At 40.6% G+C, this 71,490-nt stretch overlaps 3 protein-coding genes across 5 annotated transcripts in view; 1 reads left to right on the forward strand and 2 right to left on the reverse strand.

Moving 5' to 3' along the window:
• Positions 1-2,652, reverse strand: part of DCT (dopachrome tautomerase) — a gene marked incomplete at its 3' end in the record, with an annotated part of 16,560 nt that extends 13,908 nt beyond the window's left edge. Inside the window, exon 1 of the mRNA XM_082783013.1 lies at positions 2,343-2,652. Coding sequence (XP_082639139.1) covers positions 2,343-2,643 — 301 coding nt within the window. The 5' untranslated portion in view covers positions 2,644-2,652. The remainder of the gene's footprint in view (positions 1-2,342) is intronic.
• A 13,677-nt stretch (positions 2,653-16,329) lies between these two features.
• On the reverse strand, positions 16,330-32,590 carry TGDS (TDP-glucose 4,6-dehydratase). Of its 2 annotated transcripts, XR_014319327.1 has the most exons (13): positions 32,428-32,590; positions 31,756-31,822; positions 31,240-31,308; positions 28,066-28,156; positions 26,955-27,097; positions 25,874-25,972; positions 25,061-25,120; positions 23,330-23,373; positions 22,870-23,035; positions 22,332-22,390; positions 21,412-21,485; positions 20,436-20,533; positions 16,330-20,016 (listed from the first exon to the last, which is right to left on the reverse strand). XR_014319327.1 is itself a non-coding variant. In XM_082782983.1 (12 exons), the coding sequence occupies exons 1-12, from the start codon at positions 32,505-32,507 to the stop codon at positions 19,916-19,918; spliced, it is 1,077 nt and encodes a 358-aa protein (XP_082639109.1). In that variant the 5' UTR covers positions 32,508-32,590; the 3' UTR covers positions 16,330-19,915. The 2 variants fall into 2 exon arrangements, 1 of the variants encoding a protein (XP_082639109.1); XM_082782983.1 differs by lacking the exon at positions 21,412-21,485.
• A 151-nt stretch (positions 32,591-32,741) lies between these two features.
• Positions 32,742-59,212, forward strand: GPR180 (G protein-coupled receptor 180). 2 transcript variants are annotated; one of them, XM_082782956.1, is made up of 9 exons: positions 32,742-32,882; positions 35,058-35,216; positions 38,413-38,607; positions 42,210-42,390; positions 42,592-42,641; positions 46,351-46,508; positions 52,762-52,953; positions 53,311-53,388; positions 55,070-59,212. In XM_082782956.1, exons 1-9 carry the CDS (start codon positions 32,747-32,749, stop codon positions 55,226-55,228), a joined length of 1,308 nt encoding a protein of 435 aa, XP_082639082.1. In that variant the 5' UTR covers positions 32,742-32,746; the 3' UTR covers positions 55,229-59,212. The 2 variants fall into 2 exon arrangements, with proteins under 2 accessions (XP_082639082.1, XP_082639083.1); XM_082782957.1 differs by lacking the exon at positions 38,413-38,607.
• Positions 59,213-71,490: the final 12,278 nt, after the last annotated feature.

Genomic DNA, 71,490 nt, shown 5'->3' on the forward strand with positions numbered 1-71,490 from the left:
AAACACACATCATACCATTTAAAACTCTGGTGTGCAGACAGACAACCAGTGCAAAACAGTTTTATACACATATATATATATACATACACCAATAGACACAGACTCACAATCACCACCAATGTAAATACATCAACTCTAATTCAAACCTCATTCAGTCATTAATTAACTTTTAGCATTATTCTAGAAATGCCTTTGCATGAAGCATCAAGCTGACCACAGCAGAAGCAAGCCCAGGAAACCTTTCTTAAAATCATCTTTAAGGCTGCCACCTTAATGTTTTGTCACTGGTATGTTTAGAAAACGAAGACTGCAAGGAGAATGAAGTATACAACAAGGAATATATGAGAGAGAGAAAGAGGGAAAGAGAGAGAAGGAGAGAGTAGAAGCAGAATGAAACAGATTTAAAAAGCTGATATCAGACAGCTCAGCAGAAGGAAGGCAGTGAGAGACTACCCGACATTACAGCTGTGTAACCTAGGACGCAGACCAGCAAATATCAAATGATGGTATTTACCTTTATTTGGACAAACAAATTAATCTCTGCCCACACTGCTCCCCACTTCACTCACAGGTTTTAATGCCCTAACTACACAGACTTCATAAATATTATTATATGCCCACATGCTTTGGCGCTCTTCCGACTTGGGATCTGTGCCTAAATGTGATGCCTGAGTTTAGTTTTAGAGGTATGTAAGAACCTTTAAAATGAAAAAAAAAAAAAAGAAAAAAAAAACATATATATATATATATCCATTTTTTTTGTATAGTGTCTGGAAAAGTACTTCCACACAAGCATTTGAAATCTAGTCAAAGCAAGAGATAAAATTTGATTTATAGCTTATTGTCTGTTGCTATTGTTTCAGACAAACCTCAATAACACCATCTATCCACTTAAGTCATCTGCCACCACCTCTCTGCTTTCAGTTCATAACAGCATTGCAAAACTTAACCTCATGGACTGAAATATTCTGCTATGTGTCTTTCTCAGATTGATTTGGGCTTTTCTGATAGCAAGGGCCAAGGTGTATTTTAGATAAAATAGGTCAGCTATTTCTAAGAATCATATTGAAGGAAAGTAGGCTATTCTTAATATGTTGGACACTTCAAACAACATTATATATCCAACAAGAAATGCCAGGCTGCATTTGAAATCCATCTAGCAGGTACTGTCAGTGCTGGAGACATGCTTTTTAAATGGGGATAATATTGGTAGTAGGGGCACGACTGGTCCAGATGAGTCTTGGAGGTCTCTTCCAACCTTAATGTTTCTGTGATTCTAGGACTCCTGACACCACACCCTGCCAGCCCTGCAGAGAGCCAGGGCTGAGGTTGGGCTCCTGCTCATTTTAACCCTCCTTAAACAAGGGCTGCTCTTGAAAAAAAAAAAGGACCTGCCTCCTCACCTTGCCGTGACCTCACCTTCCTATTCCTTTCCTGGTCCCTAGTACAGGAAAACCTGTCCATTTGGGCTGGGTTAGCTTTCAAGCATATCAGCTCCCTGATTCATTTTGCCTCCCAGTGGGTGAAGTCAAAGGAAAAAGACAGGGTGGCCTCTTCGGCAGTCATGCAATGCTGAACACAGCACTGAAATGTCTAAAACTCTGTGGAAGAAGGGTGATGAAGGACTACAGGAACAACTTTAGGGACAGAAAGGAAAGCCCAAAAGACTACATAAGAGAAAATGTTTTTGTTGTTGTTGTTGTTGTTGTTGTTTTAAGAGAAAACGCTCTTGAACTGAAAGCCCTGTACAGTACTATCGGGGCTTGGCCATAAAGATGACAGCATTTTTAGGAAAGTGATAATTCTCAAAGCTTTCTAAGAATCATAGAATCATTTAGGTTAGAAAAGACCTTCAAGATCATCAAAACCAACAACCTAACACTACCAAGTCCTCCACTGACCCGTGTCCCTTACTACCACATCCACATGTTTTTAAAATACCTCCAGTGACAGGGAATCCACCACGTCCCTGGGCAGCCTGTTCCAATGCTTGACTGCTTTCTCTGTGAAGAAATTCTTCCCCACATCCAAGTCAAACCTCCCCTGGTGCAACCTGAGGCCATTGTCTCACGTCCTATCACTTGTCATCTAGGAAAAGAGACCAACACCCTCCTTGCTGCAGCCTCCTTTCAGGTAGCTGTAGAGGGCAACAAGGTCTCCCCTCAGCCTCGTTTTCTGCAGACTGAACTGCCCCATTTCCCTCAGCCACTCCTCATATGTCTTGGGTACTAGTCCCTTTGCCAGCTTCTTGATGTCTTATGCCATCTGGGATGTTTCTGGCCTTCACAAAACAGCTAGCAGACACATTCATCCCCATCCCCTCACCTCACGGCTGCACTCACCTGTGCACCAACAGCTCTCGTTGAAGAACTTGAGGGGCCACCATTCCCGGTCATCCACATTTCGAAGAGTGTAGGGGCCACTCCAGGGCTGAGTGTCCACCTGTACCCCCTGGCAGCGTCCTCTGCCCTGCAGGGACCCACACACGTTGCCTGGCTCCGGCCCCAAGGCCGGGCAGCAGCGCTTTGACCGAATGGCCTCCACCGTCATGCAGACACGGGGGAACTGTGCCTCTGCCCCACGGGGACAACAGCAGCTCAGGCAGCTCAGCACAGCCCAAAAAAGCCACCTCAGGGCACCCATTGCTGCTGGGTGCAGCCTGGACCCGAGTGAGGGGAGCACAGAGCTCTCCTCTGTGGGACAACCTGGCCTGGCAGCAGCTCCCCTGGGATAATCGCTCTCACTGCTGAGGATGCTGGTGTCGGGTGTTTGTTTAATCCTGGTCTCTAATTGCCTTGAATGTGGTTCAAAAGCCAGGAGCTTTGGCTCAGCAGTGCCTGCCCAACAGCCACAGCTTTGAGCGGGGCTTATATCGAGGTTGGGAGAAGCCCTCATTAGAGGGATTAGCACGGCACAAATCCTCGTGTTTTGCACATGACATCAAGGGCAGAAAAGACGCCAGCGTGAGAGCAAGTCCTGAGGGCTCTGGCGGCTTGTCAAGAGGGTGAATGCCTCGGATTTATTTCCCCAGGACTTGTCGGTCTTTCATGCACTTTGAGAAATTGATGGTCTTGTTTTAGCTGAGGTGGCTGGAGAAACAGATTTATTTTTTTTAATCACAACCCTGTAAACAGATGATAAAAAGAAGGGGAAAAACCTTCTTTTTTTAATTCATTCACTGCTAGATAACACTTTCCATGAAAGCAGTATCTGTAGAAAATGAACTGGAAGTACAGAGAACATAGGTACATCATCAACAAAAATTAATAAAACTGGGAGTAATAGCCTGGGATGGAGACTCCATCTGCTGACTAAAGAATTCCAATGCCTGCACCGTAAATATTTTAGTGGCAAGTGGAGAAGGATTCATTTCTTAGTAGCCTTTTTGCATTTAAAATAAATTATTTAATTGTTTTTAAAGGGTGAGTGGTACTTGTCTGCTCTCTAATCCTTTCTCCGTCATTACACCAGAGATCGTTATGGGGCTGGTCTGGCTGCTAGACTTTCAGAACGGTCACAGCTGAGCATTTGTTATCCACCTGGCAGGAGACAGCCTGTAAGATCAATACACGTACGAGACATGCAGACAAGTGGTTTTGTTCAGAACATAGACAAAAATGGCTTTAAAAAGCTGCTAGCTAGCAAGCAGCAGTTCTTGCCCACGATGCAACTCCTGTGCTACAGGAAGAAAATGAATAAATCAAAACAAAGTAGTGATAAGTCATGAGAGGAGTCTGAAACAATATCTATTAGTTCAGCTCCATCGTGCTGAATAAAAAGTTGCATCTCCCACTGCTTCACTGAAAGCTTTCTCTATAACCCCCACACACACCTCTATTGATTAGCCATCTTTATAAGTATGTATAATGAAAACAGCTGTGTTTGCAGCCATGATCGTGTCTCTGCTATTCAATACTTCCATGGATGTTCAACCAGACCATTCTGGCACAAGCAGCCTATTACCTATGCAGCACACTTATTGCCTTTGTGCAGCTAAGTCACTCCCCCACACTGCAGACACTATCCTCAGCACTTTCAGTTTTTATATCAAAAATTTATTAGGTGCCAGACAAACTAAAATATGACACTACTTCATTTATGAAAGCACAAAGCCAAACAGCAATACCACACGATATGGAATGGTTTCACCTTATCTCCCTTAGGATTCAATTTACCTGGAACTGACTTTTGCCTCCTGCTATCCTTGCATGCAAAAATAAGGCGAAGTTGTAGGAGTTGGAGAAATATGTTGCAGAAATATGTTGAAGAAGCTCAGGAATTATAAATGGAGCTCAGGAATTGTAAATGGAGGCACTAACTCAAAAACACGCTCAACTCTGCACCTCCCCAGACTCCTCAGCACCTGACAACACCTCTCTGGTGTGGGAAGATCAGTCCTTGGACATAGGTTAGGGGGTGTTTTGAACCAGTGTTACCAACATATCATGTTACAGCAGTTAAAGTGCAGGAAGAAGAAATAAGTAATTTTTAAGGTAGTTGGATTAGAGTGTGGATAAAAGGAACAGCAGACAGACGACACTATGGAGATTATATAGTTAGCAAGGGAAGAAAAACCCTGTGTAGAAGTACATGAATAATTTCCCTTGATTACTTCCCTTCATCACAACAGCATCATTTTACGAAATTGGGAACATGCTATGGCATGGAGTACAGGAATAGATGTAGTGCTAGGCTTTAGTCCTCAGGTCCTTTGGTCTCTCAGAAGGACAGCACCTGGACAGACAGACAGCAGATCCCACATCATGTCAGTGCCGTTCCACGCCTGCCAGGATCAGCAGCCACCCACCTCTGCATGACAGACAGCGTGGAAGACAGTGAGCAACATTTCAGAAAGACAGTTGCCTCTTGATTGTTTACTAGATAAGTGGCAGGCGGTGTCCCTTACTTAGTGCCTCACTGTTCAGAAGTTACCACAGCTTCCCCTCAGCTATTTTGATTGAATAAAGGAGCCATTATTAGGGCTGCACAATATTGGCACTACACCAATTTTAAAATAGCATGCTGAAGGACTTTTTATTTACTATGAGTTTCTCCTGTCTCTCGAAAATGAGTATCACTGCGTGTTGGCACTGCTGCTGAGAGGGTTTCTCCACAGCTATCAAAGGACCTTTCAAACAACTGACAGGAGCACATGAGCCATGGCCAAAGCCCTGGAGATTCAAACCCTGACCACGCTGCCTTGTCAGCTATTCTGAGATACCAAGTCAGGCTACCGCACCTGGAATTGTGTTAAACTGATTTGTTAAAATATTTAGGCTCTGCGCTGGGGATACAGGAACACAGAATATCAGTTACCTTGCAGTCCATACCCATGCACAGATTCACCCCTAAGGTCAAACTTCCCACCCTATCCTCCACAACCATACAGATTCCTGCTCATCTTGGGGATTAATATATTCACATAGTTATTTTTTCTGACAAGAGAAAGACTAAAGAAACAGAATACTCAAAGGTACAGGCAAAAAATCTCTACTCACAGCTCACCCTGAATACAGAATTCCTGAGCAATGAGTAGGCAGTAGGTTTGCTTTTTTTTTTTTTTTTTTTTTTTTTTTTACCAATGACGGTATTGTTTCTCAGGCTCTAACTGTGCTCAGGCACAGATTAGCATCAAGCCAGAAAAGTATTAAGCCTTTGGAATTTTGGTAAGACTTTTGTCCAAAATATAAAAAATTATTTGGGAAACAATATATCGATAGAAAGAATAGATCACACAATGATTCGTAAGGACAGGTGATACTTCTGGAGATAACTAGAAAGATAATTCCACATAGAAAACTGCATGCAGGAAAAGGATCAAGGTCAGAGTTGAAAGAAAAGAGGCAGAAGGAGCAACACCCAAGTGTGTGCCTCATTGGCAAAAGAGCTTTCAAATGGAAGGAAGGGAGGGAGGAGGGAAAGAGGAAAGGAGGGAAGGAGGGAAGGAATCGTATCATAAGAAACAAACTCAGTCAAGTCAATCCATGGTATTTCAAGCTGAGCACACAAAAGTGATGAACGCTTCTGGAATTTTTTGCCCTTGTGAATATTTTTCTATTTCTTTTCTTCAAAGAAAATATTACACCTTTGTTTCTTTGTTCTGCCAACTCTTTATATTAGTTTGTGATTATTTACATTGTCATAAACCTCATTTGAACAGATTCTATGTGGAGCAAAATTTCAAGCTTGGACAAAATTTCAAGCTTGGACAAAAAGGATTTATAAGGGTTGGAGAATTTTTATTGTACTGCTTGAGGTGATTTGAACACACATTTGTGCTTAAATATAAAAAGTTTGAATGAGTGATGCATTGGACAAAGTCCTACCACTGTAAGCAGTTCTACAAGGGGTCTGCAAAGCTGCAGCAAGAGCCTATTTCCTATATACACTGTCACCAGCACCAATCACATCAGTATTGGCATCATGCACACTAGCCTGGCATTGGGTTCGTCCCCCAGCACCAGTTCTGTCCACCAAAGGTGGCCCATGTGTGCTCACACTCCATGATTCCTACAACACAATGCAGCAGCATTTCTTATCAGCAAGGGAAACTCCACTGCCTATCATGGAGCCATTCAGTCTCTGGCATTCGTGCTTCAAGCTATTTTAAAGCCTTCTGCAGTCAGGCCTTCTTGCCCTCTCTCCATGCCAGATCACTCCTTGGTCACAGATTACCACTGCAGTTTGAATTTTGCCTTCTTCAGCTAGCAAAAAAATGAATTTATAATACCTTGGTATGTTTTTCATTGCTCCAAAGATCATGCAACATCTCTTTTACTTATCTGTGACATGAAACGGCCATGCTGGGTATGCTTTGAATGGATATCAAGCCAGAACAATCTTTATCCAAAGCTTACATCAAATCCACCTTTTTGTTCATATTTTAAGTGACAGATAAATATTTTGGCAGCTGATTTTAACTGCTGTCAATTTATGTGCTCCAGATTTCATTACAGCAAGAAGATCTAAGGCATTTTTCCAATGCTGCCACTAGGTATTACTTGAACACTTATGAAAGTATCTGACTGGAAAATGTCTGAAGCAAAGCTATTCGTGTTACAAGGTGGAAGTCAATTCAAAAGTAAGATACCTTCATTATGCGTCTGCTATGTATGCTTCTACCTGGGAGCTTTATAGCCAGTAGACATCTAATCGATATAGTCGATGAAGCCTAAAGAGTAATTTGCCTGAAGGAGAAAGATTTCAAAGACATAAACTTCCTAGGAGTTTCAGGAAATCTAGAATTTGCTAGGCAAGTAGACGAGACATTTATTGCCCCAGAGGGGCAAATGTCTCTGTAAGGCCTGCAATATAAGATCATGTATTACTAGACACCAGAGATTCTACAAGTAAGTGGGGATTTTAAGTGACCCTAAGCAGTACCTTTCAGAAAAAAAGGTTTCTCTATATGGAGGCTCCCAGATGTCCACCCAGCCGCTCTCTCACTGCCACTTCTGAGCAGGGCAGAGAAGAACATAAGATGGAAAACCTCATGGGTCAAGATAAGAAGATCACCCACTAGTTACTATCACAGGCAAAATTGACTCAACTTAGGGAAAGAATAATTTAATTCATTACCGATTAATAACAGAGTAAAATAGTGAGGAAAAGAAAACAAAACCAAGAATACCTTCCCCTTGCCTCCTCCCCCCCCCCCCCCCCCCCTTCTCAGGCTCAACTTCACTCCCCGTTCTTCTACACTGAGCAGCTGAGTCCTTTACAAACTGAGACTGCGGGGGCTGCCCACAGGCAGCAGCTTTTCAAGCACTGCTCCCACATGGGTCCCTACCACAGGGTCCATCCCCAGGAGCAAACTGCTCCAGCACGGATCCCCAAAGGGCGGCAGCTCCCCCCAGCCCCCTGCTCCTGCGGGGGCTCCTCTCCACGGGCTGCAGCTCCGGCCCGGGGCCTGCTCCTGCGGGGGCTCTCCATGGGCCGCAGCCTCCTCCAGGCCACATCCACCTGCTCCACCGGGGGCTCCTCCACCCATGGGGGGGCTGCAGCGTGGAGATCTGCTCCATGTGGGACCCATGGGCTGCAGGGGGACAGCCTGCTCCACCAGAGGCCTCTCCACAGGCCACAGGTGAACTGCTGCTGCATGCTTGGAGCACCTCCTTCTGCACTGATATTGGGGGCTGCAGGGCTATTTCACTCACATTTTTCTCACTCCTGTCTCTCACAGCTGCTGCACTGTGATTTTTATCCTTTCTTACATTTGTTTTCCCCAAAGCACCACCATATCAGCTGCTGGGATTAGCCATGCCCTTCCTGTACAGGCTCTCTTTGACTTAGGTCCTCTCTCCTCCTTCCTCCAGTGCAGATCACTGCCCTCTCACAGCCTTACCTGTTGTCTCCCTGTCCTGCAACTGAGAGAATGAAGCCAAAGTTTGGGCATGCAGAGCAGCTCTGGAGATCTCATGATCCTGCCCTTGCACAAAATGTCTCTTCATACGAACAGTCTCATCAGCTCCTGCTTTCTCATATTTGCATTATTTATCCAGTCCTTTTCTAATCTGCAGGCTTCTTTTCCTTCAGAAGCCTCACTGAAAATCAATCTACATGCTGTGCTATGTTCACACATTGTTAGAACAGAAGAGCAACCCACAGAGGAGTAACCTGCTCAGGCCTCACACCAAATACACGACAAGACTGCACCAGGAATTCAACCTGAGTTAAAGACAGTTTCTTTGCCTTAGCTGTTTCCTTTTCTTGACAGCCACAAGGCTGCTGTGCTTGTGTCCCATCAATCTGGACTCTGGATTGCTCAAGCTTTCCTTGTGTTGCAAATTCCACTCGTCAATCTTTCCATGGCTTTGCCAGCAGGCCTCCTGGTGACAGCGGATGAAATTTATCTCATCTAATGTTAGACATCTATTGATTACTGAAATCTACACTTAACTGGCCACCCGAGGCTCCTTTACAGGATCCTCTCTTAATGGTGAAAAATAGATGTTTTTAGGGTGCAATTCACTCAGCCTGTTTTCTGTACCCACATGAGGAAGGAATGAATTGCATCACAGAAAGACATACCCTTCTTCATTTCCTTATTGTAAGGGTTGCCTAGGGTTCATTGGTACTCAATACTCATTAAAGGCCTACGTTTGGACAGATGAGTCCCACCTGGGTCCCCCGCTGACTCTTCACTAGGCCTTGCATCCTGACTGAACTTAGCTCCCACAAGTTGGGAGCTGACTGCGATGGGAAAGCCCTACTACCTAAAGACATCCACTGTGAAAGTTCCTAGTCTGATGACACGTTGCTTCCCACCTATTCAAGGACATGTGCTAGCTGAAGCATGTCTTTATACAGCTTCCTCAGAAAGGTCCTAAAATCACGCACTGCTTTAGTACAGCAGATGTCTCTGCCAACTCAGCTAGATCTTTCCGCAGGCATAAATAAATGCTATTTAGAAACTGCTGATACATTTTTATACAACTTAGTCAGGTATTGCTTGAGTGTAGTTCTATTCATTTTTGTCAGAGATAATGTATGAGCATTTAATTTCCTTTGAAAAATCATTCTTCTGTCTCCCTGTCTTATTCCCTTGTTTAGTGTATCTAAGGAACCTCTTCAGAGATCAAGAAGCTGTATCACCATTCAGCTAACAATGTTACAAGTCACTTTATATCTCAACTGACATATTTTTTCCATTGTCTATCAGATGTAGGAACTGGGATGAAAGCTTAAGCTACTTACAGTTTAGGTAAACACACCACTGACTGCCAGACAAAACCATCCTGAGAAAGCAATGCTGCTAATCTCAGCATCTTCAGCTGACAAAGGATGTGTAAATAATGTCAAAGAGATATACCACTTAGGAGCAACCCTATGTCTGCATCTACACCACAGCTCTAGACACCATTTGTCCGAAGTCTGTCCAAGTACTTCTTTGGAGTTAGTTCGTCAGATTCTAGCCTGGACAAACTATCAAGGCAATCACAGAATATAAGGTAGGATTCGTTTAAGGAACCCAGGCATCTGAGAGGTAGAGAGCTAAATCTCAGCTACAATGTGATGGTTTCCAAATAGTCAATGAAGGTGCATTGGGTTTACAAGACAAGGGTTTAGCAGCAGGGGAGCTGCAGGGTGGCCTCTGTGAGCAAAGCCCAGCAGCTGCCCCATGGCAGATCAGAGTCAGCTCCAGACAGCTCCAAAAGGGACCCAACGCTGGCCAGAGCTGAGCCAGTGACATTGGTTGCGCATCTGGGAAAGCAGATTTCAGGAAGGGAAAAAAACCTGCTGTGCAACAGCACCTGGGAGAGAGGAGTGAGACAGCCCTACAGACACCGAGGTCAGTGCAGGAGGAGCAGGAGGTGCTCCAGGCACCAGAGCAGAAGTTAACAAAGTGTTAGGGACTGACCGCAGCCCCCATTCCCTGTTCCCCTGTGCCTCCCAAGGGAAGAAGATAAGGGAGGATGGATGGGGGGAAGGTGTTTTTTAGTTTGCTTTTGGTTTCTCACTGTTCTAGTCTGCTAGTGATAGGCAATAAATTATATTAATCTCCCTATGCTGGGTCTATTTTGCCTGTGATGGTAATTGGTGAGTGATCTCCCTGTCCTTATCTCAACCCTTGAGCCCTTTCCGTCATATTTTCTCCCCCTGTCCCTCTGAGGAGGGGGAGTGAGAGAATTGTTGTGGTGGAGTTCAGCTGCCCAGCTGGGTAAAACCACCACAGAAAGGCAAGAAGCGCCTCCGTTGGGTGACTCATCCCTTTCTCAGACAGGCATCATGGAAAGGTCAAAAAACCCATCTCTCGCCTAAGTTCCCCGCCTTGATCTGAAGAGGAGGTGCGGGTGACTAACTCAAACTTAGACACTGAACTTTTACATGTTTAAAGTAAAGTGGGACGAATTCCACCCTAAACAGCGGTGGTAGGAGACAATCTGATTTAGATCGAGCAGATGCACGCTTGTTGGCAAAATGGGAAGTGAAATATAAGTTAATATCCTAGTTTTGGCACATGTGCAGCTCTACATGTGCAAAACCTGCAAGAAGCCAGCAGTCCAGCTAGCACACAGGCTGCCTTTGTGGCCTGTCACTCAGCACACAGTCAGGAAGGGGTGAGCCAAAAACCTCATGTGCAGCACGAAAGGGGTAGGACAGTGGGCCTGCTCTCTACCACTCAGCAGTGTAACAAATTGTGCCAATCACGGGGAAAGAAATATGAGAACTGAAAACCACATTAAAGAAAGTTTTGAAAGACAGCACAAAAACAGTATTTGAAAATAATATCTAAAACCTCTAAGGTCTTGACCTTACATTAACTCCTTCAAGAGACAGTTCTAGAAGATACTCGCAGTTTTTATTCAAGATACTAAAGCTACTACTTATTCCAACAGGAAATAAAAAAATGGAACAAAAGATATTCATCCCTCATGTCATGTGGGCTAAATCTCAAGAACATTGCCAACCAAACGAATGAATGCACCCTTGCTTTAAGCAATTACATGTATGTCCATACAAACAAAAATGCACTGTTTACCCTGAGGTTTACTGAGGAATAAAGATAACATTGATAAGCATAGCAGAATTGACAGTTAAGACTTCACTAAAAAATCTGTCTTGCTAACTATACCATCAACTCTGTATTCCTACATTTCTATGGGATATGAATCCTATATTACTACAGAAGCACAAAGCAGGAACCCTGAGGTATATTGGTAGAGGTGGAAGGAGGAAATCAAAAACACCCAAACTCCCAAGGAACTGAATCAGAAAAAGCCTTCTTACATGTGTTTCCTTACTCAGACCAGATAAAGCTTTCCTAACTTGCTAACTCACAGGAAGAAAAGAAAAAAGAAAAAGATGAAGACTGAATGTAGAATGCTAGATTCTAGAAATGTACAGTAAGCTGATTCTTTTTTTTCCTTTTTAAATGTATTTCTTCCCCAGAAAAATTCCAAAACAATTTAGCTCTTTTTTGGGGGAGCAGTAAACAAATAAGTAACAACAAAGATTTGACATTAGGGAAAATAATAATAATTATTATAATAAAAACTCAGACTGAGTCTTTATGTTTTTAAGCCCCTTTTATTGATCATACTGAATATCTTACTGAATATCTAAATGGGATTTAATGGAGGTCTAAATAGCACAGGAGGCAAAGTCAGAAATATTTTAGTCGAGAGGCAGAAACAATTCTTTTCTAACAAACTAACCCAGTTTTGAGTCCAAGGAGAAGGAAATTTTATTATGTATAGGAACAACATTTATTCAGCACAGAGAGGCATGCTAAACAGTAACAAATATAAGGTGCAGAAACTGCCTGCAGGGACAAGGAAGGGATTTCCTCTATTTGCAGATATAGAAGTCTGGGGGGAGGAAGGAGAAAGAGAAAGGAGAAAGACCTGAGCTTTCTAAAATGCTCAGAAAGCCTATGGAATATGCCAGGCACAATAAGTTATTATTGCCACTGTCGGAAATAACAAATAGAGGGTGTTTCAAAGGAAAGCTTTAAGCTTCTTTGCTATTTGTCATGTTCTGTGGTTGCAAGTTGTTGTGCTTCCACTTGCAGCAGAGCTAGCACATGTGACACACTGCTTGCTGAGCTGCTGCTTCTGCTTCAGTGTTCATTCGCTGAAACAATGATTCAGTAGCCAAGGATGGTAACGAAAAATGAACCATGAACCAAATCCATCGGATTTTGAATATCTGAGTAAGAGTGAAGCGGCACTGTAAATTGTGATTTTCCTCAGATTCCCTGTGAGGTATCATCTTCAGTATTTGGCAATCATTTAAAAAACGTATGTAGCCACATCTGTAGTGGCAGAGAAGTTTCCCAGTTGCACAGAAGGAACGTTGTGATTAAAAAATGAAGGCTTCATTAGACAGGCATGAAAGTAGCCTGGATCTGCTTCTTAGCAGGGGAGACAAGCTAATAGAAAAATAAATAGAAATAAAGATGTTCACTGGCAAGAAGAAACCTGGAAAGTAGCAATGCTAACAAGAAGATGGTGTAAAGCAGATAAAGCTGAATGAAAAATGCCTGAATATTGTGCGACATAAAAGCAATAAAGCAACAACACTTGGGGTTATTTTCTCAGAATCTGCCAAATCACATTAGGAAGAAGCACCAAACTGCAAAATCAAACAGTTAGAACTTTGAAAACACTGGAATTAAGGTTATCTCTTAATTTTATCCACTTCTTCCACATAAGACCTGCAGCCTTATTCAGTGCATGCTATCCAAATCGCATAGCAAACAAAAATTAGATTTTCTTCTCTAAGCCCCCATCACTGTCACCTTTAATGTTGTAGTGATTCACAAAATTTCTCTTTAAATTCACAATACCTCTGAGAAGGGAATTGCTTTTACAGATAGCATTATCCTTGTTTTAAAAACAGAAATTTTAGGCGCTGCTGTAGCACACAACTGCTATATATGCATCTGCCTGTGTGCCCCATTGAAAACCAAGTGCTTGGAGAGGACAAGAGTGACACAAGTGATTAATCCATTCCCAAAGCACCATTAATATTTTTGCTGAGTAAATAAAAAGTCTTTGGGAAAAAAAAAAAAAAAAAAAAAAAAAAAAAAAAAAAAAAAAACTGACATTGCATGCACAAACCTACAGAGAAGGATGCAAAAACAATCATGATCTTAAAATTTCCTTCTTTCCTTCTGTTCCTAAGTACTTGAGTGTGCAGTCTCAATATTCTTTTGAAGGCTTAAAAATCGTTAGGAAAAATTTTGATGTAAGCATATATACTACCTCTTACCTGCCTTATTTGTAAGGGTCTAAGTAACAATTATGCCACTTGTACTAATAGGATATTAATCAGCAGTGAATGCTCCTTAGATTGGACAAGCAAGTCAGTGACAATTTTTGATGTGATGCTGTGATTTAAAAATAAGTAAATGTATTTAAAAAAATATATATATAATAATAATAATAATAATAATAATAATAATAATAATAATAATAATAATAATAATAATAATAATAATAAAGCTGTGATGCCTTTTCCTGAGTAGATGAAAGATTGCAAAATATTGGCAAGGAGCTGATTTGCTCCAGTATTTTTCACTGGTGACACCAGTACTGAGAGACTTTTTTCTGTGTATTGTTCTGGTTTCAGTATATTAAAAAGGCCAGAAAAAAAAAAAATAATAAAAAGCTCTGAAAGCAGGAGAAAGTGTCTTAAAGACTTTGGTTCCCTTTATCAAAACAAAGGCAGGGTGATGCTTTGTTTCAAAATGCCAGCAACTGAAGAGATCTTTAATCTAACAGAGAAAAGGTTTAACAGCACTAATGGCAGCAATTTACCAGAGGACAGACCCAAATTAAAGTAAGGGATATATATGGAACAGTTGCAACAGATTATCCAGAGAATTAATGGATTTCTCGCCTCTTTGTGTCTTCAAACCAGAACCAGATGCTGCCCTTACAAATGTGCTTCAGAGAAATCCAAACGATTGGTGCCAACGAAAAAGTAAAGAAAGGAGGAATTGCAAAGACTGGGTGACATTCATTACCAACGTTTCTGGCCCTAAGGCTGTTCTTTAGCCTTTCCATGAACCAGAGGTAGTGACGAGCATCTGCTGGCAGCAGCAGAACAGGGAGATTCAGGAATTTTGATCTCAGTTCTAGATGCTGGGGAGAAGCAGCCTCTGGATCTTCTGTTTCTGACTCTTTCCTCGTCCTGAGAGCTGCCACACAGGATTTCTGTGGCTTCGAGCCTTGTCCTGCCATGTGTCCTCCTCCCCGCTCCCGCAGCACGAAGCCCTCGCTGGTGCAGAGACCTTGGAGGCCCTCGGGCTCCCTCCCTACCCACCTCCTTCCCAAATCACCCCGCGGTGGTTTTTTCATCCACACCTCACGGGTACAACACGTGAGCACCCCAAAGTTTGCCATTTCAGGGGGCTGCTGCAATTTCCTCACAGAGGAGGCCCCTCGCAGAGGCACCATCCATGCCACAGCCCAGGCGCCACCGTAGCGGCAGGGCACAGAACATGGCGCGCGCTCCCCCGGTCCCACCGCTGGAAACGCCGCCTGCGTCTGAAATGAAACGAAACGGAGCGAAACGAAACAAAACGAAACGAAACGACGTAAAATAATAATAAAATAACATAAAAGAGTTAACCGACTGAGGATGACAACAGGAACTTTCGGGCCACCCAGCGTTGGGCGCTGGCAAACCGGCCCGCACGGGTAGAGTGCTGCTGCCGGCTCGACCCGCGCGGTCGTGAGCGACACGCCCGACATGTCGCGACAGCCAGAGGGAGCCGTGCCGAGCCTGGGGCCGCCTGGGGCGCTGCTGAGCCGGGGCTGTGGATTAGGGGGGACAGAGGGGGGCTCAGCCACCAGCTGGCAGAGGCCAGGACGGCCGCAGGGGGCTGCGGGTGCGGCGACAGCGGCTGGGGGGCGCCGCGATAGGCGATAGTAGCGTGCGGAATGAGGGGGGAAAAGACAAAAGCTTTCTGCCGAAACCCGGGATCGAACCAGGGACCTTTAGATCTTCAGTCTAACGCTCTCCCAACTGAGCTATTTCGGCTCATGCTTGTTAGAGGTGAAAGAGCTACCTCAAAGCCGTTGTTAACCACAGTTCGCCTGGCCACTACACCTAAAATTTGGGTACGAAATTTTGGGTACACGGGCATTTTGAAGCCTGATAAATCCCACACAGAGCTCTGGGTGCTCTCTGGAGCCCTGGCAGGAAGAGCCCCACCTTCTGCAGGGAAGGTGCCCTGCGACTGCACAAACCACACCACCTAACTGAGCATATTTATCAAGAAAAAATAGTATTTTATTCCCCTATCGCCATTTAGGCATTTATTTGAACAGACAGGCGCTATCTCACTCCTGTGGCTACAGGACAAGTGCAGGGGATGTGCCTGAGCACATGTTAGCATGCACAGTACCTACAGCAAACACACTCATGGCTTGAGTTTCCAAGTGCTTCTTTGCCCACCCCATCACCCCAACAAAACCTGCCTGTGAGAGCATCCCTTCTCTACACCCCCTGCCGTGCTGCTCTGCATGTCCGGGCACCGCTTCTCCCTCCTCTTAGCCTAATAAAACCAAACAAGATTCTGATGCAAATTCTCATCACCCCATGGTTTTCATCGCCACGGGTGATGATTGTTTTACTGAGCAATGATGAATGTAATCACTTAATGAGTGTGGCTTTTATTGATGCCACTAACGCAATCTTATGATCTTTGGTGCTGATAAACTCAAAATGTGTGATTACACACACAGAAGTGAAAACACTATTGACACCAGACTTTTCATACCCATTACCACAGGGGAGAGGGGAAAAAGAGCACTATGGATCAACCATTTATTCTAATTTTTATTATTTATTTAATCCTTTCTTTTTGCTAGGAGAGAGTAATGCAAACAGTGGAAATAAAAACAACAGCAAGGCAAAAATCAAACAAAAACACAAGCATGATTCTGAATCAAATATAAAATATTTTATTAAACAGTCCAAAGGGTTTTTTTGTTGTTGTTGGCTTTTTGTATGAGAAGTCCATGTATTGAAAAGTAGGAATATCTTAGCTATTTAAAGAGTAGAAGAATACAGTTTTAGCAAAATGGAACATCCTGAATACAGTTGAAGCTATTCACAACTTTCTTATAAGACATAAAATAGCACGTGCTATTTTGTTCAGAATGGGAACCAAGGGTTTAAACAAAACAAAAAAAAAAAAACACAGACATCAGCTTCTTCACCCTCAACCTTTCTCGTATACCTAGTAAAGAACAGGGTGGATGAATAAAAGTAATTTTTTCATCTATCATTTTATGACAATGTAATAAAATGTAAACCAGCTTCAACCTCAAGTGGGATCTTAAAGACAAACAGCTTATGAATACATACAAGTAGATGCCAAGGTATACTTTGTCAATAGACAAAGCTTCAGAGAGTACAAGTATCATCTCCATCACACAAACTGGGATCTGCTACACATGCAAAGGCCCCACAGTGCAGAATTCCCAGTGCAGACTCCAGACAGCATTTCTGCTGCCATCTGCTTCACCCATCTTCCCATTTCCTTCGCTGCTGCTTGCAGGAGATCTGCAGACTTCATAAACCAAGACAGTAGCAACATTGATCTTTCCCAGTGCACACAATTGAAGTGCATGGGACTTCAGTAGCTGCTTCCTAAAGATCTAATCCATCCCACAACAGTAAACCCCCAGAGATGCAGAACAGACAGCAGTCCCCAAATAACTTCCCAAGTCTGAGCCTCTCATCTGTGACAGAACCTGTACAGAAATCCTCCTTCAAAGAGCAGCCACTCTCCTTTAGGAAAGCTTCACCAGTGTAAGTGATACAAACATCTACTCTGTTTATTTTCTTATTGGTTTAACCTCTTTGTTCCGTGACACAAACCCTGAGGAAAGTGGACTGAAAAATTGTTATGCTTACAGTATTTTACTTCATTACTTTTGCCTTCTGCTGAAGTGCTACTTCATATCTTCTCAGTGAGGCATAACCAAAAGCAGTGCACATCTCCACATTAACAGTTTGCTGGTTGATTTTTTTTGTCGTTTTCCTTCTACAGAAGCAGCCAGAAGGTTAATGGCAAAATAAGCTGTTTTCTTCACGAGTACGGACTATTCCTGGGGAAAGTGGGGAAAGAAATGCTCCTACCAGAAAACTCACCTGCTAAGGCAACCTGATCTACAGCAAAGTAGCACAAAGTAAGAATCATAGATTTAAAAAATAAGTAGGAATATCTGTTCACCATCTCAAACAGTTTTGAAGATTTCTCAAAACATTTACATAAACTAAGAGAATGGCTTTGACTAACAGTTAATAGATCCTTTTGACTCATCCACTCCCAATAATATTGCTTCTATGCAACCATTTGGATGGTTAGATAGAATGTCATTAAACCTTCAGCATCTAAACATTCAAAACAACTTTAAAAAGACCTATTCAATAAACTAATCACAAGCTTTTCTTCTGTGTATTTGTCATCTCATAACATATTATCAGAAGTTAATTTTTCTTTTTTTTAGTGTTTCAAAGACACCATATCTATTTGTAAAATTGTTTCAACCAGCAATGCGTGTTTGACCATGAGATTTAAGCAATTCACTGGTACAAGCTTAAGGTTAAGTATATGGTATGCCAAATATTCCAACAGACTAGCGCATGTTAAGTCCTGCAATTTTTGTTCCCAAATTAAAGTTTTGACTACTAAACCAAATATGAGAAAAAAAAAAAGTGTGATTCAATTCAAGTACAGTATTATCATCCCACCTTGTCAAAGAAACATGTTCCCAGGCTTTAGAATATATATCCGGGACAGAAACTAGTTTAGAAGCTTACTGCTCAGTCTTCTTTTAGGATGATTCTTGCCATCAACAGCACCATACAGCACACGAGGTGTGATGCAATTAGGAGCATTGCAAGTCCAAAGGCAGCAATACCTGTCAGCTGAGCCAGATGCTATTAAGTGTTCAGTAACTACCATAACTCTAGCTTGTGCAAAGGTAGATGCCCCAAACTCCACTAATATATCTTCAGTGATAGGGGAAGAATTTCTGCAGTGTGTTAACTTAGTTTCTGAGAGTCTTGAACTTACAGCAATTCAAATACGCAGTAAAAGACAACTTCAGAGGCCAACAGTGTTTCTAAGCACACCCTAGCATCTTAATCCTACACTTCCACAGCTACGAGGAAGCAAAAGAACTGTTTGGGTCTGTGCTTTTATCAATATACTTCTATACTAAGCAAGAAGTTTCTTCTTTTACACGTGTCACCTCAAAGGCAAAACAGTGAAGATTAAGTGTTCCTGTGTCCTAAACAAAACAAAAACAAAAAACACACCATCTACTTTTTGAACAGGTATATACTACCTCAGCTTATTTACTCAAATAAGAGAAAACAGTTACACTGTAAATTTTTAATCAATAAATCAATTCTGAAAAATTTATTGACACATTTTTAGCACTGAAGTTTCCTTCTAAGTTTTATATTAAAACTCAAATTTTGTTTCATCTTTAAAATGTTTGTCAAAAAAAAACACAGACACACCAAACACAGCATCAAATAATGTGTGCCAATCCACAATCCAAAGGAAGTATTTTAAACTTTTCATCGTACATAGCTTTCACATCACAAGAAGTTACATTACCGGAATGTTAATCTCATTACAGTATTTGAAGTCTGTTACAATAATAATTTAGAAAAGGAAAAAGGAAATTAAAACATAAAAGGACATAATAGAGTAAACAGATGACTTGTAAGACATGGGAATGAAGTTTAAGAAATGGCTTGTGGAAATTTCAGTAAGAACATCTGCTACTTTCTTAACACCTTCCCCATCCCCTTTACAAAGAGGCATTTAAAGTTAGAGTAGATAACAGCTTAAACTGTCATCTACACAAAGTAATACTGCAACAATAGAGAAAAGAACTGTGAACCATATGGCTGCCATATCTAGTTTTTATCAATCAATTTATGCTCTCCAGAAAATACATCATCTTTTCCACTTGATTTAAAACAGAAGGCAACTATTTAAAGTGACAAAACATATTACAGTGTAAAAACAATAAATCAGATGAAGAATTTCAAAATTAAAAATACATATATACACACATTCATTGGAAGTCCCAAACACTGTAGTCACAATCCTGTCATTCGAGATGAGTAAGACAGATTTGACATCAGTTATACTAACTTATAACACTATAAAAATTCTTTACCCTGTAAAACTCTTCAGAAATAAAAAATCTATACCTAGTGAAGATTTAATATTGCACCAAAAGCTGAAATTAAACTTAAAAGGTTAAACTTATAAAGTGCTGAACCCTTCTAAGTCATGCCATATTATAGATCTGTACTCATCATGGTTCACGTATCTTGGACACATTTAGAATTTGCTGTGGTCACTTGATTGCAGGCTTCAAAGAAAAGACTGTGTGAGGTAGAATAGATTCCTTCAAGTTCTGCCACCTTACGGAACATTAAGCTGTGCAAATGGCTCTGTCACAGGAAAAGGCTCCAAAGCTTTCTCTGCATTTTTCCAGTTGTGAAAGTTTTCTTTGTACCATTCAACTAGCACATAAAGAGCATTGATAAATCAAATTGAACAGAGATAACGGGGAAACTCAAGTATTTATACAGATAAATACTACCAACATTCTCATTTTGCAAGAATTTAACCTATAATGTTCAAAAAAATCTAGTTTTAGCCTTTACAAATTCTTTATTCAAGATTTGTTGTACCAATAAAAATTACTTCCAGTACCTTATGCTACTTTTTTTAATTATAAGCTTTTTATATTTATAAATATAAATATATAATTTATAAATTATAATTTATAAAAAGGAGCTAATTTTATGTAAAATTAAAACTACAAATTCATTCCCTTTAGCTCATCATTAATTAACCTATAGACTGAATTTTACTCCCCTCTCCCTTTCTCTCCTCCCATCACTTCCAAATCTATTTGTGTAAATGGCATCAGACATACTTGTTTTCTTTATTCCTTCTTTCCAAGGCACTTTAGGTCTCCATCCTAACTTGTGCATTTTTTCTGAACTCATTGGGTATCTCATGTCATTGGCAGGTCTGTTGACAAACAAAATGCACAGGGAAAACAATTTGGTTAGACTTCTTCCATTAATTAGATACACAGCACTTCACACTGTCTTCAAGCCATCATTAGGTATGCTTCAGTTTTGAAAATCCCCTTCAACTTGAACAGATTACACTGCCTTCCAAAAAAAGTGACAACTGAGAGCAGCTACAACACAATTCAGCTTGCACAGTCAACTACTTAGAATTGACTAGAATAAATATGAATTAATGTCTTCACACAAAAATTAATGCTAATCTCAAATCACTGTCAATGCAAATTGGTGCATTTGCAGCTCTTTAGACAACCACTAAGCAAGGCAGTGTTTTCCAATAACTGCATTCACATCCTGAAAGCCCACAAATATTCACACACTTCATATCTGAAGTACAAAGATTTCTAAAGCATTGCCGTTACAGTGCCTCATTAGCTGCACAAACTTATTATCAAATATGTAGAATCCAAACTGCAAGATTCAACACAGAAAGACATTTCCTTCCAATAAGTACAGCACACATTTTTACTTCCACAATCTGTATCCTAATACTCTTTTGTAAGGTCCTAGCGTTCTTTTAAAGAGGTATTCCCATGCAGTTTTTTCTCCCAAGTCCATTTATCTTTAAACATTAGCAGACAGGACACAAAACACATGAAGAACCATCTCAGTTGGAACTACACTGAAACCTACTGAACGTTTGCATCATGTGCTCAAAGGGAATTTGTTCAGGTACCGTGACACATTTATATAGGACTCTGAAAAATACTTCCTTTTAGAGAAAAATTAGTACATTTAAATACATTTCAGTTGCCAAGAAAACCATCCAAATACGAACAGAAAGTGAGAATTCTAAAGGCCACAATAATACTTAACTGCTATCTGCAGATATGTGATTTCTAATCACTCCAGAGAAAGAGTGATATCTGAAGGATGCAGAGTCATTGTTGCTGCAGAAAAGAAATGGAGATAAAAGAACAGAGCCAAACCAAGCCTGCAGTTAAGGATTACACACAGGAAAAACACTTACAGAAGCTATCAGTTTTTGCTGCTGCCCTAATGTTTTACATCTACATTTAAGAAGGTATTTTTATCTTAAGCTAGGAATTTAGCTAGGTACGTCTTTCTGTCTGTGGAGTGTGGGTCTAACCTATAAAGCACATCCAAATCCAAACTAGTCACATTAACACCAAAATATTAAAGCTAAGTGAGAGACACTTAGCTAAATGAGAGAGCTGGATTCACCTCTCAAGTGATGTTGACAACAAAGTAGCGAATAAAATATCCTTAAGGATTCAGTTACTGTGTAAAACTGGTTCTTTTCCCAGAGCAAACTTCAGCAGTGCGAAGTCTGAAGAAAGTCTGCAGACAGCCTTTGAAGATTAGAGTGTACTTCCAAAGCAGTACAAGCTTTCCAAAAATCCAAGTAATTAAAAAATAATTTTTTTTTTTTAAAATACACTATACAGATTGTAGACATCAAGTCCACAAGCAAATAGAATTAAGAAAGCGAAACAACCTTCACTTCCTCAGAAGTTATCACGTGATTTCTATGCACTCCAGAGAAAGAGTGATACAAGAACTATGCAGAGACTCACTGTTGCTGCAGAAAAAGAAACGGAGATAGAAGAACAGAGACAAACCAAAGCTGCAATTAAATCTAGAAAAGTTATCCCAGAAACACTTTTGCAAATAAATATGTAAGCATTGAGCAGGAAGCCTTCAGGACAGAGCTCTCCTGTACTTGCTTAGCATTTTTTAAATTTATTTTTTATTTTTTACTTTTTTTATTTTACCTGTCTTTGACGTAATCCATCCAGTGCTCCATTTCAGATTCTGAACTGGTCTTCTTTATCTAGTAAGAAGGGAAAGAGGAAAAAAAAAAGTCACCCCCTTGTATTTTGCACCATCTTGACATACATTTAAAATTAGATTTCAATCTGTCATGGAAAAACAAAAACCAAATAGAAACAGTCTTTTGTCTAAACTGAGCTGTCAAACTACTTAAACCAATTCCAATACTTCTCGCTCATCCAGGCACTTGTTAAACAGTCATAGCTCAATTGTTATAGTTTAATCTTTCACATTTTCAGACCAAAAATAAAGTAGTCAACGTGGAAAAAAAAAAATCAAATGGTTTCTAATTGCTACACCAGTTATGTCCTAGTCAGGATAGCCAACTCAGTGCCTGTACTGCACATAGCACAGCTGCCACAGGAAGGTTACAACATCGTTTTTCTATCATCCGCTGCAAGCACTAAACTACCTCACAGAGCAAAAGGTTTATAGAATTGTTTATATGGGCAATGACAAGTACTGTAACTTTTTACTCACTAAGTGGATTAACTCCTTAGCAAGCTGGGCAATGGACATCTCAAAATTAGTTCCAATGTTATAAATTTCACCTGGCTTCCCCTCCTTCAGAACAGTAAGGAATGCTTCTACAACATCAGTAGCATATAGGAAATTCCTTCTTTGAAGTCCAGAACCATGAATACAGCTAAAAAAAAAAAAAAAACAAAAAACAGGAAGAAGTAGAAGATTTTTGTTAATTTCTAAACAGAAGCACTCAATTAAAACACATCTTAAATTGTTCTACTGTTAGAAGTCACCTGAAGATACTTTAATTTAAATAGCTGACATGCAAACAACTCTTTTTAAAGAAATCCTATTACTGAAATAAGCAATTCATAATTTAATTATTAAATTATCATTTCACAAACCGTACAATATTTACAACTAATTGCAGTTTCACAGCAAAAATACCACACAAAAAAAAAAAAAAGTTACATACCATTTTCTGTTCTGTTGCAACAAAGATATAAACTTTGGAATAACCTAAACAGTTGAACATCAAGAAAACAAAAGAAAATTATTTTAGAAGTTATTCTGCAAAGAACACAGTGCTTCACCAGCAAGTATAATTACATACTTTAATAAATAAATTTTAAATGTTCAAATAAACTGAAGTCTTATCAAGCAATGCATTAAGCCTAGGAACTGCAAGCTTTTTTTTCCTAGTATAAACAGAGTATTTTGTAAACCACAGTTGCCTTTTCTGAAGTTCACAGGAAATCAATTTTTGATTGTTTATATATATATATTATATACACACATATATACATATATACTTAAGAGTAAATGCCTCTCACCTTTCTGGTCATGCATTACAAACGAACAGTTATAAACTTAGTGCTTTTACATATGAGAATGGTTCCATTACTTTTCACACAAAGAAATGAACTAGAGTCTTAACAGTTATGACTACTGCAAACTATTCAGAATATAGTTTGACCATAGCGCAAGTTGCAGTAAAACTATAGCAAGAGTACCAGTCATTAAAATAATTAAATTTTTAAGAGAGCCAATAGAGAATTTAAAGATAAGTAAACACTAGTGAAGTGATAGACACCAGCTTGCAGCATGAATATTTACAATTGTATTATGTTGGGCTATATGCTTAGATACATGCATCATGGCCCAGAAACTTCACAATGGTTGGTCCCTCTAATAAGTTTTCAAATTGAACACACAGAATTTTTTTTTTTTTTTAAACTTCTTAATTTACTTCATACCCTAAACATAGGAGTAGCCATACTAGTTAAAACCCAAGATCTGTTTTACCCTAGTATTGTTTTTAACAATAACTAAAAGTGGATACTTGTTGACAAGTTTAAAGGAATCAAGTAGCGATACATCTCAGGAATATAGTCCCAACATCAGGCAATCCACAAACAAATATTTGCCAAGCCACAGATCAGTAAAAACATGTTTTAGAAAACATTGTTTGTCTATCTGCAACAACACAGGGAATACAAATTACTTATTTGGCTAAAAACAAAAGTAGTAAAAAAAATCTCACTAGAACCACAAAATAGAGCTACATTTCAAATAAATTCACTCCACTAGCGTATTTCCGTTCATTAGCACAGCGTGGTATTACCTACAAAGGCATCTCCCTCTCACTAATAACTATTTTAAATGGCTATCCTGCAAGGTACTATGGAACTATGTAGAAAAAATACAAGTCTGTCTGTGCTACTACTCACCATATATCTGATGGTGAAAGGTTTGTCTTCTCTATTGCCCATACAGGTTGGAACGTCTCTTTATACCAGATTCATCTCTCCTAAGTTACTTTAAATGTTGCCTCAGTTATTTAATATTCTTAGCTACAGCAGGTAAAATGTAAATTCAAGTAATTTGTAGGGGAAGCCTGCCAGTTGATTATTTGAAAATTAGGAAAAGTACAGAACAAAGCCACTGCAGTTAAACTCTTGTAAGTAACTGGAAGTCTTGAACTGATGCTTTACTGACAACCAGAACACCTGTATACATTGTGTTGATGGGAAAATGTTTTAGTGTGAGATCAGAATATACAACCATGTGTAAGCATTGACTAATATACTTCCAAGACAGAGCTTTTTTGAAAAATCTGTCCATTCTTATGAGAAAAAAAGTAACGTTACTAAAACCTTAAACTACAGCATAGCAAAGCTAAGAGTAAAGCATAAGTTTGACTTACTTTTTCTGGATACTGGTGTGGCCCATAAACATTACTGCTTCGCGTAATAACAACTGGAAACTTAAAAGCACGAAATATCCATGTCATTACAGATTAAGTATATACACTAGTAAAAAAACTGCAGGCTTCTTGTTAAAGAATGAATGATGACACTTGCAGTGCCTAATAAAATACCTGAAAGCTTTTACAGACATTAATTAAGCTATCTGCCTCTAGGCCTATAATGACAGATGCTCCCAACCTCTCAGTCTTGTTAAGGACCCACCATAGGACATTACACATGTGTCTGGTTGACTGCAGACTTCCTCACTGTACAGAAGTGTTTCAGTCATTACCATATTCAAGTCAACCTGATGTCAAAAACAGCTTTGCAGAATAACATATCAAAAGCATTGAAAACTCAAAATATCTTTGCTTAAACAAATATAATCTTTTCATCTTTTTTCCCCTCATTCACTATAAAATTAGTCTTAAAACAATTTGAATTTTGCATATTCTGCTTATGTATATCTGGACGTTCCTCAAGCTTACAACTGTTTTTTACATTTTTACCAATCTTTGAACATTTTATCAAAAATAACTTTAGACATTACAGTTCAGATTTTTTATTTCTGAATCTAAAAATAATTGACCACTCTCCAGCCCTTTGCATGACCAATAAGTGGCTGATATACTCTGACCTATCCAAACTACAACACCAGCAACCAGGAAAGAGGTGGCACCATGTCATCTACTACTGACTTTTACACTCTCACACGTATAATATACATTTAAGTAGGAGCTTCAGAGTTTTTGAAGCGTGCATTAACTTACTTGGTACCTTTCCCAATAAGACTGAACAAAACACTCCGCAGCTGCTTTAGAGGAGGCATAGGGATTTGTAGGGCGTTTTGGTGAGGATTCATCAAATTCCTAAAATGAAAGCTTGCATTACTCAATTTCTTTTGTCCAGGCACGTCTTACAGTTATAAAAGCTACAGCTGCAACTGAAATAAACATCTCTAAAATATTCAGGCACACCAGACTGAGAAAGATACCCCTCTATTTAGAAAGGAGACAACCAATAACCCAAGACAATACTTATCAAACACAAGGGTCAGCCAGAATATCAGCAATAATACTTTTATACTTCCAGCCAAGTATCTCACAGTAGCGGATCCTTAGATATTTACCCTGCAAAATAATAACCATTGCCACAAGGAAATTCAATCCTCTTTGAGCTCATATTGCTTCTGAGTGCACCATGACACCACAGCCAGTAAATTGAGCTTTCAGTCCTAAATAAAATTGGTCCACTCCCCTTTCTCTATAAACTTTCTTCTCTAAAGAAAATAAAATTTCAGCCCACAGCCTTTCAGAAACAAGGCTCCAACAATTCTGTCTCGTTCCTCGTGGCTACCCTGCCAGTTTTATCTATTTGCCACTTGGAAAAAAAAAAAAAAAAAAAAGAGAAACGATAATGAAACAAAGGAGGGACTATATAGTTGCTAAGGTGCCACTCACAACTATCACCTACATGCATAACTAAAAGACTTACCGTTCTTGTCTGGCCTTTGCCTCTGAAATTACTTGATCCTGATTTACTTTTTTTTTTTTTAAAAAAAAAAAAAAAAAAAAAAAAGAAAAAGAAAACCTTCCTTCCTTCCCCACCCCCAAAATATATCTTTAAGAATCCCTGCTATGATTCACAAGGAGTATCTATCACTTTGAAGCATTCACGTGTTATTAACAACACCAACAAAAAAACTTCGGGACAATTTTGATACTTGGCTTTCTAGAAGCAATTAGTACCTACTTACATGTTCAAGTATTGTCAGAAATAGCTCAAAATCATACATTTAGAGAGGCTGAGGAAAGTTCTACTAGTTAGAACCTCATGCTCTTTCAAACTCACCTGATCGGTGCTGCCTCCATATACTTCATCTGTACTGACATAGACAAACTTCTCCACATTGGCTTCGTGTGCAGCAGCAACCAGTACATTAGTGCCATAAACATTCACATAGGTGAATTCCAAGGCATGCCAAAATGAAAGATCTGCATCCAAAAAAAAGATTAAATTTAGGCAATACATAGCTTTCTATTGAACCATAATATTAAGGGCAGTGATATAGACTGGGATTTTATCACTAGTTCTTTGTCAGATAGCACAGTCACCATTAAATTAAGCCACTTTCTATATATACTTGAAAACAAAATCTTTGCTTCAAAAAAGAGGCCAGAATGAGGAACAAAAGCTTATTAGCTACAGATGGTGCAATTTGAAATAGCATAAGTTAGCTTCATTTAAGTGGCAGCATAACTAATTCCCTCCTCTAGGAAGTGCCAAGCTCAGTCAGGAAAGTATCACTCAAACACCGTCATAAGATACATTCACATACACCAATTACTGTTAATAAACCACCACCTGTTTTAATTCTTAGGATTGTTCCGCCAACTTAATGACTTTGGGCATATCAATTTTGATAATTCTGAGAAGCATTTTCCTGGAGAATTCTTCAAGGACTTTTGCTCACGATGAACAGAATATGATAGGAATACTTCTCATCAACAATTTTACAGAAGAGCAATAAATCTAAACCAGGTACTTCTGTGTATAATTCATCTTCTCTCTTTTTAGAGCCCTGGCAGGACCCAATGGGGAGCAATGCTTACTCTTAACTTCTACTTTCTAGTGTTTCCTGCAAGGTTACAGCCAATCAAGTGAAATTACCTTCATGACTCCATTACTACAGTGTATGTTACACAAGTCTAGATGGAATTTAAAGTATCTTTATACATAAAAAGCATTTCCATTTATACACAATCAAAATAATGAAGTGCCTTAAAGCTGTGAACTCCTTAAGTCAAAAAGGCCGCCAGGCCTTCAATCATGTATTCTGTAAAGATATCAAACTGTATCCTTGTTTTAAGTGAATGGGGGAAAAAAAGATGAAAATTATCAGTATACTATTTCAAACAAACATACACACAAAAATAATACCAAAACATACAACAATACTCACCTACATGAGTTTGGGCTGCAAAATGAAGGACTATGTCAATCTTCTCAGTTTCAAAAAGCTGTTTTATAAAATGAGGTTCACAAATATCCCCCTGAACAGTAAAAAAAAAAAAAAAAAAAAAAAAAAAAAAAAATTAGTTTGTTTTTTTTTCTTTAAATAACGAATATGCTGTAATTTGATTCAAGCATCATAAACAAGCCATTATACAGGAGGCACAGGCGAAAGTTTTGCAGTAAGTACACGCTTGCAAACCCAAAGCATTTATCTTATATCGGAACCACAGTATTACTCAATTTTTTTCTTTAATAGCAGTAACAGAAAACTAAGACTGTCCAGTCAAAAGAGGAACTTATGTCTTTGAAGAGCAAACAAGATATGAATATCTAGAGTTTTAGATATAAGATGCTTTCTTTTAGTTTTTCACAGATACAAATACAGCTACCAACAGAGTTTGGGGCAAAATACCAACACTGTATTGCTTTTTGAGCAGCCGCCTCAACAACAGGTACCTCCTTTCAGGTTTTATATTACTGTTTAATATAAACAATATCACCCCCAGAATATACACAACAGAAGTATAACTCGTAACTTGAAAGCTAAGGTCAGAACAAGTGCCTACAGCAAACAGGAAAGTTATTGGAGTCTGGCTGGCAGACAGTGACACCTAGTGGCATTATAAGAGGTGAAGTTCATCCCCACTGTTGTCAAAATAGATGGATGTCTTCCAAGGGTATTTTTTTTATCACCAGAAAAATTGATGGATTTGGAAAAGAGTCAGGCGTCAACACACAAGCCATTTGTTAGTCCGACACACAATCAACAGCAACTTTCAAATGTAAATACAAGCTGAGAAGTAGCTTTTGATAATCATCTATTGCCTCAACTTAAACAAGACAGTACTTCAAAAGCTATGGCACGGGGAGGAAGACTTATGTATTTTCAAGAACAAGGCAATTAACTGAACATAGTTCAAATTCACCTACCTCTTAAGAAGTTCTCAAGCAATGATTCTGAACAACAGCCTCAAAGAAGTACTGTATGTCAGAAACAGAAGGAAGATCTACGGATTTTCCTGTATCTCATCCCTGAACACAAAACACTCCAGGAAATACTTCAGACCCATATTAGACCCAAATTTTAATTAATATGGCCAGAATTAGTTACCTTTTTTTTTTTTTTTTTAACTGAATTTTAAAATTAAATATTCCTTTTTCTTTTAAGATTGCTTTCAATAAGATCACTCAAATTGATATGTTTCTTCTAAAAATACTGTCAGATGTAGACTTTGCCTCAGAATTAAGATGATTAAGAATCTCAAGGTACTTTAAGAAAGCTTTTTAAAAGTAACTTGTATTTACACAGACCTCCCCATTGTCAAAAAAATGTACAATTACAGAAATAATCCTCAACCTTTAACAAGTATGTCTTCCTCTAGCATGCATTGAAGGGCACTGTGCTGAGCAAGAACATAAATTGCAATTAAAACTGTTGGAAGTACTACAGTACCCTTCATACTGCCCCTTATGGAGATCTCTAAGCTTTTACTTCTCTACCTTCTAAAACAAAGAAGTTTTCTACAGCATTTATCCTTCCTGCTCTCTCTGAAGGCCAGCAGTAGCATCACAACTCTAATCTTAGGCCTTGACCCTTGGGGAGTGTTTTCTCAGTGCATTTTTTCTTGTCAGAGTAAATACCTTGCCATCTGCATCTAAGTTCTAGCCAACCTTCTTTCAAAATAAAGAAATAAATAAATAAGCAAAAGAAAGAGGAAAACACCACACTAAATTCCAACTGGAATAGCTGGAATGAATTATTCTCACAGTAAGTTTTGTGAAAATGTATTCCCTCTCTTGTTCAGAAGCAGCATTTACCATCCTCCTGCTTGGTTTACAAGATGCCTTCTAGAACTCCGTGCACTGGTAACCAAGCACCAGTACATATGCAGGTAACAAGGCGTTTATTTAGCATTCGTATATATCACATCATATACTGAAAGGTGTCAAAAACAATAAGAAAAATAACAAGAGAACAGTTTGTGCATCCTGAAACTGCGTACGTTCGCTTAGCACATATTCTCTTACCTCTCGAGCAAATTTTATCTAGCAGCTCAGGGATAAATATTTATGAAAATAAAGAGAGGTTTACAACAACAGGCACTGGGGTAACAAGACATGTGGAAAAGTTAATTTCCCAACCTTGCCTGAATCTGAGCAGTAAGTTGAGTTTACACTTTTTACCTCTGAAATAGTTATGCCAGTTTAGTAGATAGCTGCTATTTCAGAAAATTAAAACTATGGGCTTTTCTCTGATATCCTGCAATTTCAAGCAGCCTAGCTCGACAAACAGGCCAGCATCAGCACTGGCTTACAGGCAGAAAAAGAACTTCTGCATACAAACCTAGCAGTCTGAATATTTATTCGAACAATAAATCTAAATCTGTCTCCTGTCTGAAGCCTAAACTGTTGGAGCAATAAACTGATGTAACCATCAACATTTTAGAAAGCAAAGACATACTTCGAATCTAGACCCTGTTCCAAAACAACTACAAAAGTACACACAACATCAACAGCAGTAAAAGGAAGAATGTAGCCTGATTCCTAGCACAAATAGAACAAGAAAGAGGACAATGCACACCATGGAATATAACGAGCTGCAGTGTTTGAAGGTGCAGAACCTAAGAGAGTGTCTAAGCATGAAGGAGCCAAATCAAAGGCCATCTTGTCCACACCATTTATCAAAAGCAGGCTTGGAAGTAAATGAGTCATTCCTAAAGCCGGTTATCTCCATACTCAGGCTTTTACCAACCCTGAACCTTTATTATACAATAAAATATACCAATGTTCAAAAGACTGCTTCAAGTAAGAGGCCGAACAAACTATCACACAGCCGCATACTGTCACAGACTTCTCTGGGTGAGACATGGACTCTACTAATAAAGGTACTGAACTCTAGTTACTGCTGTTGTGTCAAGCCAAGCGTCAAGCACACTGGCATATTCCAAACACTGACTTATTCTCTACAGAAAATTAGTAGAAGTAATCTCAATTTTCATTTATGGTAAAACAGTGGTTTTATCCCTAGGTTTTGAGGAGCTCTGGAGACTACATTACTGTGATACAAACACACACACACACAAAGTTAAGTTCCCTAGAAAGAAAAAGAAGGCTTTATCACCTGGATAAACTTGTAGTTTTCTTTCTCTGAGACAGTTTCAAGATTCTTCAAACTTGCACAGTAGTCGAGCTGAAAAGAAATACCCACAGAACATCAACAAATAGTCTTCATAAAAGCAAGCAAGCCCACTCAGCTCCAACCCAATTACTAGAAAACTGAAGATTAAAGTAAAAACTGCTTTCAAAAGAAAAGCTATTCTGCAAGCAAACATTATGAAATACAAGAAAACACAGAAGTCTGAAAGATATCCTTAGATTGTAAGACTTATTAAGCAGATATCCCTAACTTCAAAAGTTTCTTCTTTACGCAAATTACAAACAATACGTAACTATTTGTAGCAGACACAGAACTGTAAAAACGAGCATCGGTTAAATTGTTTTTGCTCAGGAGCAAAGGGAGAGTTAAACATAAATTTAGCAAATAATAGTTTTTCAAGTAAATTTCAACACACTGTAGTTTACATTAAGAGTCTTTTAAAATGGTATTCCTTAGTAAGAAAGAAGACAACCCACTTACTTTATCTAGGTTTATAATCAGATAATTTGGATAGTTCTTGACGAGGGACACGACTACATGTGAAGCACTACAGGATGAAAGAAGAAAAGCGGATTTTACAACTACATTATTGGCCTTAATGCAACAAAGCGATGACAAATCAATACCAATTGACAAATCAATATCGAGTGCTGTCAATCAAACAACATTAAAAGTCAGTTTAGCAAGACCAGAAGGCTATGGGGGGGAAGAAGGAGCTGTACAGACAGGAGGAAGAGCATCTCACTGCGGGATTTTAAGACATGGCAACGTCATTATTTCAGTTGCTACATACTGATAAATAAAAACAGGACTAAAAGTTTGTGCTGTAACAAGAAAAAAAAAAAAGAGGTATTTTTTTTATTAAAAAAGAAGCATTATACACTACAGCCTATTAGCATCCTAGAAGAATTTTATACACTTGAGTTTATACATTAGGGACATGCTATATATATATATGTATGTATGTATATGTAAAATATGTACGTATATATTAGAACACAGCCTTGGTACTAGACAGAGCTCATTACTCGACTTCTCTAAGTTACAAAGCCAACTCCCAACCCCCTACCACCCTCCCAACCCGCCGCCACCGCCCTTGGGCGTACGAAGAAGTGGTTTTGGGTGGTATTTTGTTGTAATCAGCCCCCTCACATGAAGCCGGCGCCGCCCGTCACCAGCAGCCGCTTCTCGAAGCGCGGCGCCGCCGCCGCCACCGGCTGCTGCCCCGACATCGCCCGCGCTTTACGGCGGCGGCGCGACACGGCTCACCCCTATAACAGCAGCCACTTTTTTTTTACGACGCTGCGCTGCCTTACGGCTGAACCAGGCAACGGCCACGTAGGAAACGGGGGGAACCCGGAGGGGCGCGGCCAGTAGGCGGCAGGGCGGGGACGGAGGAGGAGCGGGAGGGGGGGCGCGGCGTGGCGGGGCGGCTGTGGGGGGGGGGGAGTTGACGTGAGGGGCCGTGGCGATGCGGTGGCGGCTGCTGTGGGCGCTGTGCGCTTGCTGCTGGGGCTGCGCCTGGGGCAAGACGCTGCGGGGCGGCTTCGTCAGCGCCGCCGCCCGCCTGCAGCCCTGGCGGCCCCTGGCGCGCTTCCAGTTCCACGGTAGGAGCCGCTGAGGGCGTTGGGTTGGGGCCCGGGGGGGGTGGCGCCACGTCGGTAGGCGAGCGGCCGTTAGGGCCGTTAGGAGCGTTAGGGCCGTCGGGGCGGCCCACGTCGCGGGGCGTTGTGGTGGCTTCGGGCGCTGTTCTGCCCGTCGCTTCGCGGAGAAGGGGCTTTGGGGGCGGCTCGGGAAGCTGCCGGGATTTGTGGGGGTTGCGGGCAGCCCCCGGGCCGGAGGGGCTGTGGGGGAGGACAGCCGCTGGGGTGAGGGGAAATAAGGGGCGGGGAGGGAGGGCTGCGGCGCGACCTTTCAACGCTGAGCGAGGGGAGAGGCGCAGGAGGGGTGGGGACTGCTCGCGGGGCGGCTTGAGAGCGCTTCGTTATCAGCGTCCCAGGAGATAAATGTGGGAGTGCTCTAAATAGATCAGAAGAAAAAACGCCTTGCTTAAATCTGAGAAAATAATAAAATCACAGAATGGTCTCAGTTGGAAGGGACCTTAAAGTCCACCCAGCTCCACCCCCCTGCCATGGGCAGGGACACCTCCCCCCAGCCCAGGCTGCCCACAGCCCCATCCAGCCTGGCCTTGAGCACCTCCAGGGATGGGGCACCCACAGCTTCTCTGGGCAGCCTGTGCCTGGGCCTCACCACCCTCACGGTGAAAATTTTCCTCCTAACCGCAAATCTAAGTCTCCCATCTTTTAGTTTAAAACCATTCCCCCTCGTCCTGTCAATATCTGATTGAGTAAATAGTTGCTCTCCATCCTTTTTATAAGTCGCCTTCAAGTACTGAGTTGTAATGAGGTCCCCAAGAGCCTTCTCTTCTGCAGGCTGAACATCCCCAGCTCTCTCAGCCTTTCTCCATAGGAGAGGTGCTCCAGCCCTCTGACCATCTCAGTAACCCTCCTCTGAACCCACTGTAACAGCCCCACGTCCTTCTTGCACTGGGGGCCCCAGACCTGAACGCAGCACTCCAGGTGGAGCCCCGCAAGGGCAGAGCAGAGGGGGACAATTAAGATTCAGGATGAGGGCTTTAAGTGTTCAGTTATACTTTATTATGCAGGTTGATGTTACATCCTTCTTTAGAAATATTCCTACTTCTGTATGGATATTTACAACTATACCTTTTGGGAGATCTCAGTGAAGCCATGGGGGATTTTATAGAACCTGCTGTTTTTCAGAGTCTTTTATTAGCAACTGAGGTAAACTGTTAGCCATGTAACATTTTACAGATCTCAGGAGATAACCTTTTGGGGGGATTTATTGTAGAACTGCTGTTTGCTCTTAATAGGCAAACCTTCCTGGCAGAGCTTATTTGAAGCTGCACATCCAGCTGCTGCCTAGGTTAGGTGGGAAAGAAGGTTGCTCTGACAGTTTAAAAGACATACCAAACTTGCTTAAATTGAAGTAAATTTAGACTCTTGCAGTGCTGATTTTTTTTCTTCTCTGTTAAGTCCTGTATTTTTATTTTGAATACTGTAATGTTAAAGAAGTCCATAGCACTATATAATGAAAGAATTTCTCAATGATTTTGAGGATCATAGAACTGACAGACAAAATAAGTTACAGCAAATGGGCTAGTTCTAAAATGGCTAAATTATTTCACTATGCCAAGATGCAGACTACAGGTAGACTGACACAGTAGAGAGCACTCTTGAAGTCTGGTTTTCTTTGTGAGTATGTTTCTATCAATTTGTCTGATAATCAAGTGTTTTAGCTCTAATCAGTCAATAACATGAAGATCCACTTAGTCCAGTTCTTCAGGTATAAGACTTGAGAGCTACTCCATGATGGTTGTAATAGTGCCATGGAAGTGTATAAAAATAGAGATGGGATGAAGGAAAAAAAAAAAAAAAAGATTATCTGGAAATCAAAAAAAAAAAAAAAGGAAAAGTGGGGGGAGGCTGTTTGAAGTGGAGGTTAATGATATCTGGGTTGTGTTGAAAGCTTGTGTAGGTACCATACTAGAGAATTGTGCATGCAATATTGTACTACTGAGATTACTAGAGTTCGTTTGTGAAAGTATACAGATGTTTATAGAAAGTAGTGGTAAAAGTTTTAGAAATAAAGTGAAGCTTTTTAAAGAGGTGTTACTTTTTAAAAATCTCTGCTGTGTTAGCTTTTTGTTTGCGTAACTGTCATCAAGGCAGAGTAGTTGATTTTATTTTTTAAATATCAAGGTGACCATGCTGTTCTGTGTGTCAGAATCAACAACGTAGCAGTAGCTGTGACAAAAGAAGCTAGACTTCACCTGTTTCAAGCACAGGAATGGCTGAAGCTGCAGAACAGTATCCAAGATCACAGCTGTACAGAGAAATTCTCTAAAGCTCAACTGACAAGTGAGTTACTGCTTTCCTCTCCTTATGAATTAAGTTGTGTGTATTTAGAACCCCAGTGTTTCAGTGAATTTGGACTTTGCATCAACTTAAGCAAAAGCAGGACTTCAACCTCCTGTAATTAAAAATGGATACAAGGAATGCAATTGCTTTGTTTGCATCACTTCAGAAGACTTTGCTTGCAAGTTGTGATTTAGTATATCAGTTGAAAACGAACAGTCCTTGACAGTGACTTCAGTGCAAACACCTGAACTTCCAAGTTCTAGTCTAGTGCTCCCATTTACACACAACTCAAAGATCCACCTTCGGTTGAAGTTTTCATTTACTCATTCAATACAGAGACTTCCTATAATTCCACTTGGAGTAAAAGTCTTTTTTTTCTTTTTTTATAAACCTCAAGCTTTTCCTTGAAAAAGATTGTTAAAAATGTGCAAAGAATACTGTAGTAAGATGAAACTGAAGTAGTTAGAATATGTAAATTGTTGAGACAGTCAGATATGCAGATAGAATTATCACTTTCCTTGCAGTAGAATGAAAAAAAAAAAAAACAAAAAAAACAACTTAAAGGCAAACCAGTGAAGCCTGCTAAAACTCTGAAGTGAATTCTTGTAAGATGGGAGTATGTATCCCAAATACACAGTAAAAGAGTAAAACCTTTTCCCTCTTTTCTTTTTTTCTTCTTCCCCTTGCACAACATCATGATCATTACTTTTGATTTCATTTCTGTCTGTAAGGTCATCTTGAGAAATTTGTTTGTCTGAGTAATGCTGCCTAATTTTACAACTTGCCTATATCATCATTTAATGTTCTTTCACTCTTCAATTTTGTAATTTGACGTTCATCGCTGATTCTCCCATTTAGATGTTAAAAATACTGGGATTTATAATTATACCAGTACAGAGTGTGTAGATTAGCCTCTTGTCTTTTTTTATTGAGGAACACCTCTTCTTTGTCAGGAGGCTACTGTTCTCAATTCCATGGAAAATTAGGATTTTCAAAGTCAAGAAAACAAAGTATTTTCATTTATGTGATAGCACAAACTCTCAAACTTTGATGTACAAAACGTTAGACACATTTTAGTACTAAATATGTGCTAATCAGGATAATGCTTAATTTGAGGACATGAATGTACAAGAAAGTGAAACACTGAAGTTTTCCTTTATGTAACTGGAGAACAAACATACAAAAACAATTTTTGCACCATTTGTTGATCCTAATATTACAAAGCCAATTTAAAGCATGATTTTTCCTTTGAGAAATAAAATTTAATAACCTTAAGTGAATGCAGCTTCTCTTTTAAATATATTTCCTCTGTGCAGCCAGAATCCCTAGAGTAACTAATTGATGTCCTGGAGCATTGCCATTACGAAATCTTATACAGATGTCACTTCTAAGGATGTAGTTCCCTTACACTTGAGCTGAGCTAAGCATGAAGTGCTGATGAAAAGACCAGCATTTGGTCCTTCACTCCTGTCTGTCCCAGCAATGTATTCGCTGTTTTCTACTGTGTGTAGGAATCACATGACCACAGGGTGAGTTGGATCTGTTTGCTGATCTTGGGCAAAATCAATTACATTTCCATTTTGGCTTACTTCATATCCCGTGAGTTAGCTTGCAGATTTGATGGAAAACTGATTAAACGTGCTGTGTAATCTCTAGTCATGATGCAAATAAGGCTATACCAGATCTCAGCTGAGAGTACAGCTGGAGAGTAGAGCCCCCCTTGTAAACTGCCATCTAACTTGCTTTTTAATTAAGCAGCGTATGAAATCCTTAATTTGCCTTTTTACAAAGGTTGTATTTTTGAAGGGAGCTGCTTCACTTTGTATATTTGCTTAATAAGATACACAGATCTGAAATGTACCTGATGTTAAGCATGTGTTCCACAAAGCAACTGCTTTTTTCAGAATGTTTTTTTTCTGGTCTGCTTCATGTGTTTTCCAAATCAGTATTTTGTGACAGTTGCTGCAGAGGGACATGTCGTATGTTTCTTGCTGGATCCAACTGTTGATCATGAGTTCACGCTTTCAAAGAATAGAAAATAACTCCTTGAACTCGAAACAAGTTTACTTAAATTGCATGAATGTTTTTCACAGGTAGGCTTCAAGTTAGAAATTAGTTCTAAATTTTGTCAAAAAAGGTTTAAGGATAATGAGTTTGCTAAGGATTGTTTTGTGTGTATGTTTGCAGCTTTTTCTTACAGAAAAAACTTTGCATAAAAGCAACTTGTTTTGAAGAATCCTTACAAACTTTTTCTCTTTCCTTGTCCTTAGCCACTGTCATCTTATAAACTATTCAAATGAATTCATCAGCAGTCCAGTAATTATTTTATTATTTCTTCTACAGAAATGGCTTTCATTTATGGTTAAGCTGATTAGCAATGATCACTGTTACACTGATTAATTAATTCAGTAATCAGTGTACAGTTCTTGATGTATAGAGCCACAAACTTCATTTGCAGCAAATGTTTACTTTGGAAAGATTGTGTATTGGTTAACAGTTGCCCTTAGGAAAAATAGTGGTAATATCAGAAATAAGATGAAACTTTTCAGTCCTACGTAGCTGGTTTTAAACATCATTGATTTGAAATATACTTTTCTTTTTTTTTTCCAGACAATGGTCTCAGTACTTGAGTGTCAATTGAAATTGTCTATGTCAGTTTGGGGAAGATGCTGTAAAATATGTGCCTGGAAGGCATGCACGCCAATTTGGCAAATTTTGCATGTGGCTGTACCTGTTCTATGCTCTAAATGTCTTAGTGAAATTTACTCTATTCAATTTTCAAATGTAATTTTCATACTGAATGAGTGTCTGTTGGCAAAACACAATAGCTAGAGTCCCAGTGATACTGTGCAAGAGGGTGGAAGTACATTAAACATGGCGTGCACTATTTGCAGTTAGTGGCTTCTGGTGGAATGGAGCCGTCCCAGCAAACCAAACCCAAAAGCTGAGAAAAGGAATATGGTGCGCATCCTCACCAACGCCTGGCTGCACCTACTTGAAACCTCAGTTGAGGATGGAAGTCTGCTCTCGGGTGTTGTGGTTTGCTTTCAAAACAAAGACTGTTTTATACTGTTTGTAGTTTATAATCTGTAAATGATGATGTATATTTAAATCTTATCTTTATTTGAAGATGGGGCTTCTAAAAACAAGTTAAACAAGTTATCTACTCATTTTGTTTGTTTGTTTTCTTCCAAAGTGACTGTGAACCACACAGAGCAAAATCTGACAGTGTCCCAGATTCCTTATCCGGAAACATGGTATGTGTTTTATGTAGACAAGTTTACCTGCGAAGAGAATTATTCTGAAACCGAGGATATTCAGTTTGAAATGGTCTTACTAAATCCAGATGCAGAAGGGAATCCATTAGATCACTTTAGCGCAGGGGAATCTGGTAAGATTTTTTTTCTTAAAATTAGATTAATAAGTTAAGGTCTGATCAGCCAAGCCAATCAGTACCTACTGTGCTTGCAAAAACATGACACTGGGGGATGAATACTTACTCTTACTTTGAATTTGACTTTCTCAAAGAAGAGTAAACTTTGATTCATCTCCTGGCATTACAGATAAATCCTTCCCTTTCTCTAGAGTGACTTGCCAAAACTTGTCTAATTGCAAATGTAGTAAACAAGGAAAGATTGTGTTCATATCTTTGATAGTGTCTTTTTCCCTGTTGAAATTGTAAGCTTCCACTTGGTTGTAAATAGATTTTAATGAATTTGTTTAATTTGTGGAATTCCTTAGCTGAAATTTGTAAAATTTGATTCTGTGCAATGAGTTCATGCATGACATAAACATTTTGCCAGTACAACTTCAGTTCACTGTCTGGGTCTTTCCAAGTACGTTATGCACGGGCTGCAGACTGGATGAGATGATTGGCAGTCCACATTTTTTTATTGAAAAAAATGCAAATTCAAATCTCTACACCTGCAAAGAAAAGAAAAACTTCTAGAAGTGACTCAAGACAGCAGCTGAAGAAATGCATATATCAATTTTTATGAAAATTTGGTCATTCAAATCAACCCAGTGTGTGCTTCATCACAGTGCATAGCTTCGCTGCTCTGGGAGGCCTATGCCATATGACACTGACTTAGTCTGTTGAATGGGAAGAATATGCTTAGTCTGCCTTCATATACAGATGTAGCCAACGTACCCAGATCTAGCCTAACTGTAGTGCTAAAAATTGTATACTCTGTTGTCAGTCTCAGGAGAATGTAGAGGGAACAATGGCAGCTTCCTTTCGGAAGGGAGGAAAATCTTCACGCTGAAACATTTAGAGCAATCTGTAAGGAAGTAGCACTGTTAATTGCCTGTTTTTCTAGACTTACGTATTGATCAGGCTCTTTAACTTCTTAATTGGCTTCTTACTCTGCAAACATGGTTTGTGGTTTTTGTTTAGTGAATTTTGTATCCAGATGTGCATTCAAAGTTAATTCGCTTACTCTCAATAGTACCAGTAGCACTTCTTGTCTAAATTGAAAGACAACAGACTATAAGATACCATGATATCATGTGGCCTTTAAGTGGTGTACAGACCTCCATCGCAGTTCTGCACTATATTTTTATGAAGTTTCTGAGCACTGTAAAGCAGAACTCTGAAAAGCTTGCATGCTGAGCAAGGAGATGTCAATCTTCTAGAAGTTTCCTCTGGAGATATTCAAAACCCACCTGGATGCCATCCTGTGCAATGTGCTGTTGGTGACCCTGCTTGGCAGGGGGTTAGACCAAAGGATCTCCAGAGGTCCTTTCCAGCCTCAGCCATTCTGTGATCCTGTGGAAATGAGTTGGGTGCAGGTATTTAGAGCCACCGTGAAGGAAATAAGTTGAGATGTACATGCCATGTCTTTCATGGTTGCAAATGAATACCTTTGTTAATTCAGAATGAAAACCAGCCACACTGTTATGAATCCTGAAAAGACTTGCCTATGTCTACTTTTCAAAGAACTGAGAAGGATTTCTTCTCTCTCTCTCTCTCTCTCTCTCTCTTATGCATCTCTAGGGAATAATTTTTGTCCTTTTTCCCCTTAAAGTATGCAGCTTAGAACAGTAGCATGTCAGAGAAAAGATCCAGGTTCATTTCTTGGTGGATTTTGTTTTGTTCTGTTTTTTTTTTTGTTTGTTTGTTTGTTTTTTGTTTTTTTTTTTTGTTTTTTTTTTTTGTTTTGTTTTTTTTTGTTTTGTTTTGGTTTTGTTTTTTTGTTGTGGTTTGGTTTGGTTTGGTTTGGTTTTCCTTTAGGGGACTAAAAACTGCGTAATTGCAGATGGTTCCAGTAGGTCACCTTTCACTTAAGTTAGTAAAGTTGTGCCCCTGCCACGAAGAGTTCTCAAAAATGAAGTGGACTACAAGGAAAGTGTAGTAAAGACCTTGAAACTGTAACCTTCTGATTAGGATCTTTGCCTTGAGAGTGAAGGAGGCCTGGTTTCCAGTCCCTAGCAGGTAGTGTTTTATTGTTTTATATAGTAGGGTTTTTTACATAAGACATAGCATTTACATAAGACATAGCATTTCTAAAGGCAGCTGGCCAGGTAAACAGAATTTCAAAGTTAGGTACTTGAAATTAACATACATATGTTTTATTTTCTATGTCATAGAATCCCAGAATCGTTTGGGTTGAACCTTAAAGATCTAGTTCCAACCCCACCGCCATGGGCAGGGATACCTCCCACCAGACCAGGCTGCCCACAGCCCCATCCAGCCTGGCCCTGAACACCTCCAAGGATGGGGCACCCACAGCTTCTCTGGGCAGCCTGTGCCAGGGCCTCACCACAACCATAGTGAAGAATGTCTTCCTGATGTCTAATCTAAATCTACCCTGGAATCTAAAAAAAACGTAAAAAGCAGAGGTATCGAAGACAATGTCCAATACGCTACCGATATAATCATTTTTGCAGTTACGTTTCTTTTTTTTTTTTTTTTTTTTTTTTTTTTTTTAACTTTGTTAACTTTTCTGAAGAAAATGTCTTACTCCAGAAGTAATTAACCAAACCCTCCAATAAAACATGCTCATGTCCCCAAGAGTCTCTCCCCAACTCTAGGTGATTTAGAAGTCAGGAAACTATTTAAAAAAAAAAAAAAATTTTTTTTTTTTTTAGTTATATTTCAGTGCAGGTTTCTCTCAAATCCTTTTGCTGTCAAGCCAATCATCCACAGTTTCTCTTTTGCTTTCAGCTTTAGATCTGATTGAAAGTTTTTAGCAGAGTTGTTTTGCCAGAAACAAAGTTTGATTCTGTGAGCACCACGTATCTTCAAAGAAGACTGGAGAAGGAAAACAGAAGTTTTCAGTGATTTTTGCTTTTTGACCCTCTGGTAGCTTTTCTGTTTCAAGACAACAGAAAAAAAAAAAACAATCAGGGTCCAGGTTTTCAGGGAAGCATCTTAGCAAAATCCTGCTAGACTGAAAATCAGACTACTTTTGTTTTGTAAATATCAAAAACTTTGCACATTTTTTTAGATTGGTGCAAAAAAAAGTCCATTTTCCCTGTGCTGTTTTTCTAAGTTGTCAATCTTGGTCAACTGTGTTTCTTGGAATAGCTGTTTTATGTGGAGGAAGAGTGACACCCAGTGGTTAAGTAGATAGAACAGTCCTGGGTTTCTCTAATCTCAGATTGTGACTTCAAAAAGTAAAGCAAAAAAAACATAGCTAAAAATGAGTCATTTAATAAATGTGTCAGATCAGATGGGCTACAATTATTTTCTGTTTATCAAGAAACAGTATGTCAACCTGTATTTGAACAGAATCTCTCCTACACTCAGAAAAGGTATTGTTGAATAAAAAATTCTTTGTCAGGTCTAATGATAGTCAGCTGTCTGAAGAAGTCACTGACTCTCTTGGATAAAATAGGCTATATTTTCTCTTTACTATCACTTTTGCTTGATGATTGCGTAGTAATCCCTAGTGATTATATAAATAATATATCTTGCTTTTAGTTATTTACTGCTAGTAATAGACTTTCTTTGTAAAAACTAACTTTATTTTTTATTTTTTTATCCCACAGGATTACATGAATTTTTTTTCCTGCTTGTTCTAGCATACTTCTTAACTGCTTGCATATATGCACAGTCCCTATGGCAAACAATTAAGAAGCGTGGACCTATGCATACTGTATTAAAGGTGCTGTCAACTGCATTATTGTTGCAGGCTGGTTCAGCTTTTGCCAACTACCTCCATTTCTCAAGGTATCTCTGCTTATATTTGCTTTCAACCTTAAGACTAGAAGAACATGCTATTTTAAAGATCAGTACATGGTCTTTCATGTGCTGATTGTGGCAAAGCGTATGACTAACTTTTTAGAACTCCATCATTGCCTAAATGTACTTATCAGGAAAAACACAAATTTAAGACTCACTTAAAAAGATCATCTTCTATTCTTTTGTCAGTTATTCTAAGGATGGAATAGGAGCACCTTTTATGGGAACTCTGGCAGAATGTGAGTATGCCTCTCTGCTGTTTTTATATACTCTTACACGTTAATCTGTGTAATGCACTAATGAATGATCTTGTTGGACTGTATTATCTTGTACCATGTCACTGTATTTTTAACATGAAGTACTATAAGTTGCTATTCTGAAAAACAGGATTTAATCCGGATGCTTAAAGTAACTGTATTTAAAGCTCTATAACTGTAACGTTGTTTAGGATTTTTAAAAAGATTTTATTGTTTTAACATTCCATCCTACAAGTACTTAAATACATACCTATCAAGTGAGTAAAAGTTTGAATATGTCAAAGAGTTTTGTGGACTTAGAATGATCTAGAGTGCTGAAGCATTTTGGAAAACTTAATCAAATTTTAAGGAGTGTGTCATTTTATTAGCAAATTTAATGTGGACTATAATGAAAAAAGTATTTTACAGCACAAGTGATAAGATTAGAGTGATGCAAAAATTATTATGTTAAAAATTGATGTTACCAAAGCATTCTTCTCCACTCTGAATGGATATTCTTAGCTCTCGTTGGAACGGAATTCTTATAACACCCATACGTAAAATGCCAAAATGCACTAGTTTATTCTTACTGGATTCTTCAGGATCTAATGTTGCTTTGTTGCTTTTTTTTTTTCCACGTAATTTACATTTGAGGCAATGGATGATCTTTTCTAAGCTAATACATTGCCTTTTTGATTGGGCTTTTGAAGCACTTCAAGAAAGTAGTACTATGATAGTGCAATAGCATTATAGAGTAGCAACCTACATAGAAAAATATTTCCCTTCATAGAGTTAGTTCAGAAACTTGCAGTTGGAATTAACAGCCTCTTGATGGCACTTGGCACCACAGTAATTGACACTCCTCCTTGTTTTAAGCATTTGAGTTAGCGAGTCTTTGCAGCCTTTCCAGCAACTGTGTTAATAAATTTTCCCTCTTGTCTTCTGATCTTCTGAAATGAAATTAAGTGGAGAACATGGAGGTAGTCATAACTCCTCCCTGCTGAGAAATCCAGTGTTAACTGCACAACCAGAACTTCAGAGAAAATAGCTGCATCTTAGATTTTCTGTGCACGTATTGTGGTGAAAACCACACTATTATTTGCTTAAAACAGAGGTTACTAAGAATAAATTAGTATTTTCGAATCACTATCTGAATTTGAGTGATTCAGCTAAAAGAGTTTCCCACTGTTTTTAAAATCTGTGGTTCCCTAAACAGCAAGAAAGCAGAAGGAAATGTGGAAAGCTTCAGTGTCAATTACAGCTCTGAAGGACAGCTGATAGCAAGTATAGTATGGAAGTGGAAACTGCTACCATTTTTCCTGCATAGGATCAGAAATCCTAGGTAAATTATAAAATTTTCATTAACTTCAGTGGGGCCAGAATTTGTTCTGGAAACCTGTCCAGATACTACATTGAGCAATTATTCTTTTTCTACCATTATTTTGTCTTTTCCATGTATGAAAACCTGACACAAAGTCGAATTTATCACCTAAGTCAATCATACAATCACATAAATCACATGAATAGTTCTGGAATACTAAAACATCTCAAATAGTGATGCTTTAACTTTCGATAAGATCGAAACATGAAAAGTCAAGTAATATATCTGCTGAACAGCTGAAAAAGATGTTCAGGCCAACCCCTATTCAGCCCCTGCCATCCGAGTGGTTCCAAAGAATGTTTATCAATGTGGTGATAGGTGCTTTATAAGTGTGTGTATATATATATATATATATATATATATGGTAAAATCAGTTCAGTAGCATGTGGCCTTATATCGATCCTGGATATCATACAATTGTCATTTTCAAAATTTTGCTCAACCGTAAAGCCTCTTCTTGCTTTCAAGCAAGATGTAAGTGGTAACAAACACTAAAAACAGTGCTGAAAATTTGTGTTACACCGTTTTGTCTGGGAATCCACTTACTTTGTTGCCACGCTTAAGCAGAGCAATGTCTGTATCCAAGATGTGACTGAGAGATGACGTCTGGCTATAACTTACAGGGAGGTTATCTTAAGGAGTGACAGAAAATAAAATGAATGATTGAATGCTCTCTAGAGTATCCAGATTCGTTCAGTCACTTCTGTAGCTTGAATTTGTGATGCTGGTTTGGCATGCCTTGAGCTCGCAGAACAGTTTTGTGTTTTTTTTCCACGGAGTTCTATGTCTCCGTAGCTAGCATTGTAAAATAATTCCAAGATCATTTTGTCACAGAACCATGCCAGTTCATTTTATTAAAGTTTGTATTTACTAAAAGCTCTTGACATTTCCTAAATGACAAAGGTGCCTGAATATGTTAGGTGTAACTATATAAAGCATGAGAATACCAAATGTATCCCATGAGTAATATGTTTAAATCTGTTTTATATCCATATTTTGCTAGTACTGCTGACCATCAGGGAAATACAGTAGCTGATCTTCATTTGACACACATCCCTTGTGTGTATATTAATTTCTGTACAGGAGCAGCATTTTGTATTGCAGTATTTCTAGTAAATGTGAAAGTATATTTATTTGTTAATACATTCCAGTTGTTTCATAAAAGTAGAAGTTTTACTTTTGTGATATAGAAATATTTATCTTATATCTGATAATATTAGTGGAAACATCAAATACAGAACAAATTTAAATGAACTAAAATATTAATCAAGTGAACAAAAAAAGTGTGTAGTGCCCATCTCTAATTTCTGTAACAAATTTGAAATTTACATAATGTAAGAACTGATTTCTCAAGCTGCTTATACATCTCTGCTGCATTAGGAAAGTGAGCCTGTACTCACTGTACACTCAAGTCCGTGCACTAACTTTAAAATCTTTCAATAAGCTTCAGTCAGAAACTTGACTCTAAAGCTAACAACACCCCAGAAGAAGTGTTCAGTTCTTTCTAATGTCAGTAGTATTTCAGCAGGGTTGAAAAATAAAGATTTTAATATATTCTAGCTTAAAGTATTCTTTATTCGGATACAGCTTCAAACACAAGTTCGAGACGCTGATTAAGAATGTAACTTCATGGAGTACGTGTTAATTGTTCCCAAACAGAGCCAAAAGAATGGACACAGTGAAACGAGGCAAAGGGAGTTTGCGTTTAATGAAATGAAATACAGACAGATTATTGCTCCAAATGAAGTTTGTGCTAGGGTTAGTCATTATGTTTTCCCCTTTAAGTATCTGAGTGTGGAATTTGTCCTAAATGTGCTTTCTACTGCAAGCTACTCTATCCTTAAGACAAAACGCAGTTAATTTAAAGTACAATGCCACTGTCTGATTTTTGAATAAAAGTTTTGTGGAATGAAGAAAGGAGTTCATTTCATCATGTTTCATATTTGCAGTGTGATTAACATACATATGACTTTAGTCATGTGGCATTTATAAGTCTATTTATGCAGGTGGACTCCTGAGCCTAGACTTCTTGGACACAACAGGAGTGGGATTTGGAAGGATGTGGCGCACTGCCCATGTCATTGCAGAATTGCAACATAAGGAGAGGAAAGTTTTAGTCATTTAAAAATGGCCAAAAAATCCAGATTTTCTAGCAAAGCGACATCAGCTAGTCAAACTGTGAAGATCATGAATAAAGGTGATACCAAGGCATAAATATCTGTTCTTTATTTGCAGATATATGGAATGTTTCTCTTTGCTGTAGAAAAAAAAAATACTTTGTTGTTGTTGTAGTTGTTGTGACCCTACATATTTTCCTTTTGTTTTCAATAGTGTGTGACATAGTCTCTCAGATACAAATGCTGTATTTATTGTTGAGTCTGTGCATGGGTTGGACAATAGGCAGAATGAAGAAATCTCATAGCAGACCTCTTCAATGGGATTCCACTCCAGCATCTACTGGCATTGCTGTAGTAGTTGTTGTTACACAGGTTTGTATTTATATTCATTCTTATACTGAAATATACAGCTGCTATTAAGTATGACAGAACTGTGAACCAACTAATTTCAATATTTTATGAGGGAGGGAGTATCAAGACTGGGGAAAAAAAAAAACAAAACCCACAGCATAATGTGCACCCAGTATGTCTAATAGGTAACAACACCTCCTCTTTACTTTAACAATCTAAGGTGTAGCTCCACAGTATATTTTTGTTCAGCAGTAAAACCACTTAAGAAGTTCCCACAGTTTTTCAAACTCCAGGTTGTGCCAATTGTTCATAGTATTACACTGTAAACAAGATCAATGGAATGATCTAGATTGAATGGGAGAAAAATAAAATAAAAAGGAGATTTCAGCACAATCATTTTACCAATCTGATTTGTAGTGTCATCCTATAAATAGCTGTAATCAGTACAAGTAGGAGTTTGTGAACTACAACATTGGGGTTGACGACAAGCAGCATGGGAAGAAGGATGAGAGAGAAATTCTTACAGCAATCTTCCTGTCACCAAAAAAAGTTGAGACTCCGTCCTTTTCTTAGAACCACTCAAACAGAATGTGTAAGAGTCTTTTCAGTCAATAAAAGGCAATTCTTGAAAGGTTCATGTGCTGCAGAATTGTTCTTGCAAATAAACAAATGGTCTGACACATAATTTCATTCAAATATTTTCTATTAATATAAATTAGAAAGTCAAGTAAACCAGTAACTTAAAAGTAAATTGTAATGGAGATCATCCAACCCTGGTGGTGTCTTTTGTAAACAAATGTTTTTAAATCACAGCATAAAGACAAGAGGATTTGAAAGCCACTGAGAATGAGAAGAACAGGGAGAAACTGGAGACAGTAATGAGGAAGAGATTATACTAAAGATTTTGTGCCATTTGAGTAATGTCTGTAATTAGTGTTGCTTCCAAACTAAATAAGTGGACTGCTAAAACATTAAGAGTAGCTGGGAGCTGACAGTATTCTTGCTAATTAAGAATATAAACCAAAGCCTATTAAGGTCAATGGGACTGTTGAAATTTAAAGATAGTTTCATTCCACCGTACTTTGACACCCGTCTAGCACCAGAAATTTTACATGCTGGTAGTAAAGAAGACTTCTAAAGTATTTAATTTTATTCATGCTTCTCCACTGGTACATGCATATGGGTGTGTTAGTGCTCTGTCACTTGAGACTGGAAAGTTTTGTTGTTGTTGTTTCCTTTTTACTATACATAGAAAGGGCACTCAGTATCATCAGCTTCATCTTTTTTTAGCTGTGGTAAAAAAAAATGGGGCAGGCATCATATATATATTCTGCTTTCAGTACTGGTCCATGATATATTTACATTGGCTATTTGAGCACCACTGGAGGATTAGTACAAAGTTGGCTGTCTTACTTGTCACCGTGAAGGTACATCTCTACCACATCTCCCTTCTCAGTACCATTGGGAATATGTTTGGGAGGAGCCTTGTAGGAACAGAGTATGGATGTCAGAGTATGTCGTTGCCTGGGTGGTTCTGCAGTCCATCTCACTGTCTGCTGTCTCCAGCAAAGTTTCCCTGGCACCAAAAGTACCCTTGGCCTTTCTAGAGAGGGTGTTTTTCATCACACAATTCAGTACATAGAAATTTCTGCTAGTTTTCCTCCCCTTAATAGCAAATGTGGTTGTTGAGCTCAGGGGAGCAGATCCCGGGCCACATCAAAGGTGGTGGCCTCAAGATTTCATTCTCTGGATTAGTTTATTGTTCATTGGTCTAGATTGATGTGGGCATCATACCTGCTGTAACATGATCACTTTTATGATAAAAAACCTAGAATAACATCCTTTCCAACCTGCTCTTTCCCAAAATGTCTTATAGGAGAGCTAGCTTCTCCCCTTTCAGAGACTGGACAGACTTACGTGGGTCATCAGAGGTGTTCTCAGGATTGTTGTAGAGGGTACTGGAAACCACCTGTGTTACCTTAAAGCAGCAGATAGAGATTGAACCGCGTTAGTTTTATTGACATTCTACACTACCTGCTCTCATCTCATCACCAGGGAGGTCAAGCAAGCAGACAGCCTGAGAAACCATTTTATTCCTGAATTTATAAGCATTTTTGACTGGCAAACTATCTGTCTCTGCTTTTCTGCAGTTAGTTCAAATTACTCAGCATTGCTTGCCTTTTTTTTGTTGTAGTTCCTATTTGTACTGACGGTATTAATTCTTGCCTTTTGTTCTTTCGCAAACACCAGCAATTTCCTGGGCTGTGCTTACAGGTTGCCATCGGTGTAGGGTGGACATTGCCACCTAGCCAGCAAATCTCTTGTGGTCATTGTGGCTATGAAGAGGTAGCATCTCAAAGGGAGGGACAAGCCTACCATTTATCATCTCCCCTTGGGTTAACTTGTTCTTTTTTTTGTGTGGGTGTGTGTTTGTTCATCCTCAGAACAAAAGATTCCTGGCCACTCCGCATTCATTAAAGATTCCAGTCTTTGCTGCTGAGGCACAAACCTTGTTCAAAACTTTTTAGTGACGACAAGCCTTTCCTATCACATAGATCTGAACAGTTTCAGCTTTCAGGGCTGTGATCAAAATGCATACTGAATCTTAATGCGTGAGAAGCCGTGCTTCACAGAGGTTCTTCGCTATGTCCCAAAAGGTGTGCTCTGAATGAACTCTGCCTCTGACCTCAGATCTGAAGCATGTTTTGCTGTGCTGAAGTTCATGACACCGGATACCCAAGTACTAGATACAGTTTGAAGCAGCTGGTTGATCTGCCTTGCCTTGCTGCCACTTCTCATTTCCCTTTTGCTTCCCCGTTCCCCTTATCTCTCTGTGATGATCAGTCCCATGTGAACCTGCTCTTGCTGGAGATTGATATGTTATCTTGCCATACAGTCAGTGTTGGCATAGCAAGGAGGAGAAGGGGTTCTACCGTAATTGTTTCCTTCTGACAAAAGAGACAACTGTCTGGTTCTTCATTGTGCAGATGTGGAGGTCCGACTTGTATAACTGGAACATCGAGATGATGACCGGAGCAAAGTTTTCCCAGCAGCTTGAGGGAGACCAGGACTGGGCAGTGGTGTCCACTGGAGAACCAAGATAAGTCAGAACTATGTACAGGTGCTGTCAGGCATTTCAAACAGTGCATGATGTAAACAAGGAGATGGTCATTCACCTTTATTTAATGGAGAAGCAGTTGGACTTTAATGTTGGACATAGCTAGTGTGAGTCAGCTCTTCAGCTGTGCACCTACCCAGCTCATCCAGTTCTTTCGTAGACAGCCTGAGCAACAGTTGTTCTGCTGGATAACAAGTAGGATATTCACCCTGATTTCTTCCCAGAGCTGAAACGTAGTTCTGCTCAATGGTAACAAAAAAATGCGTCCAGTTTCAGCTTGAGCTTGTTGGTGTCTGGGTGTTCTTTCAGCTTACTCCTGATATCACAGCTAAGTGAGTAGATATGTGTCTTTCTGTGGATAAGGTGAGGGACGTCAGGGCTCATTGACCTTAATTCCTCAGGCATGGCCAACCAGTGAGATTTTGACTTCAAGAACAAGTTTGTCATTGAGAGCTCTCCCTTCACTGAGAGCATATTGCCTCATCTGTTGTAACCTAGAAACACTCCACAGCACAGATTTCTTTTTTATAGAATACTGCTTCTCTCCAGTGAGTGAGAACAGTTCCAGCTCACAGGAAGAGCAGTGACACATGTTCACCTTCTCCAGGTTTCTCATGTGTTGCACTGACAGGTCCATTTCTGCCTCTGATGCTTCTGCCTTCTGCTTCTTGTAGTAACCTAGTGAAGCTGAAGGAAGCTGGACTTATGTGATCTTACGTTGTTGTCACTACAGTCTTTATTCAACTGATTTCTGTGTTGTCTGCACGATTTACATTCTTTAAAGGGCTCATCCAGAGCATACCATGCTTTCAGACGCTGTTTTCCCATTAGGATTTGGACTTTGTTCTCATGACTCCTTTACTCCAGCTCTTTGTCATCTTCTCATGAAAGTGGCTTCCTTCCTTGCTGTTACTTTTGGTGGTAGGTTAAGAAAAATTCAAACCCTCATGAGCTCTGTTCTTTAAGGTTGAGGTAGCTCTGTGTCTACCTAAAATTTCTTCTTTAAGTGTTATCATACCTTCATCTGTCAGTCTGTATCTCTTCAGCCCCAGCTGCATGGTAGTCTCAGGAAGATTCCTGAGATTATGGTTTTTTGTTGTTGTTGCTTTTTAATATTCTCAGAGAGTGTATGTCCAGTCCAGGAATGTTAAAGACTGCCTCTTCCCATGCCTAAATTACAAAAAACCAAAATACTCTGTAGGAGAATGCAGTGATTTTCCAACTGGTAAAACCCTTGTTGTTGCCTGGGTACATTCTACCTGAACTGAAATAGCTTCTGCATTGAGAATTCATCACTTTCAGACCAAAACTAGTGCTTTAGCCACAACTCCACCAAACACTGTGTTCTATCTCAAGGTTTCAGAAGTAGTTTAGTCTTATTTCAGTCATAGTCCTTGAGAGGATTCTCAGTCGAATAATTTGATCATTGTAAGGTGTTTGCTTGGAGCTACCCAGAAACAGAGCATTATAGTGGCAGTGTTTGAAGAAGTTGGCTGGATGGTTTACTACTAATCCATGACATTCAGGATGTGTGCTTCACACTTCTCTCTCTTTCCCATCCTTTCATTTTCTATCCAGGTGGTTGAGAAGTAACTGAAGTGGCAGCAGTCATGCTCACAGTGTCATGGCTCGAGTAAGGGAAGGAAAAAAGGAGAGAGTACTCTCAAAGGATATTCCAAGTGAAAAAAATCTAGTCTCAACTGATGAGACTCAAGGACACCCACCTTTGGAATGCACAGGTGGATTACACATTAAAAAAAAAAAAAGTTTATATCAGTAACCTTTCTGTCTTTATGATATTAATGTAATTAGAGAGCCTTTGAATTTGCTCAGAAAGGAATCTGACTAATTTAGATTTCTAAATTGAGGCATACAATGTCTCCTTCTGAAGGCCTTTAGCGCTACTTTGCTCATATAAATCAAATTTGACTACCTTTCTTCAGAAAGCCTGCTTTATTAGACACCTGAAACCTAAGTGCAAGTTAGATGTCTGCAGTAGGTGGACTGGATTCCAGTGTATATTCAGTTCTTCAAATGCCACTCATCTGCTACATGCTTCTGGGAGTCTAAACTTTATGAGTATTCTAATTTGTAATGTTACTCTTGAAAAGGTTTTATTCGGCAAGACCCAACTCTACAAGTAGGCGCCTGCTTTCTATTCAACTAAGATTCGGAAAATAGGCATCTCTTAGTCTGTTTTTCTTTAGAAAATTTGTCAATACTCTTTCTCACAGTCCTCCTGCAGCACTGAGTTCTACAGCAAGGAAGACGATGCAATTTTTCTGGGAGTTAAGGAGGATTACGATCTTCTGTGTATTATCTGTTGGCTGGAGTGCTTGTCCAGGTGTTGCAACAGCATTTGGAACCTGTGACGCTGCCTTTCGTAGTCCCTAGGAGGTTTCCAAGCCAGTTGCTTGCAGAGTCAAGCTCGCTCACGGTTTCTGACCTAGCTGATTCTGAATTCTTTTCTCCACGATGGCACGGCTTCAATAGAAGAGGTGGAGAGTGGCCCACCCAAGAACAGCCTATAGCCTGGCAGCTAGGGCTCTCTCCAAGGAGGTGGGAGATGTGAGTTGGATATCCTTTAGGCAAAGACGGGAATTGTGGGAGATCTAAGTTCAACCTGGGTGAATGCTTTAGCCCTCGGGCTATTGTATAAAAGGGGCAGCAGCACCACCCTCTTACTTCCCCATCTTTAAAAGGAAAAGTGAATCCTGTTAGGATTTTGAAAGAAAAGGCGTAGTCGCCTGCCTTTGAAACAAGCTTTACAGGTTGTGGATCCCAAGTGGAAGGAGACACCTCCCTGTAGCTCAGTGGAATCGTTTCAGTGGGCTTCCTGCTGAGTAGGCTGCCTGTTTAACTACATGACTATTTTGGAACTTATGCTAAAATGCTGCATTCCTTCTACCCAAATGAGAGGAAACTTTAACTTGTCAAACTTTCTAAAAGTTACCGAATGCAACAAATGAAACCCTGTTCCTGCCAGTCACATTTGGAGTAATAGGTAGTGCCAAAGCAGCAACTCAGCCTAGGTTGTGGGTTATTTTCTGTAACATGGCCAGTTGTGCTGATAATTTGATCTGTCATGGGAAGGGTAATCGGCATTTAATGTAACCTCGTTTTTTCTAAATGTACATTGCTGTTGTTCTTTTCCAGAGCCTTTTATTAATTTGGGAACAGTTTGAAGATACTAATCACCACAGCTACCATTCACACCATGGCTTAGCAAGTGGACTGCTTATTGGCCTCAGAGTTTGCCTAGCCTTGTCGTTGGCTGCGGGTCTTTACCAGATCATCACAGTGGAGAGAAGCACACTGAAAAGGGAGTTCTATATCACCTTTGCCAAAGTATGGGTTACATCATAGAAGTTGATCCCTTTTGCTGTAAAAGTAATTGTGGCACGCAGTCGACTGAAGCACTAAACTGTTTTCCTCCATATGAAAGTTAATATTTAAGTGTCTGATTTGATTAAATTGCACTCTGTCATCATGCTCTGAGCAGTCATTTTAATTTGACAAGGAGTATAGAGCTTTTTTAAACAGAAATCCCACCTTTCATTGTGTGGTTTTCACTCTGTTGATTGAAAATTAAACAATGGATTCATAAAAAAGACAGAAATGTAAATGCAGTTCCTCTAACTGTCATCTCTTTCTTCTTAGTTGGCGTATAGTTATTTTATAACTTATACTCTTCTTCTCTTTCAGGCCTGCATTCTCTGGTTTTTGTGCCACCCATGTCTTGCAACCGTTTCTGTAATATTCAGAGAATATCAAAGAGAAAAGGTATGTACAGGCAAGATAAAAGAGATGGAATTTGAATAGTAGTTGTTCTTCATGTTCACTGTTTGTTAGCAAACTCATGCTCTTAGGCTGTTAATCTTATGACCCCAAAGCAACTTGAAAAGTCTTAGTCACACAGCTCTTATTGATGCTAATGTGAGTCATATTTTACAAAGACATACTGGGTTTGAATCATCTAAGGGTAATCGTTTCTAGACTAAGGGGGGGTGGGGAGATGGTTAAGTCAAAGGAAAATGTGGAGGGGGTGTTTTGTTTTATTGTTTGCTTGTTTGCTTTTTAATTAAAAACACCTTGGGGATTCTTTTAACAAAGCTAGTAGAAAGATAAATCAGTGGATTTTTTTTTGTTTGCTTTTTAGTCTTCAGCATTTAAAAGCTTTATGTGGCTAAATAGGTCAGGGAACCTGTAGCTGAACTGTATTCTTTAGATTAAGAGATCTATCCAAATGTGTAGTTTGGTTTGTAAGCTCTAAACAGTTAAAAACAAAAGTGGACTCATTGGGTTTCTCGGTTGCTTAAACGTATTGGAAACTGGAGAACTAGTGTGTGGAGCCTGCCATGTTCAGATAAAGTGCACGTCTATTCTCGGGTGATTGACTACTTCATTCCAGGGTAGAGTTTGCTGCTTTTCTTTATGGTTATAACCATCTGTGCATTTGTATGCAAATATTTTCAGAAAAAAAAAAAATAAGCTTTTATTTGTGCAGGGAATATATGAGGGGGGAAAACATTCTACTAAAAAATATAGTACCTGAAATACTGTGTTTGATTTTTTTTGTGTAAAGAATTAAACTTGGGAGGAAAAAAAGAACTCCTTTAGATCAACCAAAAGTCTCTTTGTTAGTAGTTTCTTGGTGAAAATATCATTGGGGTAGGATGGGCAATCTTTAGAATTGGGACCAGTACAGGAAATTTTGCAATATTTTGAGAGTTTGAGTTTACTGAAGGGAGGTTACAGTTGCTCTGCTCTTGAACTTTGAGAAAGTTTAACCACTGTGTGCAGCTCCAGTTCCTACCTTATGACAATTTAGCTGTGTTTTTCCTTATTTAAATGCACTTAAATATAATAAAGGAATACATGATCAATGAATACCATATTTGGGGAAGAAAAATGCATATTTGAAAAGACCCTCTGTACCTCAATTCAGACTTCTGCTTGCTCAGAAACAGTAGTTACCTTTATGGGTTTGTTAAGAACTGCGTTATACATCTTCTACAGATCAAGAGGCTTGGTCTGAAAAGAGGTCTAAGTGAGACTGATAAATGACTACCATCAGAGCTCCATGACTGTGCTAGTGCAAAGTGTTTTCAGGCTTTTTTTTTTTTTTTATTCATCTCTGTTTGTTGTAAGAATAGAATATCTAAACATCACCTCTGCTTGTGGAACTGCATGGGTGGTGAATTGCAAGCCTGAAATTCCCCAGAACAGAGACTGCCAGAAGGGGTTATGTGACTTGCCCAGGGCTATCTACAGATTCAAAAACATCCAGGTGTGAGAGCATGAATCCTGGACCTGAGGTTCACATTCAAATCTTTTGTAACTGCAGCAGCATTAAAAGGTTTAAAGTTAAACTTCAAGCACTTATATAATGTGCTGGTAAAAATGTACTTGGGTTTGTTTTTCACTTACTTTTTCCCTTCTTTGTTTTTTTTTTTTTCTTTAGATTATTACCATAGGTGTTATCCTCTGTCAGAGCATCTCCATGGTTATCCTCTACAGACTTTTTCTCTCTCATAGTCTATATTGGGAAGTGTCTTCATTATCATCAGTGACATTGCCACTAACAGTATCCTCTGGACATAAAAATCGACATCACTTCTGAGATGTTTAGGAAGAATACGTTATGTAATAAATGTGCAATAATGACCCAAACATGCAGGTATTTATGTCACAGGTATGTGATACATCGGTTTCACTGGAAAACCGGTTGGTGGTATCAGAGCACTTCACGGACCTTTGGTCTGACACAGTCCTTAGATTAATCTGTTTCAAGTATTGCTGAGTGGGAAAAATCCATAATTTGAATCATTTCCTGAAGATGGTATGTGGGTAGCACATGGTGCTGAGCCATGTCACAGAAAAGTACAATAATTCTTTTCTCTCCCATTCACAGCCACAAAAAATATTCCTGCTTTGTATCAATACTAAGTTTGAAGGTCTTATAAAATGCAGTTCTTAAAATGTCGACAAGCTCCAACAAGTCTGAAATAGGCCAGTTGTGAAATTGGTGTGATGCATAACGACGAATACAAGTTCTTTTATTTTTGTGCTTTAGAAAAAAATACATTTTATGTATAGGGATAAAAGGGGAAACAAAAGAGGGAGAGTCCACTAAGAACGTATATAAATGTTTACAACTAACCGTGGGAAATTTTTCTTTCGTATTGGTGTAAAAGAAAAGCATTTTTTGCAATTACTGTTCATATTGGTTAGAATTTTAATGGGAATGGAAATAGAGTTTATATTTTCCTTTTTTTGAAATAAATGTAACTAAAAATCTCACCCAGTAAAGTTCTAAACAATATTTGAGGCTTAGAAGATATAGTAACATAAAGGTAATTAAAACAGCAGGCTCGCAAAAAAAAAGGCAAAGAAAATGGAATGGGTGATGTGGTACTAGAATTTTAATCCTGATATAATTCATTTCTCTTACACTGAGGATTCAATCATAATTAAGCCATATACACAGATTAAATTAACAGAAGCATTTCAAATAAATGTTGGTTTCAGTCATCAACTACCCATGAATTCCTGCCCAAGGATACTTAATCAGGATTAAATTTTCTATGAATAATTGAAAAACAAAATACTCACTGGATTTGTTATAATCCATGTTGGCACTGGGTTCTAAGTAGTTGCCATCTTCCATCCATTGTAATAAAGCCATACTACTTTGTGATGCCCTAGCATTCAGAAAGCCAGTGTAAATATATACTTTATTGAAGTGCCTATTTATTGAGTATGATGAAATCGTGCTGACATTTTTTCCTTCGCAATAAGAGCATACCTATTACCATTGTGACTGCAATCGTTCTCTTGGGATTTACTTTATTATTTTTCATATTTCTCGCCATACAAGTGTGTTTCTTCACGACGCCGATTTTATTTCCTAGTAAACAAATGTTTGTTTCTTCTTAATAGTATGTATTTAATTATGCCTTTTTGAAAATGTGAAGACACCAGGGTTCTAGCTTTAAAATAACCCTAACTTTTCCATGCGTGTTTGCCTCAGCTGTGAGCATAGCTGAAACATAAGTCTATTCCATTTCAGTTTAGAGGTGAAAGTAGACATTTGCCTTTGACTAAGGCAAAATGGCAACATGACAAAGTTGCTCATTAAATCATCTCCTTTCTTATTGTTTGTAATTCAGATCAAGAATGGCAGGTTGAGGCTGGAAAAGATGAGATATTATGATTTCACACAATCTTCAGAGTGATTAAAAGATTAATTATTACATTCCTCTGATAACCACACAAAAATATTATTGGTTAAAACTTCAGTCTTTATTTCCCTGCTTATCTCTGTACTTTTCATCTTCTCAAGAAAAAAGCATCCTGTTTTTGATAAGTCTCCAATAATGCAGTAAAAGAGTTCTATCTGTCCTCATGTATAAGACATGAAATTCACACACAAAATAGAATTTTCTGATAGACACAAGAGCTACTTTATAGTTTATGATCTGTCATGATAAAAGTTTTAACCTATGCAGAAAAATTGCATGTGACTTTCAGAATAGGCACTCTATTTATTTCATTCTCCAGAAGTACTTTCTTACTTCCTGTAGTCCCTCTGACTTCAGTCTGCCAGTGTTAAGGTAAATGATATCTTAATTTCACCTTTTAAGTATACCCTACAACAATTCATAAAATGAATTCAGAATTCATAGTTCATCTGGGTATAAATACAAAGCATCAGATGTTGTCTCTTAATCTTTTCCACATTGCCCCGTAAGTCAACAGGTAACACTATCCTCTTAGTCTGGCATTGAATCCAATGATTTGAAAATAAAATTTTGATTTTACTATTAATGTAACTGTAGCAATTAAGTATCACTTTCTCATGGTAAGCTGTACCACGGACATGCGTTTCTGCTCAGGTCTGTTAGCGTTCCTTCATAACCAACATCCACCGGTGTTCTGTTATTAAATCACTAACGCATGCTGTAGCAGTGGGTCAGGATGACTGCGCTAATACTCAAGATGTCAGTTAATTCGGTACATGATACCCATGGGTGTGGGGTGGCTGGAGTCTTCAAATATGACCTATTTACAAAACTTCTTGCCTACCTAAACTCTGGCTTGAAGTTCACTGCCTGAAGAAAGGTTTGAATATGTGAAATTCTCCCTGCTTCCTAACTTACATTTTTAACAAGACCAATTGATAAAACCTTGTTTTTTTTCATGCTTATTCACATATTGACCCATTTAACCGTTTTGGTTTCGTAACCTCATCTTAGGAGAATAGCTTCCAGGCTTCTTTTAGTTGTCTTCAGTCAGTGCATCCTGCCAGAAAAGCTTTCTCTTTTTTCTCAAACGTGCTTTCCATCACACACGCACACCCCCAAAAAAAAAAAAAAAAAGTTTTGCGTCGCCAAACTGTAGCTCTGGCTGATCTGAGCAACTCATGATGCACCCACCTCAGCTACACACCAGATGACAGCAGTGGACAAAAGCACTCCTTCAGCATGCCCGTAGCCCCAGCGCATAAATGGCATGGTTTTGTGCCAGCTGAAAGCAGTCATGGACCCGGGGAGCTCTCAGCAGGAGGGCTGTAGCCAGCTTGCAGACTCCCTGCCACCTCGCCCGCTGCAAAGAGAGAGAAACACGCTGCGTGCAAAGGCAGCGCTACCAGCTGCTGGCCAGCCGTGCTGAGCACAACTATTTAGCTGGGGCTGAATGGCAGCTTCGTACTTGTTAGTTTTTGTGCGTCGCGTGGTTCTGTTTTAAATAAAGTTGCAGAGAGAGGGTATACTAATTCCATTGTGAGTTTCGGTGCTTGGAAAAGATAAGTATACATGGACAAGATTGCAAACCGAAGTTGTTTGCACTCTGAAGAAACTCACTTCAGTGCATGAGAGGACGTTTCCTTGCCAGTCATTGCCTTTTCTACTGGCACAGATGCCAGTTAGTGTCAATTCTGATTTATTGGTTGGGGGGGAGGATCGTTGTTCAGGAGGAATGAGAGTGAGATCAGCAATTCAGCCTCCGAGACCCCCCACACACTGTGAGGAGTGGTAATCTTGCATGGCTCCCGACCCAGGCTGGATTGGAACCAGTGATGTAGAGGTTGGAACAATGCTCCAGCTCATCCCCTAAGCTATTCGCTCCCATTCCGTGTAGGGTATGTTGATTGTGCTTTTATTTAAAGTGCTTCAGGTAGGAAAAATGAATATTTACAATTAAATATATGTAAATGGAAGTGGAAAGGCTTGATTGGAAAAATATCAAGTTTCTAATACATATTACTATACTAAGACCTCCCACACAAGACAAACATTTATAGTCAGACCTAATAAATATTCCTTTCTGGTTCCAGTGCTAATGGAGAGCCACAGAGGTATCAAAATCTTTTTGTTTGCATCTCCGTCCTCTACAGAACTGGAAGACTGTTTGATCCAGTTTGGTTCTGGTTTATTCTGTATGATGCCATGCCTCTACTAGACACTTTTTACAGATTGCTATAAATGTTGGCTGGGCTGGCTAAAACCGATGATTATGTTGTACCTTGGAACTCTTTTTGTGTGACTATGCAATGTACAAGGGGCAGGTGATCCTTGCAAATGTCAAACATTAAAAGAAAATATTAAGCTGTTTTTCAAAGGATCGTTCTTTAACCACACTGAAACGCCACTAGGCTGTGATTTTGAGCAGTAAGTTTTGATTCTAATTTTTCTTAAACCATTCTTTCCTACAGGTCCTGTCGCTGTCTGTCAGAATCCCACCTCTCCCACCGCACACTCTCTGTTCCTCCCCTTTCCCCCCTCTCTCACACATATGATTTTGAGCGTAATGGGTGTCATTTCTCTCTCTATCTCTCCATCTGTTCCCACGATCAACACTCACAGTCCAGCCCCTACTTTGCATCTAGTATGCGTATTCTCTTTATCCTTGGTCTGTTTTGATTTCACGCTTTTCCTGTCTCTCCTTTGCCCTCTCCACCATGCCTTTGGTCTCCCTAGCCATCAGAGACCTGAGGGTGTGGTTTGACATTGCAGCTAATTTGGGCTGTTTGCTGCCAAAAAGAGTGTCCCTGTCCCCTGGCTGCGTGCTGCTGTTGCTTCCCTTGCAGTGGCACTGGCTGTCACCTCCCAGCTTAAGGGAGTTGGAGTCAAGGAGTTAAACTGATAGAAAACTCAGCCTGTAGCAGCAGCAGGAAGAAAAATCAGATTCGTTCTCCGTGGTTTTAGCACACTGAACCAGCTCACTGGGATTTTTTGAGCACCAGCAGCACTGCAGGGGATGGGGTAGAGCGGGCAGGTTGAAGAGGGGCACGATCCCCTTTGGAAGGGCAGCTGCAAGGTCGGTCAGTCTTCTGCAAACCATAGCCTAGTGACTCCCAACTCTATCTCGTGCACGTCTTCTGCTAGGTTCTGCGTGCTAAGAACTGGCCTCTTCTTTCCTTAAAGCCTCTTCAAGAGTAGTGTCGGGTTGTTTTGGGGATGGGTTGTTTTTTGTTTTTCTGGCTTTTTTTTTTTCAGTAATGGGAGAACAGTTCTGCTGCTTTACAGTACTTTCAGATGAGCAGGGTCTCTGCAGCCCTACAAAAGGGGCCAGGAGGTGTCACAAGCAGCCCCCGGTTTGAAGCAGTTTTGAGGGAAGAAGAGGCAAGCAACATGAAAACAGCCACCACTTGAGTGGCTGCCAGTCTTTTCAACAGGTGGCAGCATTGGGGTGGAAGGTAACCATGAAGATCACACAGCTTTCCACGAGGTCTGCCTGCACGTAGGGAGAAACTTCATCTGAGCAACTGCAACCCAAAGAGCCGTGGTTTGCAGCACCAGGTACTCTTGAAGGCTACTTCTATCCATCCATCTGCTGAGATGCAGCTCTTCATGCGGCTCCGATAGGATGGAGAGGATCTTTCTTACCTTGCAGTCAAGTACTGAAGCATGCACCTGGGCTGGTTAGTTAGTTTGGCTTTTAATGCTGCAACAGCAAGAAAAATGACCGAGGGAGGCTACAAATGAGCAATCTCAGGAATCTCTTCTTCAATACAGCGGTCAGAGCTGAAAGAACGTACATCTGTGCTGTTAGAGTGGGTACTTTTTGCCTCCTTTCTGACCATGCGAGGCTCCCTTTAAACCGTGGAATTATTTTCAGATCAAATTTTGTAAAATGGAGCTGTTAGGATGAGATCAAAATTTACATAAGCCTTCTATTTAACCTATTACCTATGAAAATTTACTTCAGGCTGGAACTTGTTTTCCAGAGTTTACAGCATACAAAACAAATGGTTTTTAAAATTTCCTTACTTATGAGTACCTTAAATTGTGTTTTCTGAAAGGGAAAAAAAAAAATCTTGGAACATTACCAGTTTAATTTGCATTTTGGCTCTGATGTAACTCAAAATAGATTAGATTAAAAAAGGAAATTTGGCAAGTGATTACTCAATTACATGATTTTACTGCTTTGGTATTTTGAAAATAAAAATGAACAGATCTGTTTTACTTTGAAAAGTGCCTGGTGCACGTGTGCTGTAACCACTTTTCAGAAACCATATGGAAGGTTCCTTACACTGCATATGGCAACGCTACCCGCAGCTCAGATGCGCGGTCCTGCGACAGACTACACGAGCTGCATCAGCTCCAGGGGGGTCAGGGCGGTTTTAATCCGTGCATTCGGATGATGCTGCGTCAAAGTCATGCAGAGCGCCGGGCTTGGTTTGGAGAACCCAGCAAGTTCAGGATGGCGGGGCTGCATTGCTCCTTTTTCATAGAAAGGCAATGGGGGAGGGTATTGTGCAAGGCGCAAAGGTGAGCAGTACCAACAAACACTTTAAAGATATTTCCTCATCTGGAGCTGTGGGTGTCTGATCTCTGTGCCTTCCTCGTTGCTCGATTCCCGTGCACTTGTGCCTCCAGCCCCTCTATTTGTAGCCTCTGCTGACCCCTAGAAGACAAGCAAATGGTGACAAGCTCCCTGCAGTCTGTTTGCATTGCTCCTCGAAGTGGTGAGGGACGGGGCAGTGCTATAGTTTAACCTGAGAAGCAGCAGGGTCTGCTGGTGTTCCTGTCACCCTGTTTTCATTAGTGAAGTGACAGGGGGAGAGAGAGCATCCGCTCCTCACTCACCGCCTTGTCCCCTTGGGGTGCCTGGGGCTCTATTTGTTGTTTTCAGGTCTCCGTTCTGGAGATGTGCACTCAGTGCCATTATCTGGTCACTTCCCTGCCCTTTTCCACAGGGCGATTTTGGTCCTGGAGAGATTTTCCTTACATGCGTGTGCAGCTGTCCCCTCTGCACGCAGTGCTGCAGCGTGTGCCCATGCCTTCAGCACAGAGCCAGCTTTCTTGGTGGTTAATTACAGCGAAGTCACAGCAGCTTCGCGTGTCAGAAACCTTACCTCGGTCCATCCCTGCCCTGGCGAACTGCAGCTTTGCTGGTTGGTTTGAACGGGGATTAAGCCTCTCTAAATACTCATTTCGGTGTAGCCGTGATGGTGCAGACCCGGAGTCCTGACACCGAAAGAGCAGAATATGCCAGGTCGTTGTTAGAAATGAATAAATGCCTTTGGAAGAAGCAGAGAGGAGCGGCGATGGGTGACTCGCTTGGCTGCAGAGCCCGTGGGGTTGCAGCGAGCTGGCCCTGGCTGAAGAGGGATCGCTGCCTCAGTAGCACACAACTTGCAGTGTGGTGGCAAATGCTCTGCTTGCATGGCAGGGAGGGCCTGCCTCGTCCCCCTCAAAATCTGTTAGGAGCCAGTGTGGCACATGAGGCTGCGCTTTGCCCTCAGGTTTCCTCCTGCCACCTCTTACAGGTAACTATTTTCAGCTACTGCAAGCCTGCTGGTTGGCAGAGCTATTGCTGGGAAGCATGAGATGTACCTTTTCTGTCCAAAATAAAGCTCATCTCAAGACTGTCTTTGCTTTTCCTTCATGTTTTCATTTTTCTTGTATTGAAACGCGAAGCGATGGCCTTCAGGAGTCTCCGCTGCCACGTGGGACTTTGTCACTGAAGCCATCAGTACACAAGGACCACTGCTGCTTCCCCTCGAGACCTGCATACCCTTATTTTCCCCACCTTCCCACCTGTGTGGGAGCGAGGGAGCCAGCTCTGGTCTGTGTCAGTGCTGCCAGTGGTCCCAGGCGCTCTGGGACTTATGGATGGACAAGGCATCAGGCTGTCACCCAGCAGCAGGAGAGGAGCTAAAATCTCAAAATCTCCTAGCTGTTAGCTACCAGCTTTGTAGCTACCAGTGCGTGTGCTACGAGTCTGTGAGTTTCAATCCCCTATCTCCTAGGTCTGTTCCCAGAGACCAAAGGGGGCAGGAGCACATATAGGTGGCTCTCACTGGCAGTGAGGTTGTCACATCAGGCAATGGCATCTGTTTTGTGAGGGGTGGTGGAAAGCTCTTGTGTTCTGGAGGTGAGAGTAGGATGATAGGACTGAGGGAGAAAATCCCTGCCTGGGCACCGCATCCCTACGGGAGCTGCAATTCATGCATCACGCAAAGTCCAGATTTCACCAATGAGTCTTCGATTGGTCTAGAAGTTACCTAAAGTCCTAGGCGGGTATGTGGTTATCCCAAAAAGCTTCCCACTTACCCAAACAGCCCCAAAACAGCCGCTGTTGCCTGGGCCATGCATCGCAGAACGGGAATTGGAGCAGTGCCTGAAGAAGCGTTTCGGAGGCTCGCTTGGGTTAACCTCATGGAGCACGGCCGTAACCCTATGGGGCTCCGGAAGGCCTGCGCACAGGGATTTGGGCTGGTGACCCCGTCTGCTTCCCCTGCCCTTAATTAAGCCAGGGAGTCCCGTGTGCTGCGAGCCTGGCCTCTGCCGGGGGATGGAGGAAGAGGAAGAGGAGCAGGAGGAAGAAGAAGAGGAGGGGACCCCTCTGAGCCCCCCGCGGGCTCCTCGGCTGTCTCCCCCTTCTCTCAGCGATGCTCCCCGTTAGCCGGGAAGGGGAGGGCAGAGGGAGGAGCAGCGGGGCGAGGACCAGCTGCTGCCACCGGGGGTGACCGCGCCCGGCTGGGGGGACACCCCGACCCCCGCTCTGTGTCCGGCCAAAGCAAAGACCCCGGCTGTGGCTGCTCAAGTGGCTGCAGCCCTGCGCCCGGCACCGCCACCACTCACCTTAATACAGCCGGGGGGGGGACATTTGGGCATCTTCCCGTGCCTTGCTCGCTGCCGGGGGGCTCCGGGAGGGGAGGCAAGGACGGGCCGGGGGCGGCCGCTCCGCCCGTGCCGCGGGCACCGGCACCTGGGCGAGCATCGCTTTGGGCTGAGCTGTGGCTCTTTTTTTATTATTATTATTTTTTTTTTTTTTCATCCCCAGCCCGCAATTGTTTTACTACACCTGAGCCCCGCTCCGCTCCGCGCCCGGCAGAAGGCAGGGCACGGCTCCTGCCCGGCGAATGAGGGGAGGGAGAGGCAGGGGGCCGGGGAACTTCACCGAAAAAAAAAAAAAAAAAAAAAAGTGTGAAATAAAAGGAGTCTTTAGGAAAAAAAAAAAAATCCCGAACGTGTGTGCGTGTGTGTTTTCCTGCCAAAGCAGGATGTCAAATGCTGTCCTTTCCCCCTCTTTTTTCAAGCGCGCTAAAAGGAAAATTCTTCACAGAATCTTAAAGAACTTTTTTTTTTTTGACACAACAGCTGCAAAATCTATTTTCTAAACAAAGATTTATACATATTTATATGAGCTTAATCCAGATTTTTTTTTAATAAATCATTCTCAGAACTGCAGAGGTAAACTATATGTAAATACCTCAAGTAATAGGCTTGTAGTGCAAATCACATCATTTTATCTTCAATTTTGCATTCGTTTTTCTGGCTTAAAGGTGCATCAGAGATATGCATTTTAGCATATTCAGAACACGGGGCGTGAAATTAAATGTTTGACAGAGTGAGAAAAATATACAGACTTTGGAGATGCCTTAAAAATAGTAATTTATGCAGATCTAGAGGAGTGAAATCATTTGCAATGGAGTGACCCTCTCTCCAGGAATTTTTTGCTCAGTGTTCTTCTCTAATCTCCTGCTGTATCTTCATTTTTCATTGAACTAGCCAGTTTTCTGCGAAGCAGTCTTGTAGATAAGGGAAGTGCTAAAAGAAGAAGAAAGAAGAAGCTCAGTGGGTCCGTTTCCATTGCACTTTTACCCAAGGCAATGGGCAGAATTTAACGGATTCCTTCCAACATATGTTTTTGCCAGATAAGTAAACAGTGTGTGTCGGAAATGAAAAAGCATTTGCAATTTAATGACATTACAGCTCTCAGCTTAGGCTGGCGTGCTGCGAGGCGAAAAGCAGAAAGAGAGAGGAGAGTAGAAAGAGAAAAAGAACAAAGTTCATCTTCCCTTTTGTGCATTTTTATCAAGGAAAATATTACTTCTTTCCCCCTCTTGTTCTCTTTTCTTTTTCTCTTTGCTTTTTTGTCTCACTCATTTACATTTTTTTTCTTTCCTCTCCTTTTCTCTCCTCTGTTCACTTTTACCTTTCTCTCCCACCGCCACAGACCCGTTTCCTTTCCCCACCCCCCCTCCCTTTGTGTCGCCGCATTCATCCTTTTTTTTTTTTTTTTTTTTTGCGGGCCATTCACTTTTTTTTTTTTTTTTTTTTTTTTTACCTAGAGAAGCCGCTTATCCAGCGATGTATCTCTCCTTCCCCCCCCCCCCACCTCTCCACCACCCCCCCTTTACCGTGCTGTCCTCCCGGCGCCGCGGCTCCCAGCCACCGCCGGCACCGTCGGAGGGATCGTGGCTCTCCGTCCCGTCCCGAGGGGCGACAAACCCCGGCCCCTGTCCCCCGGGGGGACCCCGGCCCACCCCCGGGCTGGGTGCGAGGACGAGCCGCCGGCAAGCCCCCTGGTCCGGGCACACGTCTGAAAGGGGGGGGGGGCTCTGGGGACGTGTGTGTGTGTGTGTGTGTGTGTGTGTGTGAGTGTGTTTCTTTTAACCATGAAATTACATCTTCCACATCTTCCAGATCCGGTACTTGGTAAGTAAAAAGGGAAATCTGGTCGGACATAAGGAGGTAAAGTAGCTAGAGGTGGTAATTTAATCAAGCGAGGATATATTTCAATGTGTTTTTTTTTTTTTTTTTCCTGGTCTTCTAGGCATTAGCACTTTAAATTCATTATGGCTGTTTGACAGATATATGCAGCCTTAAGGATCTAAAAATGAAATCCAAGAAGTATAGCCTGCTAGAGGACATATATTGAAGTTAAGAGATTAAAACGGTCTAACCATTGCAAACAGAATGGAACATCTCGCATTTCTCATTCCTTATAAGCATGACTATTTTGCAGATGTTAAATGCGGTCTGCTCTAATTATGAACGAGGGGATGGGGGGACCCGCTCGAGAGCCGAGGCTTTCTAACTTTTATATTGATGAAGTGGATATTAGAAAGACAATATTAGCTCCTGTGCCGTCTCAGGCTCGGGAAGTTTTACATGGGGGATTTTCTCTATCAATAATTTAATAAGGAGGCTGCAGCAGCAGCAGCCTCTCCTACATGCTTTAAAGACTCGAGGATCGTGCATGAATTTCCTATAAGGCGAGTAACAAAAGCGCCAAATGAGAAAAGCGGGTCTTTTCTCCGTCTAACTGGGACACCGAGGACTCTGTGTCATTACAGCAATTTAGCAGCGTTAATGATCTGTAATATTAATACATCATACTTGAAAATGGGCGAGAGTTGTCATAATTAAACGCATTAAGCCACAATTAAAAACTCATCTGAGCGGTTGTAAAGATACCGGCGGCGATAAGGCTGCTCGTCGCGCTCCGAGCCCCCTCTGCCCCGGCGCCTTCCTCCCTGCGCGCCCCCGCTGCGCGCCCCCGCGCGGATGGGGATGGGGGGGGAGCTCCGGGAGCGCGCCCCCGGCGAGCTGCGAGGGCTCCTCGCTAGCCCAGGCTGCCCCGAGGCTTGCCCCCAGCCCGGCCCTAATAATTGCCAAAGGGGCTCAGGCTCGGGCAGGTCACTGCTGATGGACAGCTCAGAGTGCTTCCCCTTCCCATCCCCCGGTGGGTTTTTCACCCCACGGACACGCACAGTGATTTTTAGGATGGTTTCCCAATGGGGAAAAAGGTTGTGCCAACAGGCAGCATGCTCGCTGGTGGTCCCCTCCTGGAAAGTGCTGGTCTCGTGGGCCAGGTACGGGTAAATCTGGCTGGGGGAAGGTGGACTTGCAGCTGCTCAGTGTGCAAATGGACAGCTGGGCATTGGGGAGAAACCCCATCTGGTGCCTCCACAGGGAAAGGCTCCAGCCCTAGGGTCTTTCCAAGTTCAACCCTATCCATCAGGTACAGAAATTTTCAGGGTCCCAACCCAAGGAAAAGTTTCTGACAGATCTTGAAGGCGATACCAAGCATACGACCTATTTCCAACCCTAATCCGTAACTCCATGGACGTGCTTGCTTCCTCTGGAACTGCTTGGTGAGCAGTTGGACACGTGGGCAGAGCACACGGACACTGCCTCTGATACAGGGCCCAGAGGTGAGCACCGTGAATTTGGGTCGCTTTCCACCTGCATATGCCATTCCTGCCCATGCTGAGATCAATGATGTTAAAAACAGTAACAGTGCCAATAAGAGGGATAAAGTATTAACAAACAGATGGAGAGGGGTAAAGCATACAAAATAAAGCAACACAGTTTGCTCAACCTGCAGATATTTAGGCTATGCTGATGCTTTTGTATTTTGTTTTGTGCTGCTGTTATAATCGAACGTCCCCTAGAGTTATCCATGAGATGAAGAGTTCCTAGCCGGGTATTGCTGCTTATATCAACAAATTAATGAAAATCATTTACACATGTAGCTACATACGTAAGTCTGACATTCGTATGCAGCATGCATGTTTCCTCAGAGGTCCCTGCTTTCCGTGGAAATGCTGTTCCCTCCAGAAGCAGCACGACTCCAAGAGCTCACTGCTGTGACTGTAAGTATCGAGGGAGTCTTTGTTTGTATTTGTCAAAAACATACAGGTATAAAGTGGGTATATCCTGCAGAACTGCCAAGGTGTAAGCTGTGATAAACCAGGGGAAGCAAGTAAAATTAAAACATCAACGTCATAGGATATTAGCTTATGTGAGTATTGATTTCTTAAAGGGGTGAAGGGAGCTTTATCTCCTCTACCCCTCCAGCATCTGTTGATGCTGTACATATCCTCAAACCATGTGATAAAATCATAGTTTTGTCTTCCCATTCAGATTAGAGCTGAGTCTATTCCACTTGTGCATTGGTCCATCTGAAGAATCTCATATGTCCTCAACTTTCTGACTCACCGCTTTCTCAAATTTGCCTGAAGTCCATGCTTGATCTCAGCTTCCACTTCCAAGCAGTTGGATGAAATAAATAAATAAATAAATAAATAAATAAATAAATAAATAACACCTATCGTTTGAGCTTACACTGAGGTCCATGGTCAGAATACCTTGAAACCACTTGTGCTTAACTCAGATTGGGAAGGAGCTGACACCTGTTACTCCTGGTAATGGGAATGTACTTCTCTTGGTCTGTGGCCAATCCTGCATGCCAGCACCTCATCTGTGGACCACTTGTGCTAAAGAGGCTACAAGCACAGAACATAAATATTTGCTCAACAGAGCTTATGCAGCATCCTGGATGCTGGATCCTTGTCCCCACCTTGAAAGATACCCCTGGTGGACCTTCCCTGGAACTCAGCCGTGAAAATACTGACCTCCCATCCCTGGGACAGACCACTTAGTAGGTCTGTTCTTGAGCTGAGCACCTGAAGGTCCATTGACTGAGATATGCTACAGGTGAATCTGCCTTAGAGCCACCGACAGGGCTTAAATATCACCCCAGCTACAAGACTGCAGTCCCGTCGCCTCTGAGCTAATCAAGGTGAACTGCCCAAGGGCCAAAACTTGAGATTTTGTGATTGCTGGTTCCAAGCAACCAGCAAAGTAAGAGCCTCCAGACTGTCACTCATGGTACTGGGATCCCCAGGCCCTCGGGGTCCCAGCTCTAGCAGGTTTCAACACCCCTAATTCATGTGCCACAGGGAGCCCAGCACACCTGCGAGGCCTGGCTGAAATCATACTCCATATAAAACCCTCATGAACCCACTACAGGGCTGGGATTTAGAGCCCAGACTCTGGGCAATGTCTTGGGGTCCAACAATGCCCTGGGCCAGTTTGGGTGCTGGAGGTGTCTCACCGGCATGTGTTGTGGGAGCTTCCACAGATGCACATTGCAGAAGACCCATGACAGAAGAGCAGTTGCCTCATCAAATGCAAGCTGCAAAGTGCATGTCTTATTTGGAAACTTTGCATTTTGGTGCTTTAAAAGCAATCTATTTTTCTACAAAATGTCCAGACTGTGGCAAAACGTTTTTGACTGAAATGAAAGGTATGTATAAATACATATAAAATAAACCATGTGCATGTGCGTGTGTGTGTATATTTTTTCTCCTGACAAATGAAAACTGTGCTCCTCAGCCAGCTGTGCTGTGCATGCAGCTTAAGATACATCCTGGGACTGGAGAGTGAACAATCCTAGTGTGTGAGACAAGACAACAGATAATCCAACATGCAAACAGGATGAGGAAAGGGTAAAATCATCACTCATAAGCAGCCCTCCAGCTGCCTTGCTTTTGTTGAGTGTTTGCTAGTGCAATCTCTTTAAGGAGAGATTAGGAGGAGGACACTATGCAACGCACCACATAGGAAGCTTCTTAAACACAAAATTGATATTCTGGGAAAAGCTGGAGATGTTTGAGGAGGAAGTTAAATCAATGGGCCATGAAGGTGATATCAAAATCACAACAAAGGCAGAAGTACATGAATAGATAGTGTAGTTAGGGAATAAGATGGAATACGGCATGCAGTTGCTAGCACAACAGTTGTGTTGAAAATCCTTAAAACTGCATGGAGACAAGGGGCACAGAGGAGGAAAACACATCAGGAGGTGGTCACACAGGTGAAGGAGACCCACACACTATTATGAAAGAACATAGGGAAGGTGGACAGAAAGACATTTTTCAATGGAACTTACACAAACCCAAATGACGTAAGACTAGACTAGAGTTTGGTTGGAAGGACCAGAAGAAAGGACAAGGCTCAGAGATGTTGATAGGAATATTAAGTAAGGGAGGAGAGTGAGAAAATGCATAAAGCCTGAGAAACTAGGAGTTTGCTCTGAGCTATGCTGAATTAATTCTGGTATGTTAAAAATCACAAAGATAAGGCAGTTTGAAAAGACCTACAAAGACAGAATGTGAGCAAAGAAGGATATTCTGTGTTGCCAAGGTGAAGGTGGCAGATTAAACCATCTTCTTCTCTACAGCCACCAGGGAGGAAGAAGTAAGGGAACAAGAGGGTGAAAGAGGGAGGTCTTTTGGATGTGGTTAAAGGACTGTGTGAGCTGCATGAGGAAGTTGTCACATCCCTAAGTGAGAGGAAATTGATCTGGAAAAGACAGTCTCAAAAAAAATATATATATATATTTTATATATATATATACTGAAGTGCATAACTTCAGGTCTCAAGGGCAGTTGTGAGCATGAAGAGGATGAGAACAAACCATGGGCTGTGATGGCTGGCCAGAGCATGAAAGAATTGGATGGAAAAACTCCAAAAGAGCAAGCATGGGTGGCATGGCCAAGGGAGTATCTTCTGCCATGGAGAGGAAATGCTCATGGAGATGGGATATCAGCTCACCTCGCAACTGCAAGTAGCATGATTTTGCTGCGAGATGTTCAGCTGTATCGGAGCTGTGTTGGTGAGCTCACAAGGGACAGACTTGCTTGCGTGGACCTGCTCTGAAGCTGTCATTACTTCTCCACAGCTGATCATAAACCAATAGTTCAATAGGACTTAACTCCCCTCCTTCCAATTTATAGAAAGAGACCATGAGATAGAACTGGTGTTCTCTTTTAAGTGTGGGGTTTGGAGGCTGGCAAAAACTTAAGCATTTGTATGGAAACTAAATCAATCACCACCAACAAAAACAGTGCCTTGTAAAGAGTTCACTTTCCCTAAAACCTTGCAATCTTATACCTAAATCCTTCAGAAGTAAGAGATCATTTCCCTTGTCACAAGTTTGAGGTAAAATATTCTACCCGTTTGGAGGGAGCGAGCCTTGGGTATGTCTTCTGTGTTGTAGTAAGAATGACTATTGAAAATTTGAGAGAAAAAAAAAAATTAGTAAACCTGGAAATACGCCTTCAGCAATTGTTTTAATTAGCAATCCTTAAATAATGTGTCCTAGTCGGTCATCCGGGAGCCAAGTTTGCCATTAGCTCATGTCAGAAAAAGGACATTCTTAAGTATACTTATGAGATGCAAATTAAACTCCAAATTTTCTTGTAATCCGCTATCCTCTTCAACTTCTCACTTTATTATGAAGAAAGGAACTTTTACATGAATTAAAAAAAATGTTCCTACCAGTGATCCAGGTGCAACTTCAAGAGGGAGCATGTTTTCACCAGGATTTATGACTCTCTGAAGAGTTTGGAGCCCAGACTCTAATTAATTTATTGCAAAGCATCAACGAAAAAAAAAATGTTGGGTAAAAGCCTGGTCCTAGTGAAATCCTTGTTAGCTATGTCGTTCTCTTTACTGTGGTCTGGATTTTCCCCAGTATTTTTTATCTGTGACCAAGACAAACCTGCTGCAATTGCTTTCTTATTCCTTGTACATTGGATGCTTTTTCTATTTAAATTGCTGAGATTTTGTTCAAAATGTAATAAAATATCAATGTTAGTGTTACAAATTTTTAATGAAAGAATATGGATGTGACAATATCGTTTGTTTTGTGCAGGTACATACGAATGGGCATCGTTTACACGAAATGTTTTGGTAAATATTGGCCAGCAACACCGGTTCCTGGGCTACTTGAATGCCGGGTTGCTAATTATTAAATTTAGATGATGAAAAGTACTATTTATCCTGTAGGCAGAAC

This window comes from Aythya marila (genome assembly GCF_965140915.1).
Source record: "Aythya marila genome assembly, chromosome: 1".
Lineage (NCBI taxonomy): Eukaryota > Metazoa > Chordata > Aves > Anseriformes > Anatidae > Aythya > Aythya marila.

What these genes read in the sequence shown, in the direction of transcription:
- TGDS (XM_082782983.1), bottom strand. Translation starts at nt 32,507, where the DNA reads ATGTCGGGGCAGCAGCCGGTGGCGGCGGCGGCGCCGCGCTTCGAGAAG. An exon ending in ACGGGCGGCGCCGGCTTCAT is followed by an intron (nt 31,823 to 32,427) that starts GTGAGGGGGCTG and finishes TTCATCCTGTAG; the next exon opens with TGCTTCACATGTAGTCGTGT. An exon ending in CTTATTGGGAAAGGTACCAA is followed by an intron (nt 25,121 to 25,873) that starts GTAAGTTAATGC and finishes CGTGCTTTTAAG; the next exon opens with TTTCCAGTTGTTATTACGCG.
- GPR180 (XM_082782956.1), top strand. Translation starts at nt 32,747, where the DNA reads ATGCGGTGGCGGCTGCTGTGGGCGCTGTGCGCTTGCTGCTGGGGCTGC. An exon ending in AACTACCTCCATTTCTCAAG is followed by an intron (nt 42,391 to 42,591) that starts GTATCTCTGCTT and finishes TTCTTTTGTCAG; the next exon opens with TTATTCTAAGGATGGAATAG. An exon ending in TCTATATCACCTTTGCCAAA is followed by an intron (nt 52,954 to 53,310) that starts GTATGGGTTACA and finishes CTTCTCTTTCAG; the next exon opens with GCCTGCATTCTCTGGTTTTT.